Source organism: Urocitellus parryii, chromosome 3 (genome assembly GCF_045843805.1).
Source record: "Urocitellus parryii isolate mUroPar1 chromosome 3, mUroPar1.hap1, whole genome shotgun sequence".
Lineage (NCBI taxonomy): Eukaryota > Metazoa > Chordata > Mammalia > Rodentia > Sciuridae > Urocitellus > Urocitellus parryii.
In genome coordinates, this window is record NC_135533.1 from 219,000,795 (window position 1) to 219,061,742 (window position 60,948).

A 60,948-nucleotide genomic window follows, 5' to 3' on the forward strand; every position below is an offset into this window, starting at 1 on the left:
CTCAGGGTCACGTCGGGGGAGAGGCATGCTGTTGGCAAGGTCCCTCGGCCTCAGATCTCGTGGCGCCCAGCTGCAGAGAGAGAGAAGCACAGGTCAGGAAGCCAGGAGGACCAGGGCAGAGCACTGTGGGTCCCCCAGGGGGTGGAGGCAGTGAGCAGGGTGACTGAGGACAGCACCCAGAGGGGCCCCAAGTAGCCGGTGTTCTGGAAGGATCTCTGAAGGTCTGAGCGGGACAAGTGACATCCCTGCCCCAGACCCTGGGAAGCCCTTGTATGCACCCCCCCACACGAGAGACACTGATGATGGGGTCAGAGGCACAGCAAAGGTTGGTGGGATGGCCAAGAGGAAGCCTGGGAGTTGTCAGGGGACGCTGGAGTGGCTGGGCCCATGATGGAAAGCCTCGTGGCCAGGAGGCTGCTGGCAATCGGCAGGTGGCCGAGGCCCTGGAAGGCTGAGCCAGGAAGAGGTCTCCAAACCAGAGCAGAGGGCCAACCCTCCAGCTCATCTCTTGGCCAGGGAGAGGAAGAGGACACACGACAGAGGACAGCAGACAGCGTCCCGGGCAGAGGCGTGGACTCACTGCCTGACCTCAGCTGGCATCCCTGGATGGCTGGCAACACTGGGGAGGAGGGGCAGGCCTGGGAAGGGCAATGGCTTCCCGCGGCCCAGGTAGCCCTGGCAGCTGCACTACTCCAGTGAGGAGGCAGCGGGGGCTTGGCTGGCCAGGGTGGGGAGGGTGCGCCTCTCGGACACCTGGTCCTCCAGAACTGCCCTTTGACCTCCCCTTTCACTCAGGCCCAGCATACAGGCCTTCCTAGCCAGGTTCCAGGTCTTGCCCTCCTATCCAGCGTCCAGCTGCTCCCAACAGGGGGCCTCTGACCTCCAAAACATGTGCGCCCGCAGCACAGGGAGGCCTGAGTCGGATCCCCAGCACTCACACCACCACTCACCACTGCTAGAGGCCACACCCCTGAAGCAGGCTGGTGCCTGCCTGCTCTGGCCTGTGTGCCCGGGCTCGCTCCTGCCTGGTTGTCCTGTCTCTGGCCCACTTGGCAGTTAGGGAGCTGGGCATCTGAGAAACCAGCCCTTAAAACAACTGTACAGGGTCAGGCCCAGATGCAGGGCTGAGGGGGCTAGAGGAGGACCGGGGGGCACGAGAGCACCTGCAGGCCATACCTGCACGGGCGCACTCACTCGGCCCTGACACAGCCGGCCTGCACATGAGGGGGGCCCACCCAGGACCCAAGGACACTCCTGGGGGTCAGCAGGTGATAAAGGGGCCTCGAAGGTAGGGGTGACAAGGCTGATAACCCTGCTGCCCCATCTTGGGGCCTCACAGCCCCCGGAGCTGTCCACATTAAAGGGCCTGCCAGGGCTGGGGTGTGGCTCAAGCGGTAGCGCGCTCGCCTGGCATGCGTGCGGCCCGGGTTCGATCCTCAGCACCACATACCAACAAAGATGTTGTATCCGCCGAGAACTAAAAAATAAATATTAAAAAAAAAAAGGACCTGCCAGCTGCAGGTGGACCCAAGGTTCAGGAGCCACTTCTGGGTCACAGATGGGGACCCCAGAGATGATATGGTCACAGGGACATGACGACACAGGGCAGTCTCAGGGTAGGTGCAGCCGTGAGGCCTCCTCAGAGGTCCAGACCTGCCTAACCAAAATGGCGCCTCAAGGCGGCCCCACCCTAGTGTCAGAACAGTCCTGGGGACAAGTGCCAGTGCCAGTGTTGGAAGGAGGCTGGTGTCACTCCCAGTTCCTGCCCAGCAGGGCAAGAAAGGGCTGCAGTCAGGGCCCCTGAAAACCTGGTCTGGGTCCTAGGAAAAGCGCTCCAGGCACAGGAACCAGAGAGCTAGTGCGCCCAGGCTGCTCCTTGGCCCACACCTGAATGGAGCCCCAGGCAAGCAAGTGCTCTCCAGGCCACACACCCCACCAGTCCCCGTCCAGTCCTGCCTGTCTGTGTTGGCTACTGACTTCAGGCAGCGCAGCCCACCAGGACCTCTCGCTATGGTGGCCCATTCTTGGGGGACTGCTATTGACACTCCAGGTGGCAAACAGGGAACCAAAGTGGGGGACCATGCAAGCACCAGCTCTCTGGATGCAGCTGCCATCACCTGGCTGTCACCACTGGGCACAGCAGCAGCACCTGAAGAACCTGTTACTGGGCCCCTGAGAGCAGAAGCAGGCGGGTCAAGAGGGGAAGGGCCACCTCCCTAGGGCCAAGGGCCTCCAAAGGCAAATCCCACAGGTCAGGGCTGTACCCAAGAAGTGTCACCCAGCTTAGTTGGCAGTCCAGCCCAGGGGACGTCAGGGAGCAGGCCGCACCCCCAGGATACCTGGGCTTGAGGGCAGCAGCCCTTACTGCGGCCCTCAGGGTTTGAAGCACAACCCTGAACAGGAGTGCCACCTCCCAGATGGTCCTGACTGCACCACCACTGTGTGGGCCCACAGGGCCGTGCACACTCCTGCTCAGCCAGGCTGCCACCACTCAGGCCCGCACGTCTATGGCTTCCTTTCCCCACCAGGGAACTGGCCACTCCTTGTCCAGCTGAAGGGCAGATCCAAGCCCCTGCATTCAGTGCCACTGAAGCCACACGTCAGCCACACACACTGCCCTTGGGCAGCCAGAGGGGCTGGAGAGACGCCTGAGAACCACCCAGGACCCCAGGTGGGCTCCCCGCTGGGAAGGGGGCATGGAGCTTCAGCAGGCGGCCCCACCAGGCTCCAGGACTGCGGGCACTCGGCTGCCCTGCTCTGCTCTGCTCGCCCCTCCAGGACAGCTTCCTTCTGTGGCATCTGAGTGGAGAGACGCAGGAGAACACAGAGCAGTGTCCTGGGACTGTGCTTGGGATGACACTCACACCTCAGATCACACCACACCACCTCGGCTGACCAGTACCGAGGCCAGACGGAGAAGCAGGCCCTGGCCCTGGCCGATATCACACAGCAGGAAGTCCGGCCTCCAGCTGCGAGGGTGGCTTCAGCTCAGGCCCTGCTGGGTCAGGCAGTGGGTCAGCATGGCACACAGGTGTGGGCTGGAAACAGCCGTTGGCTGGCTGGGGACGTAGGACACAGCAAGAGCAGCACACGCTGAGAGTCAGTGGCTATGCAGAATGCCCAGGTTCGTCACTTTATTATAATCTGTAAACTGTGCCACGGAATTCACATGAACCATCATTTCTACATCCTGTCTCTGCAAACTCCCATCCTGGACCCTCCTGTCATTGGGTCACACACTGCAGCCTCGTGTATCTGGCTCTCACTGAGGTCCCTCCACACTGCAGCTGTCACCATACTTCTGCACGTGGACGGGCATGCTGTGTCCCTTTGTCCATCACGGATGCCTGGGCTGTCTGGGTTGTCACCCTGCGGAGCTCCAGGGCCGGGTGGAGACTCTCGGAGGTTTCTAGAAGCAGCACCCCGCCTTCCCACAGCTGCACTGTTGCCCACTCCACCAGCTCAGGCCCCTGCGCATGCTCCCAGGTGTGTGCTGCTCCACGGTGCCCACAGCCCTCTTGGTGGTAGGGGAGAGCTGAAGAAGGCTTGCTGACCCCGTGTGCACGGCTCTGCAACTTCTCCCCAGACCACACAAGGCAGCCAGCCCCTGCCACAGTGCTGGACACGAGGAGGCAGCCAGCAGCGGGTGCAGATGAACGGCCATACCTCAGCAAATGGTAAGGACGTGGGCCAACCCCACCCTGCTCAGCGCTCCTCAATGCCCCCGCCTGCAGGACTGAGAACACTGGTGCAGTCCAACCTTCCTAGCTGTCCAAACTGAGCCCTCCTGGACACCAGCATAGGGTCTCCCAGTAGGCCTGCGTCCTCTCCGAGTGGGGACCTGGTACCACAGGGAACACCCCGTACATGGAGATGGGAGGCCAGTTCTCAGCAGCAGCACCTCCAGACATCACTGGCTAATGCTGGAGCCTCCTGGCAGGACTGTGCTGGCATCCAGAGCAGACCCACAGCGGTGGGACCACCAGCAGGGCCTTCCTGGGGAAACACAGGGGTGGCAGGACGATGCCCAGAGGGCTCCTTACCAGAGCTACTTCAGAAGAAACCATGATCTGCACCCCAGGCCAACAGGACGCCCCAGAAGCTAGCTCACCCAGCACCTCAGGGGAAGGACAGCAGCTTCAGGCTGGGCTAGGCCCACATCCTGACCTGGGGAGCCACGCCCACCTGCAGCCTCCACTCACAGGGCTGGCCCCGCCCCACCCAGGAGGACCAGGAGTGAGCACCTCCCCTCGGTGGGGGTTTGCCAGGGGCCGGCTGGGCCTGTGCCAGTCTGCCCTTCTGCTGTGGGTGCCTTGCTGCCAAGCAGACAGGCGTGGAGGTGGCAAGGTAGATGCTGCTGCACTGGGGGGATTTCGTGGCAATGGCCAGGGCACAGCCACACCCAGTGCAGAGGGGAAGGGGATGGGCAGCAGGTGGCACCAAAGAGGCTCTGCTGGGAACTCCCATGCTTGTTGAAGGCCTCCCAACATGGAACACCACCGCCACCAGCCAGGCCCCTGGCTCTTGCCCTCCCAGCCGGCAGCTGCTCCGCCTGTTGTCCTGAGTCCACCAGACCCCTCCTGGCTGTCAGGGCTGTGACACTGGGGGTGGCTGCTGCATGCCTAAGGCTGCTCCTGGTGAGCTTAGACACCTCCATTCCGGACCAAGGCCTTCTCTGGAACACAACTCTGGACAAAGGAACGTGAATTGAATTCCAGGGGAGAGATGGGAACCCAGAAAACAGGCTCCTGAGGGAGGCAGGAACATCGCTGGCTGTCACAGGACTGGCAGGGCCAGTGCTCACAGGGCAGGACAAGGCACAGAAGGGAGCCTGGCTTGCTAGGCGAGCGGGAAGACGAGGTGCTGGGAGCAGAGAGCTCCTGAGGACCAGTCGGGCAGGCCCGACCTCAGGAACCTGGTGATGAGACAGTGTGGATGGCTCGGCCCAGAGGAACCTGGGCATCGGTGGGACCGTGACCCCAGCTAGCAAGGAGGCGCAGACGCTGGCTTGGTGACCACAACAGGGGTTCTTCACAGGGTGTGTGGCAGTGCTTTGCGCTTTAGTTTTTCCTTACATTTAAAACTGCTCTTAAAAATTAAGCCTATCAATCAAAAACAAGAAAAAGAAACTTGTAGAACCCAACAGACTTCCCAGGGCCCTCCCTTTCACATGGCTGTGGACCAGTCCCCCAAGCGTCCACACATCACCCACGTAGGCCCCATCCTGCAGCGGTGAGAACAGGGCTGCCAAGGCCCATGAGCGTGCAGTTGCAGGGCCCGCATATGTCCCGTCGACCCCACAGCCTGTCAGAGTTCCACCAGGTGCCATGCCATGCAGAGCCAAGACCAAAACACTCAAACCTCCCTGGCATCCCTCAAAGTCGCCCAAGTCCAGCACCTGAGGCCAGCAGGTGGGGACCCAGAGGTGGTGCAGCGGGGCCAGGTGATGGCAGCCCTGCGCGACAGGCTTGCAAGACTGGGGCTGTGCCCCGGGGACCACCTCCTGAAAAGGGCAAATGTTCACGCCACCGACAAGTGGCTCTTGGGCCTGCTCCCTGAGGCCACTTCTGGGGTAACAGCCCTCTTCCCCTTGATGGTGGCGGGCTGGGCAGTGCTCACAGGGAGAAGCTGACTCCAGGGAAAACAGAGCTCGGCACACTCCCTCAAAGCAAGACACTCAGGCCCTGAAATCTGCACAGAAGCACCCAGGCAGGACACCACCCCAGGAGCTGTGCTTAGGAGGTGCATTTGAGCTGTGAGCACTATGGTGTGGGGGCCAGCAGGGCAGCCCCAGCTCAGGTGGTGTGGTCACCCAGTGTCTGGGCTGCCACAGGGCAAGGGCACAGAAATCACTGAGGCCAAGCGGTTCCCACACCTCACCTGGGAAGGGGCTGTGGCCTCTGCTCATGCTCCTGCTCTGGTGCAGGGTGATGCTCACAGCCATTCCCCTCCCCCTGCTGGAGCTCCACCTCCCAGGCTCACTAGGCCCCCAGATCACACCTGCCTACCCCATGAGCATGAGAAAGGTGACAGCACCGGGGAGACCCCAAGGCCCTCCTGGGGAAGAAGCTGCCACCAGACTCAGGCCTCCTGGTAAATCCTGGCCCAGGCAGGGCTGGAGGGTGAGGGTCACCCACCAGCAGCACGAGGTGTCAGCCTCTCCTGGACACACGGACCCAGCAGGACTACCTATGAGGGGGCCGGGCCTGGGAGTGTGGGTTACCTAGGACAGAAGAACAGGGGGACCCTAAGCCACTAGGCCCATCTTTGCCTGGGAGTGGGTTCTGGGGTGAACGGAAATGCCACCATTAGACCCAGCTGGGCTAAAGTGAAGCTAAAAATACCAAGGGGGAGGGTGGGTCACTACGCCCTCTCCCTGCCCTAAAATTAAACTCTGCCTCAGCCTGAGCTGCGAGGCCCACAAAAGAGCCCTCCCCACGCACGGCTTCCCCCAAGGGTGGAGTTTCAGGGCACAGATTGGGGACAGCTCCTGCCCAATGGTCTGGCCTGGGCAGAGGACAGGGCCCAAGGCCAGCCTGTGATGCTCACTGCCCAGGCAGCTGACCAACAGCTGGGCAGAAATGGGGAGCCTACTTGACTGGACATGGCTCTGGGTGGGCGCATCCCCTCCCAGTCAAGGCCTGCCCAGGAGAGTTACCTGCCCTGTTCTTTTTGGGATTCTCCATCTTGCCAGGCCCAGGCCAGCTCCCCTGCTGGAGACACCAGGGGCCCCTTCTCTGCCTCCTCCACTCAGTGATGTCACAGTCCCTGGCTGACATCACCAGCACAGCCTCCAGTCCGGAGCCAGCACCTACCCAGGGGCACAGGCCAGGCAGGGTGTCACTGGGAGGGGAGACCTGGCTGCAGTCTGCATGCTGCTCCCCAAAGAAAGTGGAGCCTTGTGACATGGGAGGGGAAGACGAGAGTCCACAGGAGAGAAACTGAACACCACGGACCTTCCGCGGACCTGTCCCAGCCCAGAGCTCACGCACTGGCGTCTCTGCCAGTGGGGCACTTGAAAACTTCTATAATAAAAACCAAAAAGAAAGAGGCGGAGCCAGGTGAGGAGGAAGGCGAGGGAGGGACAGCTGCATTCATCTCATGGGCCACAGGAGAAAGCGGGTCCATCCCTGCTCCTGCTGGTCAGTCACAGAACTGCCAACAGGCCAGACTCAGGAGCTAGGGCCCGGCTTCTGGGCCTGGCCTCTCCTCAACTCGTGGACTTCACCGTGGGCAGCACCCTCAGGCTGCAGGTGGCAGTGCTCTGGGGACCCACGGAATCCCGGCCCAGAAAGTCTCAGATGATTCTGCCTCCCAGGAGGCCTTGGGCAAGGCCTGGGGACACCTGAGGTGTCAGAATGGGGAGCACCAGGCATGGAGTGGCAGAGGCCAAGGATGCTGCTCAGCACATGCGGTGTCCAGGACATCACCAGAGAACAATCAAGCCCAGGGTCCATAGTGCCCAGCAAGGACCACAGGCTCGGGAGAGGTCCACACTCACCCAGGTGGCTACAATGTCATACAAAGGTCTGTGGGAAGATACAGACATTGTCACCTAGGTACCACAGCACAAGCAGATGTAGTAATGGGCACACAAGGAGCCAGCTGCAAGAAGCCACCACTGTCAGGGCAGCCCAGCCTACTTCCTCTTGCGCTCTGCACTTCCCTCCACACAAGCCTGACTGACTTCCATGGAAGGAAACAATCCATAGAGCAAAGGTGACATCAAAAGCCGTGGACAGGCTCTTATGGCAGATGGTGGCAATTAGGGAATACCTGTCCAGCCAGCCACAGGGGGGGAGCGTCCTGTGTCTCAGGGTAATAGTAAGTCAACTGGGGTGGCCAGACAAGTCCTGGCAGGGAAGGACCACCCCAGTCACAGTCCCCATGGGAGGAAATCCTGTGGTTGGGAAGATGAGGGGGTCCAGTTGAATCCTGGAAGCATAACCACAAAGGGTTGCAAAAAGCTCTGCACTTAAAAAAAAAAAAAAAAAAAAAAAAACCATTAAACGTAGACTTTTAATGGGTGAATTATTATTTTTTAAATATTTTTTAGTTGTAGTCGGACCAAACACCTTTATTTATCTTGCGTGGTGCTGAGGATGGAACCCGGGTCCTCGCAGTGCTAGGCGAGTGCTCACCGCTGAGCCACCACCCACCCTGCACTGATGTTTTATATTTACTTTGTCTTCAGTGCAGTGACTGAACCCAGGGCCTCACACAACACCTCTGATACAACCGCAGGTTCACAGTGACTTAAATTTCTTTTAGATTTTTTTTTTTAGTTGTAGATGGACACAATACCTTCATTTTATTTATTTTTATGTGGTGCTGAGGATCAAACCCAGTGCCTTACATGTGTTAGGCAAGTGCTCTATTGAGCTAGACTCTAGCCTATGTTTTTTCTGTGCTGGGATTGAACCTGAAGGCATCTACCACTGAGGTGCACCCCAGCCCTTTTTGAGACAGGATCTGCTAAATTGCCTAGGCTGGCCTGGAACTTGCCATCCTCCTGCTTCAGCCTCCCAAGGAGCGGGGATGACAGGTGTGGCCACCATGCCCACCATGTGTTTTTTACAGACTGAAGTTTGAGGGAGCACCTGCCCTGGTAAAGACACCTCCAGGTCCAGAGTGCAGAAGGATCTGGGAACACCACTTCAAGGTCAGGGCTTATGGGGGCAGTGCAGAGGGCCGGGTCCACAAGCTCGGCCTCTGTTTGGGAAAGTGGCTATGTGATGTACGGACTAGGAATGAAACTGCTAAGAAACAGGGGGCATGGGGCTGGGACATGGCTCAGCGGTAGGTAGCGCTCGCCTGGCGTGTGTGCGGCCCGGGTTCCATCCTCAGCACCACATACCAACAAAGACGTTGTGTCCACCGAGAACTAAGAAAAAATAAATAAATATTAAAATTCTCTCTCTCTCTCTGTCTCACTCTTTAAAAAAAAAAAAAAGAAAAAGAAACAGTGGGCACAGCACTGGCCAGTGCCCAGGGGCCAGCTGCAAAGGCCAGGAAACTATGAGAACCTGTAGCCATGTAGGACCCGGGTCCTGCCTAAACCACTGGCTTTTACTGTGGGAGGGTGTATACATATTGCAGAGGAATGCAGAGGTGTGCGCCCACAGGAGGTACAAGACCTGGAGCTGGAGGTGCAGAGAGGAGTGGGCAGGGCTGTGGGAGCACTGGTAAGTCGCCCACTAGCCCTGGCCCCCAGGGTGCAGCCCAGGGCTCCTGCTCCTAGCACGGCACACCCCTGACCTGGTCAGTGAGGTGCTGGGCTCACCTCACCTGTGCACAAATACCAGAGGCCCTCCCACAGTCCCAAGACCTTTTCTAGACCATTCTAGGGGCAATAAGGAGGGGTGCCCCAGCATCATCTGCCTCCAGGAACACCCCCCCAGCCCTCCCGATCATAAGTAATCTGGGACCTGTTGGCTGGGGCTTCCTAATTCCCAGAGGCCTAGGTTAACTGCAAAAACTAAACTTCCAGAAGCCCAGCTGCTTGTTCCCCTCCAGGAAGGCCAGACAGCTCTGACCGCCCCTCCTGGGGGGATGTCTGAGGTCACTAGGAGGGATGTGCCTGGCCCTACCCCTACATGGGCAACCCCCTCAAGGCCCTAGCTATATTCTCCCTCACACCAACAAAGGAACTCAAATGGCCAACCCAGGAGAACAAAGGAGATGTGTGCGAGCCTCTGTCACTCCCAGGATATGGGGAAGCACAAGCCCAGCATGCACCTACCAAGCTCAAGTCACCCAGAGAGCCCTCCTGGTAGGGCAGGGTCATGTGTGCAAACTGCCCTTGCCCAGGTATTCCACAGACCAATATGGCCACCACGGACCTAGGAACAGTCTCTTATGCACACCACTTCCCTCTCACATGGGAACTGGGGGGATCAGACAAAAAAGGCAGAGGTCACTATGAGTCACACAAACATCCTGAAGCCACCTCAGAAATAAGGTGCCCGAGGAAGGCGAGCCTCCTTCTACACGGCCTGCAGACTATGTCCTCATCTGGTTTCAAAGACAGAGGGGTTCTTCCTATGGACCTAAACTGGGCCATGGCATGTCTGAGTTCTGGGGAGCAGAGACTTCCAGCTAACTAGGTTTCTTTGAAACCCATTACTTTTAAGCCGAATGGTATCAAGGTAAAATTATGGGCTACAATAAATCATCTACAGTATCAACTTCTGCTTTTCAGAGAATTGGACAGCCCTGAGGCCTTCCCCAAGCCTACCCTTGGACCCCACAGTAGCCCAGGGCAATGCAAGGTAGCCTCAGGTGGTGCCCACACTGCCCTGAGCCTCGAGGTCCACACACATACCTCCAGCACAGGGGCTGGGAAGCAGTGGCCCAGCCAGAGACGGGGAGTCCCAAGATCCCCCCTGGGGACTCCTCTGCTCTGCAGGGGGCTCTGGGGCTTCTGGGCTTTAGGCCAACAGTGTGAACCCTTCCAGATGGGGCACAACCAGACCTGCAACCTCTTTCTGTACCTCCATCAGGAGGCTCATGGGCCACCCATCAGGTTCAGAGCAAGGTGTCCTTACATGGCACTAGCCGGTCAGGAAGCCCTCCATTCCTGCCCCACAGCCAGGGGCAGCCCAGCATGGCTCTTCTCTGGAGAGGGATGTGTGCCTTTGCCCCAAGAGGCCCTCGGAACACGCAGGCTCTGCATCGTGGCCCACACGCTCCTCAGCTGGACTCTTCACACGCCAAGAAGCGGCAGGCAGAGCCTGGCAGTTACTTACCAGGATGGGACCTAAATTGGCCAGCCATTCTGAGGGGTGCAAGTAGACGAGGGAAGCCTCAGGGAGGGTGCTGGGTTACTCTCTGATGGGGCCCTTTGGGTGTTCTGGGGGAGGCTAAGCAGGGCTGCAACTTGAACCCTGGGTCCAAACTGTGGCTACTTCCTGTGTGTAAGGGAAACACTCAGGCTGTTCAAGCGAGGAACAAGGTGCACTACTTATGCCTCCCTGAGATGACCCGGAAGCCTCCTTGGGGAACCCTCACCCCACGGCACAGCCCTGGGATGCTCCATGGCAGTACCTGAGTAGGAAGTACAGGTGTCCTGCCGCTGGGCATTAATGAGCATGAGCAGCAATTTCCTTCTGGGCCTGAGGCACTGCTCTGGCCACACTGCCCCGCTCTCAGCCAGCCCCACTTGCAACAGGGACCTGGTACCTCAGAGACACACAAGAGCTCTCACAGGACCCCTGGGAAAGGGAGTGGCAAGCAGACCCTGAGCAAGAGGAAAAGGTGCTGGTGGAGCCTGGATCCCTAGCAATCCAACCAGGCCTTGTTAGGGACAGCAAAGGACTCAGAGCAGAGGAGACAGACTTGATGGTGGTGGACTCCCAGGCTCGGTTCTGACTGCCTGCTGCCCCACAGGCTTCCTATGTCCTCCCTCTGTGCAGGATGGAGCCAGCTGGAGACAAGGTGTGGCAAAGCAAAGGAGTGTGGAGGTGTTAAGATGGTCCTATGCCTTCAGAGGTTGGCAGGACACCAGCCTGTGGGACACACCGGGCCCCTCTCAGAGGTAATCGAGGACTCAGGGTCCCACCCACACCAAGTGTCAGCAGTCAGAGAAGTCTCATCTGGAGACTGGAAGCCAAAGGAGCTCGTACTAACTGGCTGGCAGTCCCCTATTCAAACGCTCCAGGTACACCGTTCTGTTTCAGGAGCTCGTGAGTCTTGCTGGTGTCCACCAGTGCCTCACTGTGAAGTCCTAGCCTCAGCCCACTGAGCAGCTGTGCCCTAACTGGGTAGACACATATATAGAATGGGGTATGCTCCAAAGCCACAAAGCCAGGCCAGTTCCAGGACAGGGCCACCTGCACAGTCACAGTACCTGAACACAGGTAAGGTGGAGCTGGCAGTACTGGCAGGAACAGGGAAGGTGCCAAGAGGACAGGAGACGTGTCCTCTCTGCTCCACAGACCAGCCCAGCCACCATCTGGACTCCCACGAAACACAGCCCTCCTTGCTTCCACTGGCACTGGTACAGCCCCGGTCCTCCTCCACCCAAGCAGGGGGCTAGGTCCCTCTGGAAGCAGGGTGCTGCGGTGCAGCTACCTCAGAACCAACACAGCACAAGTACCATGAGCCACTGTAACGAGAGCAGGCTGAGGGGACCCTCCCCACCACCAGACAACTCCCCTTTGAGCATGGAGATGTGTGTTTGCCGCCACAAGCCAGCACCAACAGTTACTCCACAAACATGACCTGGGACACTCACAGACCAGCTGGAAGAGGCTCGCCCAGCCCAGGAAAGCAGGCCACAACTGAGCATGAGTAGGATAACTCTGAGTGCCAAGCGGGACACTACGCAGGGCATGAGGCCCCAGCTAGTGCCCTGCCATCACCACAGCACTGCCCGGGTCTCCTGGGCCCAGGGCCTGCTTTGCATGGAGTCTCTCTGCTCTCCAGGTCAAGAGAAAGCCAACCAACCTGCTGATGCTGACCTGTCCAAGGTTACCAGGGGACTAAAGCCCACACCAGGCCTGGTCACACAGACACTAAGATCCATCAGAACCCGCAGCCTGGCCTCTCTGTCTGCCTTCTCCCCAACCACACCCACCACACAGCCTCAGTTAAGGCTGCCACGGACTGTGAGCCCCTTGCAGAGGGAGAGGCTGCTGGCTGCTCCTGTGGGGTCTGGAGCAACTCTATAGCACCCAAAAGGGACAACAAAGCCACACGTATGTTCCTCCATGGAAGCTCCCAGGGGAAATGCCAAATACCAGCATAGCTTCTGTCCCAACTAGCTGGGCCTGTTTCTCAGATGGGCACCAGCCCACCTGTAAGTTCCCACGCGTGCAAGTGGCTCTATGTCTGTCTGGCACACCACATACTTGCCTTGATCCCCAAATTAATGGCTGGCATGCTGGCTTCCCAGAGCTGGCATGAGCAGATATGGAGACTTTCAATTTAAAAAAGCCTCACCTACTTCCTTTTGCAACCCAGAGGTAATTACCGTATAATTAAAAAGAAGGAAGAGAAGTAAAGTAAGACGACACAGGAGTTGGTAACTCACACAAATATGTCTGCACAAAGCTCCGCACTGTCATCGACAGCACCGCAGCCGGCTGGCCTCCCAGACATGTCCAGAGCCTACCACAACAATTCATCCCTCATTTCCCAGAGGAACTAGGGTGATCAAACCAGTCAGAAGGCTGCCTGACATACTGGCAGGTCCTGCTGCAAACACAGCATGTTCAGACCAGACCTGTGGCAGGATGACCACTGCAGACTCACTGGCCACCGTGGCGAGCAGGGGAACAGAGCCAGCTCCTCCTAGAGCTCACCCCACCTGCCCACTGGAAACTCAGCTGGCCTCTGAGCCCTAGATCTGACCCTCCCCTGGGGCCCCCAGTTCCCCTGCAGGGGGCCCTCCCACACATGGCTCCTAAGAAGCACCAGAGCTCAGTGTACCTGCTGAACACAACATCTGAGCCCAGGAGACCCAAAGCAGGCCTGTGTGTGCCTGCACGCGCTCTGGGTGCTGCCTGGGAAATTCATCAGTCAGCGCCACCCAGCCTTGGTGGAGACATAAGCAGAAAACAAAAACAAACTACCAGCCACAACCGCAAACTTCCCCCTTTCAAACCTGTGGGTCCTGTGCACCATCTGCACTCTCCCCAAGGCTCCTGGGGCGGGGTAGGGCAGGGTGCCCAGCCCCTTATGAGAGGGCGAATTCTCCAAAGGTGGTTGGGTTCCTCCTAGACTGGAGGGCCCTCCTATCTTCTCACTGGTCTCACATCCACAAGCTCCCAGAGCCTCTGTGCCAGAGACACCCAATGAGGACAGGGCCTGTCCCAGTGATGGGGAGGGAGGACCTCAGAAGTGGAAGGTCCAGTGGATGGGGGCTCAGACAGTGATCCAGGCCTGTACTTTATGAGTAGAGAGAGAAAATGCTGGCCTCCACCTACACATACACACCCTCCAGGGCTGCTTCCTGCAAACAATGCCATCCGGAGGCCGAAGAATAAGAACCAGCTGCCCCAAAGCCGGTCTGGTCCTTAACACGTCTCTCCATCCCAACCTCCAAATCAAGAGTCTTCCCCCCAGAAAGTTGGGGCAGAAGATCTAGGCAAGGATCCCAAGGGCCAGCTCAGACATCTCACCCCTCCCTCCCTGATCTGTGTGTTTCCGGAAAACAAAGCCAGTGGCCAGGGCGGAAGGCAGAGGACGCTGCCAGCCGAACTGGGAGTTCCCCAGCAGCACCCGCAACAGGTTCCCCCAACAGACCCCTTTTCTCGCACCAAATCCACGGGCTTTGCACCTCAAAAGCTTCAGGACCACACAGTGGAGGTGGGGCACAGGAGAAGAGGGAAGGACTGGGAGTGGAGAGGCATAAGGAGCCAGGCCCAGACATCAGGAGGCCATCGGACCATGTGGGCAGGGGGCCTCAGGACGAGCAGGAGGCTGAGGAACACCTATGGGTGGGCGGTGGGCTAGAATCTGGGTTTCAAGAGAAGGGACTGGTGGGTTGGGGACAGCAAGGATCAGTGGAGGCCAGCAGGATCTGGAGTGTGGGGGTCACAACAGAGTAGGATCTGGAGTATGATGGACACGGACAGAGCCTGGAGGTCCAAAGCGAAAGGTCGGTGGGGTTGGGGTCCCGGGGTCCACAGCACGAGGCCCGCGGACTGCAACACTTCCCCCGCGTGGAGGCGGGGGTCCCAGGGCGAGGCGGGGGCCGGAGCTCAGGGTCCGCGGGACCTCCGGCGAGAAAGCCGGGTCACTGGGGGTCACCAGGGTCCGGAGCTCGGGGTCGGCGGGTGTGGCACGGCGGGGTCCCCGGCACGGGACAGGGCTCACGGGGGCCCCGAGCTGGGGCAGCTCGGGCGGGGTTGTGGGGTCGCGTGGGGCGGATACCCGGGCGGCGGGCGCGCGCGTAGTTACCTGCGCTCCGCCTGGGGCCCGCGGGCGGCGGCGGCCGGCCTCAGCAGCGCGGCGTCCCCCGCTCCGGGCCCCGCGCGCGCTCACGGTCCGGCTCGGGCTCCGGCGCCCGTTCGGGCCCCTGCTCCGGCTCCCGCGCCAACGGGGCCGGCCTCGGCATGTTCGGCGGGAGGGCCGGGCTCGCCGCTCCGCCGCGCCCGCTCCGGGGCCCGCGCGCCTTACGCCGCCAGCGTCGGCCAGCGGGGGGCGGCGACCTGAGCGCGCCACTGCGCAGACGCAGCTGGGGCGCGGGACGCGCGCGCCGCGCACGTCACAGCGTGGGGCGGGACCGAGGCCTGTGGGGCGGTGGCGCGTCTCTTTGCGACAGCGCGGGTTTCCTCGCGACAGCCGCTGCGCTTTGCGGCAGCCCCGAGGCTGCTGGGCCTTCGTCCTCTGGGACGCCGGAGGCGCGCGGCCGCGGCGTCTTGCGCCAGCGGGGAAGGGGCCGAGCGGATCCCAATCTCCGGGAGGCGTGGCTTCCGCTGCCCGCCCGCCCCGTCGTCGCCATGACGACGCGAGTCCCGGCGCCACCCCACCTCGGGGTCTGTGACGCCACGGTCTCGCCATCTGACGTCATGGCGGGTGGTGCCGCGGGGCGTGGTTTGCGTGGGCGCGGTGGTCGGTGTGGTTCCGAGGGTCTTGCTGCGCCGAGCGAGCCGTCGCACGAGGGGCCCGCTGCGGCGCGGAGTGCCGCGTGTGCGCACAGGACTGTGGTTACCACGGGGGGACTTCCCGCCGTGCTGAGCCGTGGTCGCGCTGACCAGGAGGAGTGACGGGTGTCAGCCCGGGCGTGACCCGCGGCCCGGCCTGCAGCAGTGACCCGGGGCCGCTGTCCAGTGCCAAGCGCAGGCCGCGTGCGCGCGCGGCGGGCGCGCCGTTGAGTAGTTGCCGAAGTGCTCTCTCCTGCATTGTCTGCCTGCCTTCCGCCCCCAGGAAGGAACTGGGGAGGGGCCCGGGCCCCCTCAGTGCGGCACCCCACGAGGAGCCCTGGAAGCAGGGATACCGGGCTTCCAGAAATGGTTCCTGGTATCCCCATGTCCCCCACTGCCTCCCGGGTGGGCGCCGTTTTGAGGTTGGAGGACACATACCCATTCAGATAGGTACTCGATGCCTGCCAATGCTTTGAGGATAGAGTGGCCAGCTAGTCTGTTGGCAGCATGGCCCAGGGAAGGGGGAGGCACAAGAAATAAATGGACACGGTGGTTTCAGATGTTTAAAACGGTGTGTGGAAGGGCACCCTGGGGGAGTTTGCATTCCTGCGCTTCATCCCCACAGTCACCCCCTTTTTGGGGGGTTTGCTTGAGCCAAATGACCAGAGCAAGCCAGACTCTAAAGGCTAAATGTAATCAGAAGGGTTCTCCTGCAGGTCTGTGGCCACTTAAAACTGCAGAGGAGAGAGAGTTCAGCCCGATGAAAAGGTAGAATGGCAGTGTTCTGGGGGCCAGCCCTGGGAGGTGTAGGTAGCAGGTGTGTTCTGCAGCATTCAAGCACTCAACCACAACATGGGTGCCTCCTCTGGGGGCATTTGCACCTTGAACCTCAGCTCTGGCCATGCTCCTGCAAGAGTGACCATGCAGCTGGAAGAATGCAGGACACAGGCCTGGCTGAGGCTGTACCAGGTTGGGACCATGTGACTCAGGATCAGTCACTTACCCTCTAAGTCCTCTGCATTTTTGTAAATCGAGGATAGCCCAGGGGTACATCATAAGAATCCACATGAAAAATGAAAAAGTGTTAGCATAGGACCAGAAAATGTATTTCTTTTTTTAAATTTTTTAATATTTATTTTTCAGTTTTTGGTGGACACAACATCTTTATTTTATTTTTATATGGTGCTGAGGATCGAACCCAGCGCCCCACACATGCCAGGTGAGTGCACTACCGCTTGAGTCACATCCCCAGCCCAGAAAATGTATTTCTAATCGTGGGATATTTGAAAAAGCAAATGGTGCCCGTGGTTGGGACACCTCCTTCATCCCAGTGGGGCAGGAGGAACCCAGGTCCAGGCTAGGGTGGGTGACTTAGCGAGGCCCTGTCTCCAAAGGGCCACAGAGGTGGCTCAGGTGCCCTGAATTCAGTCCCCAGGGACACACAAGAAGAAGTGCCTTCTGTGCTGACCCTGTTTTGCTGCTGCTGGAGAAGGAACCCAGAGCATCACACGTGCAAGGCAAGTGCCCCACCACTGAGATACCCCGCCCTTTTTGAGACATGGTCTTGCTGAACTGTCCAGTTGTGATGCTCCTGCCTCAGTGTCCTCGATTGCTGGGGTTACAGGTGTGCATCACCACACCTGGCCCTCATTCGGTCCACTTCAAATGGGCTCCATACGTACCTGATTACTTTTGGTTAGTCGTGGGGAAGCCATTTAGGGAAAGCTGGCTGGGGTAGAAAACAGCCCTTTTGGGGATCTTTGGGGCCCACCTTCTCTGCCTCACTATGGCTATATCCAGGTGTCCAGCACCAGCCCCAGGATAAGCAGGTGCCTTGGTTAATATTTATCAAACCAAATTCAATTAATGTTCCGGTATCCAGGCCTCCTTCCCCAACTGGTGTGAGACCTACTTGCCATGGGAGGCCCAGGTGACCTGCTGTAGACAGGGGACTCTGGGTCACCCCTCAAGACCCTTTCCTCTGCTGATTTGCATATTCCCATTTTCAAGATGTGGAAAGTAAATGAAGTGCCCGCTCTGTCTGGGATTGGAAACTCCCATGCTGCTGCTCTTAACTGGCAAGAGCACTGCCTCCCAGTGTCACATTAGGTGGGGACCAACACTGTGCCACCCCAATCACAGTAGCTGCAGGATGTAGAGCTGTGCCCTGGAACACACAGGACTGACTGGGGGCCCATCTCCTGTGATTAGATGTTGTGCACCTCAGGGCCAGAAGGCGTGAGGGCTGTGGGGCCCCTGATGGAGGCAGGTGTGAGGAAGCACAGGGTTGAGCTGGCCACCACTCTGACTGGCACAGCAAGAGCCAACCTGATCTGTGAATGTCACGGGCAGCGGGGGTGTTGGCCCTGTCTGGTATTAATGGCGGAACAGATGGTGGACTTGACCTGGTTGGCCTTCTAGAACGTCTTGCCTCCTGTTGCCTAGATAACGGCACAGGGTGACTGACCATCCCCGGTTACCTGAGTTTCCTGAAGCTTTGGACTTTTAACAGAAAGTCCAGCAAACCCAAGACAGACACCCTGAGCCTGGGCCATGCAGGGCCTTATCAGGGACCCCCAGCAGCTGCCAGGAGGGCGGCCTATTCACCCACTCCCTAAAGCTAAGTTCAAGGGGTGAATGATGTTATGGTGCAGATACTGTGTCCCCCAAAAAGCTCATGCGACAGTGCAGGAATGTTCAGAGGTGAAATGGTTAGAACTGTAACCTAATCAGGGGACTGATGGTTGGTTCTTTTTTTTTTTTTTTTTTTAATATTTATTTTTCAGTTCTCGGCGGACACAACATCTTTGTTGGCATGTGGTGCTGAGGATCGAACCCGGGCCGCACGCATGCCAGGCGAGCGCGCAACCGCTTGAGCCACATCCCCAGCCTGATGGTTGGTTCTGATGGATTGTCTGAATGGATCGTTGGGTGGTGACTGTAGGCAGGTGGGTGTGGCTGGAGGGTGTGGGTCACTGGGTGCCCTTGGGGGTTGGGTTTGGTCCCTGGCTCCTCACCTGCTCTGCTTCCAGGTGGCCTCTCCACACTCCGTCACGTTCTGCCTCAGCTCAGCCCCAGAGCAACAGCCACGGATCATAAACTAAACCTCTAAAACTGAGCCCCAGATAAAATTTTTCTCCTCTAAGTATCCTCTCCAAAATTTATGTCCGCCTAGAACCTCAGAATATGAACTTTTGGGGGGAAAAATAAGTGTTATCCTGGGTGTAATTAGTTACATTAAATTGAGGTCATAGCCAGATGCGGAGGCACACACCTGTAATCCCAGCAGCTCAGGAGGCTGAGGCAGGAGGATCACAAGTTCAAAGCCAGACTAGCAACTTAGCGAGAACTGTTTCTAAATAAAATACACAAAGGGCTGGGGATGTGGCTCTGTGGGGTCAATACCTGGAATTAAAAAACATGAAGTCATAAGCTGGGCGCGGTGTTTGTGCCTGTCTTTCCCAGCTACTCCAGAGACTGAGGCAGGAGGATCACAAGTCTGAGGCCAGCCTGGGCAACTTAGTGAGACCCTGTCCAAAAATAAAAAGGACCGACAGTGTCGCACAGTGGTTAAGTGTCCCTGGGTTCAATCCCCAGTACCAAAAATAAATATAAATAAAATAAAATTCCAGTGTCCTGAATCCAACAATGGGTGTTCTTGAAAGAAGACACATAGAGGGGTCACTTGGATACAGTCAGGGGTGGGTGGGTGCAGCCACAATCCCAAGGCTGCCTGGACCCCAGGAGCTGGAGGTCAGGAGGGAGCTCCCTGGGAGGGGGGAGGGTGCCCTGTGGAAGCTTGTGCTGGTGGCCTGCCATTGCCAGCCAAGAGGGAAGGCTGAGCAGGTCACTGCTGCTGGCACCTGGGCATACAGAGGGCTTTCCCAGCTCAAGTGGCCAGGGGCCCGTCTCGCCACCCCCCACGCAGACATCCTCTGAGAGGATGAGCAGACCTAGTCAGCACCTCACGGTCTGGATCAGGTTGGGAGCAGTGGACGGCAGGAGTAAGTGACTCACGCCCAAGGTTGACACTCAGGACATGGTGTTTTCCTGAAGCCGCTCCAGGGACAAAGGGCCGAGTGCACTCCCAGAAGGGCAAAAAGAGGCAGGGAGCCTCTGCCCTTGTCACCCTTCGCCAGGTGCGCAGGCCTCAGCCATGTCCACTCAAAGACAGAGTAGGCCTGGCCTGGCCTGCCAGATGGACCTGCTCACAGGAAGCCATCCAAAGGGGCTGGCCATGCCCAGGAGGAGGAAGCAGAGTCCCTGGCTGACCTGAACTGGTGTCCCCGACCCTCCAGCCCACTGGACACCAGTTCTGAGCTCCCCTCGGTGTGCCCACTCCAGCTGTTCCCTGCTCCTTGGCCATGCAAGCTGCAGTCCTGGTGGGCCGAGCACCGGGCTGGAGGCAGCAGGCACCCCCGGAGACGAGGCTGCCGGCCCAGCTCCAGTGTCTGGAGGGCACCCGAGAGGAGCAGGCCTGCTCTTCCACCCCGCACACCACCCCATGTGAGGCAAGCCCTCCAGAGCTGGGCCCAGGAGCCGGGCGGGGGCCACTTGGCCTGCCTTTCCTGTAGGCAGGGCATCCAGAGGACAGGTGCCTCTCCGCTGTGCCCTCTGGGTAAATGCATGTGTGTCTGGTGTGGCCTGGGGCCGAAGGTCCATGTGCTACCAGGTGGTCCTGGGACTACTCTCTCCAGCACGGGTTCCCACCATGGTGCCTGACCTCACTCCCACACACAGGGCCGCCTGATCTTGGCCTTGAACTGCCAGAACCGTGAGTGAAGTAACCCTTCCCTCGTGGTCACCCTGGGCTGGGGTTTTGTCACGGCAGCACAGAGCTGGCTGCCGGTGTGCCCTCAGCCTGTGTGGGCGAGCTGGTGGTCTGGTGAACCCGTGTGAGATGGACTGTGCTGGGTGAAGCCCGCGACTGCGGCTCTGCCAGCCTCGCCCGGCTCAGGCACGGGCTGCTCGGGGGCTGGCTGCTTCCCGGAGCAGCGGTGTCCTGGCTGATGCTGGAGCCCGCTGGGAGGTGGCTTTTTCTGTGATGTGTCCTTGGCTGTTGCCCCGGTGACCTGGCACATTGGTGCTGAGGAATCCGAAAAGTGACGAGGTCTCCCTGTGTCTCCTGTCACTGAGACCAGCTGTGGAGGGAAGCCCACAGTGGACAAGGTGCTCAGAACACAGGGAAGATGACGGGCCTGTTCCCCAGGTGTCTCCTGCCCCGACACCCACCCCGAGGCCAGCTCTGTGTGAGCCTGGTGGTGCTAACCTGGCACCTAGGCCCAGGCAAGGGATGGCCACAGGTCACCAGCAAGGGGACATGAAGGAAAAGTCAGTCCTTCAAATCCGTGGTGGCCACAGACTCTGCCTCTCCTCCCATCAAAGACACCGTTTCTGTGCTGGAGACAGCGTTCCATCCCCAGCACTGGACAAAAGACAGGGGCCAAGCGCTGGGTGGTGGCTCAGCGGTAGCGCGCTCGCCCAGCACGTGCGAGGCCCTGGGTTCCATCCTCAGCACCACATAAAGTTAATAAAATAAAGGTGTTGTGTCCACCTACAACTGAAAATAAGTAAATAAATAAAAAGACCAACAATGCACGCATGTGCTGCTGCCTCTGGACACACAATGGCCCGTGCCACCCTGGGACCCTGCCAGCAATTGGCCGGCACCCAATGGTGGGCACCCAATGTGGGCCCTTCACTGGGGGCCTCCAGAACCATGAGCCGAAATAAGCCTCCTTCCTTTGAAGCTTGTGCAGTCTGTGCTGCTCAGCAACCAGCAGCAGAGGCAGGCTGACCAGGCTGCGGGCAGCTTGCGGCAGAGTGCCCGCCTGCCCTGTTCCAGGCCCTGGGTGCCAGGAAGGAAGGAAGGGAGGGAGAAGGCCCTCGGCATGGAAGGACCAAGCTCCCGGGGCCAAGGGCAGCACAGGGTGGGCACAGACTGCAGACGGGGGCCCGCAGAGACAGGGCCTCTAGAGGGGCCCACCATAGTTCCCAGGGCCAGGCCCTTCCACGCACACAACTGGAAGCCAGAAGGCAGGGCATTGTCCACACAGGCACTTGTGCACGGGGATGTACAGAGAGGGACCAGGACCAGTACAACAAGACTGTCACCTGGCCTGCGGACTCCTACCGGGGCAGTGGCCACCAGGGATCCCCAGGGCAGCCAGGCTCTTGTCTTTCCATCATGGTTTCCTCATTCTCTTGACCATCCTGGGACCCAAAGGGACAGGGCCCTCAGAGGGAAGCCTGTGTCCTGCCTGGGTTCTCGGTCCACAGTGGGACCCCCAGTGACCCCACTTCCATTGTTCCATTGTCTGCCAAGGCTATTTGGCAGGGGCTGGCAGACAGCCATCTGGAGTCTCCCAGGAAGATGGATGGAGGGGAAGATGGGCAGAGGACACTCGGGAATGACTGGAGAAGGACAATCTCGGGGAGTGTGATGGGGGTTTCATGGGGCTCTGGTCTGTGGTCGGGATGCGCTCCCGAGGGGTCGGGGAGGCATGGCCAGGGCAGTTTGGGCCACGTGCTGGGGCAAGCTCTGGGAGCCCAAGGTGCCCCTAGTACCAAGTGGCGGGGCAACGGTGCAGGGGAAACGGGTGGGAGGACAGGCAGGAGGTCTGGGTGTCAGGCAGAGGCTGGGAGGGGCCCGCCTGTGTGCTCAGCGGCACCCGTAACTCCTGACACAGGCACACACACGCGAAGATGCCTCCCAAACAAAACACGCTGAGCACAAAGAGGAGGCAGCGCGAGGCTGTGGAGGGACGGCGAGGCCCTGCACCCTGGAGGCTCGGCTCTGCTGCCAGGCAGAATGCCCGTCAGGGAAGTGGGCATGGTAGAGCCACCTTGAGGACTGGACACGGGCCACGCTGGCCACATGCTCTGGGACCCATTGGTGGACAGGAGACCTAGGGACACACACACATGTGTCACACACCACAAACAGTCCCTTGCTCAGTCTGATGCAAAAAAAAGGATTTATTTCCAGAATATTTTCACCTAACAAAAAACACCAGTCTTGAGGGTGCAGGGCTGGCGGGTGGGGCAGGTGCTACTGGCAGTTCGAGGCTCTTCCCCATGGTGGCTGCACTGCTTTGCCACCCAGGGGGACAGTCACAGGCAGGGCAGGCTTCTGCGGGCAAGAGGCTGGCCGGGGCCGTGGGGCTCTGGGGGCCCTGGGCCTGCATGGCACCAGGCTGCCTTCCCCTCTGCTCTGGGGTGGAGAACGTGGGTGCCTGGCCTGAGTGGTCCTGGCCAGAGCCGGTGACCCCCAGTGTGCTGGGAAGGGCCTGCCCTGCAAGGGGTGGCAGCTGGGCACCATGAAGTCTTGGCCAGCAGCACAGAAAGGCCACCAAAGGGAAGATTTTATGCCCAGATGTCACCAAAGGGGACACAGACATGTCCGTGAGACACTTTGGCCCTTTTTGTTTAATAATTCTGTAGTGTGGGTAGACACGATACCTTTATTATATCAATTCTTTTAACGTGAACTGAGGATGGAACTAGGGCCTCCTGTGCTCGGCGCGCTCCACCACTGAGCCCAGCCCAGGGTGCACCCGGCTCCTCCAAGGACACAGCGCCCCGGAGGGCAGGAGTGGAGGGACAAGTCCTCTGTAAGGCACAGCTTGGCCCTGGGGGGGCCATCCTGGGGCTCCGCCTCTGCCTGCCCAATGTCCCCCAGGGTCCTCTGGGCTCCTGAGCAGGAGGCAGGGCCCCCTGGCTGCCCTGCTCTGGGGGGCCACACCCTGGGACGCAGGTGCAGGCTGGGCTAGCCCAGGAGGGGAGGGACTGCCACAGCCACAGTGCAGCTCCAGAGGCCCTGTCCGGCAAGACGCATGGGGAGGACTGCTGCATGGGTAGACGGGCAGTGCAGGTCACTGGGGAGGTGGGTTCTGCCTCTGGCCATCCCTGTGGGCTGCTCCCATGAGTCACTGGCTGCAGGAGAGCAGGGACGTAGGAGGATGACAAAGACACAGAGGGCCGAACATGCACCAAACCTCTGCCACCCGCGGGGACCTGGTCCCTGCAAGGCCTCTTCCTGGTTGGCACCAAAGAAGCCATAAGGAGCCAAGAGCGAGGACACTGTGTCAGCAACTCTGGATGGACGGTGGGCACCAGCCTGCTGCCACTGTCCCCCTGGGGCCCCTCAGCTGGGCCCTCTGTGGCCTGGAGACAGAGGCTGTGTCTGCCACAGTGGGTGCTGAGTGGCCACGTGTTCTCAGGAACAAGAGACGCCCTGCTGGACAGCAGAGGCCAGAGAGCCGCCAGGCAGGGCTGGCCAGGAGCCCTGCTGTTGGGGCAAGAGGAACATGGGGTCCACAGGCCCTGGCTGGGGAGGGCCATGGGGACCCGAGGGCAACAGGAGTGGGAGTGGCAGAGAAGGCCGGCAGCAGCTTGGCCAGCGGCTCCCTCTAAGGCCACTGGCTGCCACTGGCCGGGTAGTTGGGCACAGTGGGGTACTCGGGCAGGCTGTTCCCCGAGAAGTTGTTGTACTGGGCCTCCCGGGAAGGGGGGTTCCGCCAGGCACCGGTGCTCCACTCCGTCTGTGCCTTCTGGAAGTTTCCACCAGTCCCACGGTAGATTCTGTGCACCTACAGGGTCAGAGGAACCAGGCAGGAGCCAGTGGGTCTGTGCCCGCGCAGGGACTGCCCGTGCCAGGCAGGCGCCTTCTTCCTGTGGGTGTCTGCCAACAGCCTGGGAACACAGCCACCCTGGCTCCTTCACCACGTCCCTGGCCACTGGGACCCCAGAGCGATGGTCAGCATAGGCCTGCAGGGGGCTGCCCTCCGCCCACAGGTGCACTCGGCCTCGGCAGCACCCCAGCGGCCACGCAGGAGGAATGCATGCTTTACCCCAGGGAGGGGGATGAGGCCCGAGTGGACGCCAGTGGACGGGGCAGCTGTGCCGACTGCCCACCTGCACAACGCAAGAAAGAGGGCTGCGGCAGCCGGCACAGGAAGGGGTCCTCAGGCGGTCATGGGCGGGGCCAGGCTGGGGCGGTAGCCCCCACTGCTGGTGTCAAGTAGGCCGTGCTTACGTTTTATTTTGGTGCTGGGGACAGAACTGGGGCCTGATGCATGCTCAACATCCACCTCTCTACCTGGCCCTGCCCTCATGGGGCTGGCCAGCGGCCTGATTACAGTCAGTGGAGACTGGAGGGGCAGGGCAGCAGGGCGGGGCCTCGCGGCTTCACAGGGCTGCTCTGCAGGGCAGGGCTGGGGCCTCCTTCGAGCCCTGGGCACACAGCCCCCGCCTGGTGCAAGCCCCTCACCTTCAGCCTTGCCCCACGGGCAGGTCTTGGCAGGGGCAGGTGTGTGCTGGTGAAGCCTGGCACTCGTGAACCCCCCGTCCACATCCGGCCACAGACCTCCACCGGGCTCTGGGCACGGCTGCGCCCCCTCCAGGACCCAGGTCTCCCCACTGCACAGGGCTGCCCGCCTCCCGAGATGGTGGTGGTCTCAGTAAGTGAAAAACAGCTTCTCCATCTTGACGTCCTGCAGCTGGGCCTGGGGGGCGGTCTGCCCGTCTGTGCGCCTGTCTCAGGACCCAGAGCCTGCCCTGCAGCCTGAGGCCGAGCTCAGGAGGGGCTATGAGGCTGGCCAGGCGTCTGGAGACCTGGCCCTGGGGCCTCCACACCCAGTGACAGGAGGGGCTCCTGGGCCTGAGCCGTGGGGCCAACAATGTGGCTTCCGCTCAGCCCCTGGGCGCCTCTGGATCTGGGATCTCAGCACGCGCCAGGCAGAGGGCTGCGTGTCCCCCACGGACCCCAGGCGCTGGGTCTCTGTGAGCTCCCAGTGACTTTCCACAGGTGTGTTGTGGGGACCAAGTGCACCCTTGGGACTCCCTGGGAGGAGACTGGAGGCCCTGCCTGGTTTCCCCCAACTTTCCCAACTTTAGTGACGGGAAGGGAGGGGCAAGGGCTGCACATCCCAGGCCCCAAGGACTCACCTTCATGATGGCAACTGCCATCATGGCGGCAGACAGGGAGAACATGATGGCTGAAAGCAGCATGACCACGGCAGCCCCAATGCTGGTCTGAAAGAAGTTGATCGCTGCCAGCCAGCCACTGCAGAGGAGAGTGAGCTGCAGCATGAGTACTGGGCCAGGGCCTGCTGTCCTTCACATACAAAGAGCTCTGACTAACCAATAAGAAATGGTGACTGGAAGACTGGGCATTCGAGGACTACTAGGTGACTGACCACCTGAGGGGCACAGGCCAGGGGTCCTTGTCCTGCACCACAATGGCGAGCTCCAAGTGCAGGGGAGAAGTGAGAGTGCTGCCTGTCAGCTGCCCTAGTGGAGGGCCAAGGAGTACTATCGAGAAAGACTTCAGTGCTCCTTCCTTCCTGCTCTACTCCTTTTTATTCCCTTTTTTTTTTTTTAAACTTTTTTATATTAATCAAATGATACAAAATCACCACCACCTGTAAAAGCCCAGCACGAGCTGGGCCTCTGACCCTGAGGGAAGCCTCCTCGTCCCTCCTCCCCCTGCGCTCCCTCCCTCCCCTCCCACCCTGGCCCTGGACAGTCTTGGAGGATGGTGGGCACAGCTGGAGGGAGGAGGGACGACCCGGCCAGTCTGGGGTGAAGAGAGGAGGGCTCGGCCCTCGGAGGCCCTTTCTAGTGCGGTACTCGTCTGTGTCCACTCCACAGCCTGCTCTGCTGGCCCTGCACCCCTCTCCCTCCAGTGTCCCTGCACGTCCTTCCTGTCCCACCTGGGCCAGGGCTTCCCCAGTGGGCCTCTGTGGGCACTGGGAAGGGAGCCTGCAGAGACCTGGGAGCCAGGAGCCCACCTTGCAGAGGAGGAAGGGCACGTCGGGGACGGGGGTGGCCACAGGTGGAGCCAGGGCCCCGCGGCCAGGCCCCTGCTCCCTGTGCGCTGTGCCGCTCAGGCCTGCCCGGCGGTGCCCACCCACTCAGGCACCAGCAGCTTACCACGCGCCCCATCCTGAGAAGCCAACGGCCTGGAGGACAGTCAGGACAAACTGGGCTCCGAAGAGGAAGAAGAAGGCCATGAAGTTAAAGGAGCTGTCGGCTCTGGAGGGGACAGAAGAGGTGACCGTGACTGGGCCCGGCGCTCCCACCGGGAAGGTGAGGCCAGCAGGGCGGGCGCAGGGGCTTCGGAGTCCTGGGATACTGGGCAGCTCACGGACTTTCACGCATCACTACATGGGCTCCACCTGGGCACTGACCACCAAGGCCTAAACGCTCCGTGGAAGGGCGCCGCACCGGCCACACCACCCTGACCGCCGATCTCTGAGGGGCACCGCAGCCCTGGGTCTTTGCTAGGAAGAGACAGGTAAGCCCTCCGCGCCCTGCACAAGCTGCTGCACTCCGCGCAGTGCGGGGGACCCTGCGCAGCCCGGGCTGTGTCCAGTGAGGCAGAAGGGAGGGCATCTGGGGAGGGCAGGGAGGCTCCGCGCCCCTTCCTGCTCCCAGCTGTGCTCCTGCGGTCCCCGCGGCCCTGGGGGTCAGCCCGGCGATGAGCGCTGTCCTGTCTTGTTCAAGCCCTGAGTCTAGGGCTGAGGGAACCCAGGAGCAAGCATGACACGTGCCCAAGTCACTGGGGGCCTGCTGAGGGCAGCGTCTACAGCAGTGACACACCTAGGCATCGGAGGAGGCCGCCCCGGGTCCACCCACAGAAGGATGAACCCCGACATGCTCCATGCACACCTGCAGCACGCTCAGACCCGAGGACCTAGTGCTCAGGGACAGCCAGACACACCAGACCACACGTGTGACCCCGTGACAGGAGAGGCCAGGACAGGGGAGGCCAGAGATGAGACGTGGACCTGCAGGAGCAGGGCTGCGAGGGCTGGGGCTTGCTCTGGAGGTACCCGGTGGGCATCTGCAGTGTCCAGTAACACACTGGAGACCACGCAGGTGGTGCAAGGAGCACCGGGGTCGTCAATTGTGAGTCGGCAACAGCTGGACGTGGCCTGCGGGCTGCAGCCTGTCAGCCCCGACACTGCGGCCTGTCCACCTGGAGAAGCCGGGCACGGCGGCCAGGCCGTCATCCCAGTAACTGGGGAGGCCGAGGCAGGAGGATCGCAAGTTCAAAGCCAGCCTCAGCAACTTAGTGAGGCCCTCTCTCCAGATTAAAAAAAAAAAGACAAAAGGGGCTACAGTTGTGGCTCAGTGATGGAGCGGCTGCCTGGCCCGTGCGGGCACCGGGCTCAGCCCTCGGCACCCACAAAAATAAATAAAATGAAGGCATCCTGTCCGTCTCAACTAAGAAAAAACTAAAAAAAAAAGGCAGGGAGTGACTCAGTGGTAAGCTGTCCCTGGGGTCCAACCTCAGGACCAAGCTAGACGGGAGACGAGCCCAGGCTCCCTCTGCATGAAGGGACAGCAAGGGTGACCAGGACACCCCCATGGGCATCTGAGCCACCCACCCTTCAGCGCAGCCAGACAGCAGCACCAGAGGTGTCCAGAGACCCTGAGAGGAGACAGCCCGGCAAGCCTGGGCACCTACCGGAAGGCCTTGTAGGCCGGACGGAACCAGCACACGTAGCTGCAGGGGCTGAAGAGCAGCAGCCAGACCAGCGCCAGGCCGAAGTTGGCGCCTGCGCCTCCGCCGATCCACCAGGCCAGGCAGGCGACGAGGTTCACCACCAGGGTGGCACAGTAGACTGTGGGGAGGGAGGCCGGCTGGGGTGCAGAAGGCCCGCCACAGAGGACCCCGCCAGCCTGGGCTGTCCAGTCCCCCGCTGCACCACCCTACCTGGGCAACCCAGGACACTGGGCCAGGCCCGGCCCAGGGAGTAGGCCCTGTTAACCACAGGGGCCACCAGGGCCCTGAGACTGGCCGGGTGGACAAAGGGCTTCTGCCAGGCTGCCGTCCTGCAAGCCACTCACTCCCCGGGCCAAGCCGGGCTCTGCCCACCAGTCACCGGGGAAGGCATGCAGCAGGCCCCCGCCTCCTGGGCCCCCCCGGAGCCCCCACGTCCTGCCGCCCGCTGCCCGTGGGGCCCAGGGCTCACACATCCACAGCCGGAAGATCCTCTTCACCAGCACCTGGTGCTCCGCGGGGATCTCGCTGGCGACGTCCTGGTAGAAGCAGGGCTTGAGCGGCAGGAACCTGGGCAGGGGCGGGAAGTTGTTCTCCTTCCCTGCAAGGAGAAGCCCCAGGGTGACCGTCCGCCTGGCTGGCTGCGCTGTGCCCTCGGGGCCAGCACCTGCTGCCTACTGCGGAAGGGCCCTGAGCTGGGGTCACCCAGGTCACCACAGGGTCCTTCTGAGGAGGCAGGAGGGCCAGAGTCAGAGGGCCTGGAGACGCTGCGCTGCTGGCCCTGGGCTGGTGGAGGGGGCCGAGCCAAGGGCTGTGGGCCTCAGGAGCCAGAGAAGGGGGACGGTGACTCCCTGGGCCTCACGAGACCAGCGTGCGGCACCTGGGTAAAGCCAGGGGCCCGCGTCCTATCCCGACCAGAGCTCTAGTGGGATCTCTCTCCCCAGCGTCTCTGCTGGAGGCGGACACCACCCCTCCATGGTTCGCTGATCTTACTGTGGTGCCGAGGACGGAGCCTCCCACGTGCCGGGGGGCACTCAGCAGGGGTGTCCCCCACCATGCCAACACAGACCATGCCTGGGAGGTCGCCTCCTCAGGCTTCTGTGACTTCAGGCCGCTGGCATTCACCTCTCCGTCCCGGAGGCTGGAATCCCAGGTCCGGGGCTGGGCAGGGCCACCTCCCCGCACAGGCTCCAGAGAGGGCCCTTCCTGTCCCTGGGCTTTTGGGCATGTCACCTGTCCTACCTCACACAGCCGTCTTCCTGCGTCTGTCCCAATTTCCCTTTTTTCAGGGACCCAGTCACTGGACGAGGCCCACCTACACCAGTGTGACCTCACCTTCAGGGTCACCTGCACAGATCTATTCCAACCGAGGCCCACAGCAGCCCCAGGGCCAGGCGGGCAGAACCTCTGGGCATGACTCGCACATGGCAGGTGGGCGGGCAGCTGCACCCACAGGCTCCAGGCTTCCTCTCAGGAGGCACCCTGAGGGCCGAGAGGCGAGAAGCAGACCAGAGGAGGAGGCCCAGTCTCAGGGGCTCCCATGCGGGAGGCTGCTGTGGAGCTGTGAGCCCGCAGAGGCAAGAGGGCAAGTGCCACAGGGGCCGGACCTCAGCGCTGCGGCCTGAGGAGAGCCGTGGACTCAGGGAGAGGGGCAGGCAGCAGGCACAGCCAGGGCAGAACCCTGGGGAGGTGCAGAGCGCAGGAGGCGCGAGGCAGCCGCAGAGAGCCTGGCACCCTCCTCTTTCCAAGCCAGAGGACACAGGAGTGGCCCAAGGTGTCCCCGGGCAGAGGGTTCAGAGAGTGGACCCCAGGATAACAGGGTGGGGCTGGGGCGCATGTGAGAGCTGCTGGGGTCCCTTCTGCCGAGGGACACTTCCTGGGTACTCACCTGACATTTCTGCTCTGGCTGGCCCGGCGAGGGCTGAATCCTGCAGCCACCTGAAAGGACACAGGACGTCAGAGCCATCCCATGCCCAGCTGCAGGCCCAGGGCCACCCAGGAAGGGGTGCCCACTGTCCTACGCTCCTGCCCGCAAGGCCAGTTCAGCTGGGATTCTGGCTCAGCAGGCGCCACTGGCCAGATGTGGGGTTGCCAGTCACCACTTCCCTGGGCGCAGCTGAGCACCTGGAGGGGAAGGGCAGGGCTGCCCCCTCCACCCTCAGCCCCAGGGCACCCCCGTCTCTCCCCACCAGCCCGCCACCCTTCCTGCCTCCCCCTTAGATGGCTCTAACCACCTCGGCCGCCCCCAGGACTGTCCAGGCTCACTGCTGTGTGACCAGAGGCCACAGTTCTCCCTGTGAGCCTCACAAGGAGGACCCCATCCAACCCCAGGGGCACCCAGGCTCGAGTCACAGAACAGCCCTGACCCAGGCAGCCACCAGCTGGCACGACTGAGAGGGTCTGGCCAGCTCTCGGGCCTCGGAGGAACAGGCCAGGCCCACGCGCCATGCTGTATGTGGCCCACCAAGGAGCGGGCGGGCAGCGCCACGGCAGGAGCAATCCAGGAATGGGCCTCCTGTGCTGCCCAGCCAAGTCCTCCATCCTGACCCCCCGCCTGGCACAGCAGCAGGGCCACCTCCAGCAGGGCCTGCACTGGCTCCTCCTCGGGACTCACCTCTGCTCTGGCCCAGCCCAGCTTGGCGCCCCCCTCCTGGAGGTCAGGGGGCTCACGGCCAGGGCTCCCTGCCTGCTCCCAAGGGCTGGGTCCTCCAGGACAGGCATGTCTTGGGTCAGGCAAGGCACGTTGCTGGAGAGACCCTAACTTCAGCAGAGCCCACCCGCCCCAGGCGGGACACACGCCCTGGCCCTTGTGGGGTCCTCCTCACCACCCATGACATTCAGTGAGTGGGACAGCCCAGGAGAAGCCTTCAGGCAAGCTGACCCTGACCTGGTCAGTGCTCAGACACTGCTAAAGACTTCCAGAGGCCAGAGAGGTGCCACCTGGGGCCTCCCCTGCCGTGGGAAACACGTCCGAGCCCCTGGATCACTAGGTAGAGGCCCTCCCTTCGAGGTCCCAAGCCTGACATGCAGACCGTGTCCAGTCCCACCTGGCCCCAGGCTCCCTCCCCGGCGGCCACACGGGTGCTCTAAGCAGGTAGCAGCTTGGTTCTGGATAGTTTATTTGCAGACATGAACGCTGTTTCTGACACAACCACAGAGACGGTAACAGCCATGCAGGCCCAGAGAGGACCCTCCCCGGCTCGCTCTAAGCAGAGCGAGCCCGGACTGCCCGTCAGCCACCCAGCAACAAGCCCTGGCCCTGGGGCATGGGCCAAGGCAGGCGGTAAGCATCCTTAGCACAGATTGAAGGGCGGCCGTGGAGGGGAGGACCCTCAGTCTCCAATGTGGCCAAGACTGGGCAGGAGCAGAGAACCTTCCAGAAACAGGAAGACACCGGGCCTAGGTGTCGGGGTCTAGGCAGCGACACTGGTCCTCGAGCACCCCGCGGAAGACCTGGAAGCGGTGGTTGAGGCCTGGCTGGGTGTGGATGCGGAAGCGTGTGCCCAGGGCACCGTCAGGCGAGGGTGCCCCGTAGAAGACCCGCTGGATGCGGGAGTGCACCAGGGCCATGGCGCACATCACACAGGGCTCACGGGTGACATAGAGGTCATAGCCGGTGCACACATAGGGCAGGCCGTCCTCGGCCTCAGCCTCCTCCAGCTTACGCACGGCGCCTACCCGCACACACTGGGCTGCAGCTGGGACGAAGGAGCAGGCTGGGTGGCGCCTGAAGCTGCGGGTGCCCCGGCCCTGGCCTTGGGCCACCAGGTCCACACACACCATGACGGCATGCAGCAGGGGGCTGCCGGCACAGCTGCAGTCATGGCCCGTGGCCAGCACGTGGCCCGAGACCGGGTCCACCACGACGGCTCCCACGGCCCTCAAGCCTCGGGCTGCTGCCTGCTGGGCCACTTGCACGGCCCGCTCCATGTGGCTCTGCATCACTGCCCGCTCCTGGGCTGAAAAGAGCTGCCCGGCCAGGGCGCTGGTCACCTGCTTGTCCTCGTGGAAGGATATGGGCCAGTGGGCTTGAGCCTCTTCAAACTGGCCCCGGGTCAGGGGAGGCCAGGCAGGCACAGGCACCAGGAAGGGCTGTCCCAGTCCCTGGGGGTCCACAGCTGGCCTGGGGAGGAGCTCGGCCAGAGAGCACGAGCCAGTGGCGGGTCCCACCAGGCAGAGCAGCATTTCCAGGGCATGGGGGCCGTGGGCATCTGGGCTGCGCCGCACCCGCTTGAGGTGAGGGTGGGCGGGCAGTGGGTGGATGGCCGACACCTCCCTGAGGAGGCGTGAGGTCTGGCGCTGGTCGAGGATGGGCGCAGCATAGGCCAGCACCAGCTCCACGTCCTTGGACTGCTGCTCCGACAGGACCGGGAGCGCTTGCCACGGCGCTGGCTCCCTCGCGGGGCTCCTTGCCTTCTGACCACGCTGCTCTGTGAGGCCAGGCGCGGACTCCATCCCGCAGGCCGACTGTGGGAGAGACCGGAGCAGAGCATCATCCTCAAGGGTGGCGCCGGGCGAGCCGAGGAGGCCTCCTGAGAGGCTGTGGGCTCGAGGGCTGAGCGGGCCCTCTGGAGGCTGTGGAGATCCAGCCCAGGTCAGGGCGTCACGTGGCGCATGCTCACGTCCCACCACCTCCCGGGCTACAGAGGCCAACCTGCCTCTGGCTCTCCAGCGACAGGACGTGAAGTGGACAGTCAAGGGTACCCCGTCAGGGGCACCGTTCAGCGCTTGAGACCCTGGAGCAGTGCTCGATCCATGGCAAGTCACTGCCCTGCCACACACACACACCCTAGGCAGCCACGAATCTGCCATCAGGGTCTGAAGAGTCAGAGGTCAGAAGCCTGAGCAGCCGACAGGTGGGGCCTTCAGGATGGAGGGTTCGCGTGCCAGGAACAGGTGCCCGGGACAGCCAGCAGGCTTCAGAGACCTCAGTCCCAGGCCAAGAACGGGATTCTGCCAGAGTGTCAGGGCCGCCCTTCCCCAGCCAGCCTCCAGGTGAGCACGCAGCCCTGGCGGACCCCTGGACTCCGGCCTGGTCCAGGCTCCTGACCACAAGAGGAGGCTGGTAGGTGAGCGTCACTGAACCTGCTGACTGTGGGACAGTCTCCCACGTGGTGGCAGAACCCTCCAGGGAGAGGGCAGAGCCCAGGGTCAGCAGGGAGCTTCTGCCTCTAGCCTGCCTGGGACAGGGCTGCCAGCCTGGCCCAGCGGGCTGCAGGAAGAAAGGCCCCGAGACCTGTGTCCAGACGAGCCCTCCTGCAACGGGTACAGGCTTCCCACGCTCTGACCACAGCCCTGCAGCCAGGTGGACACTGGCTTCAAAAGGGACCTGGTCCCAGGCTCCCCACCCCTTGCCAGGTCCAGCAGAAGCCCTGCAGGACATGGGGCTGCGTGAGTCAGGCCAGGGAGGAGGTGGGCTCACGCCCAGGTGGGCCGACGGGAGCTGGCCCACTGCTCCACCCTGACCCTCCCCTGGGCCACAGGATGCGGTGCCAAGGGCGTTCTTCTTTTTTCTTTTGGGTCCTGAGGATTGAACTCGGGGCGCTTGACCACCGAGCCACATGCCCATCCTATTCTGTAATGTTTTTTTAAATATCTTTGCTTTATTTTTTTCATACGATGCTGAGGACTGAACCCAGTCCTTACGCATGCCAGGCAAGCGCTCTGCCACTGAGCCACAGCTCCAGCCCCTCTACAGACAGGGTCTCACTGAGTTGCTGAGCGCCTCGACATTGCTGAGGCTGGCTTTGAACTCGTGACCCCCCTTCTTCAGGCTCCCGAGTCACTGGGACCACAGGGACAGCATATGCCACCGCGCCCGGCTTTCTGCCTTTTTTAATATTTATTTTTAGTTGTAGTTGGACACAACACCTTTATTTACTTATTTATTTATCTTTTGCGGTGCTGAGGATGGAACGCAGGGCCTCCCACGTGCTAGGCGAGTGCCCACCCCTGAGCCGCGGCCAGCCTGGCTTTCCTCCTTGACCACACACACCACACTTGTTTTCGGGCTGCAGATTGAACCCAGGGGCATCTTACCACTAGGCCACAATCCAACATCCCCCCATTTTTTTTTTTTTTAATTTAGAGACAAGGTCTTAGGGCCTCACGAAGTTGCTGAGACTGGCTTTGAACATGAGATCCTTTTGCCTCAGCCTCCTAGTTGCTGGGATGACAGGCATGGCCACTGTGCCTGGCTTGTGCTTTCTTACAAAGCTTGACCTGCTGTCACCAGCATCTCCATTGCTGTCACCCCACAGTGCACAGCCTTAAAGTGTGTCTGGGAGCAGCAGGGCTGGCTGGGGCCCTAGTTCCTGGCCCACAGTCTCTGGGGCCAGACAGCCAGGGCAGGGGAGGCAGTGCAGGGACAGAGAGCCTGCGACAGCCCCCTGGGACTCTGCACAGGGAACATGGCTAAGGCACTCTGGCTCCCAGACTTTGGCATGGGCCCAGCATGACACCTTGAAGCCACCAGCTTGCCGGGCCAGGTGCTCCTCCCCATGTCCCCAGGGCCAGGTCTTCCCCCAAACAAAGGTGACCCAGCCTGGCACCGAGGCTCCCTCAAAACACACCCAAGGGTCTTGGCCTGACTCCAGGGAGGCAGGACCTGGAACAGAGGTGCCCATGACGCAGGCCAGCTCACGGCCACACAGACGCCCTGTGCTCAGCAGGGCACAGCCCATAAGGCAGGCCTGCGGCCACATCCTTAGAAGGTTGGCAGCAGGGTCGGGGACTTGGGCTGCCGGGGCTGCCCACCCTCCCTGACCAGAGGGGACCTTGGTTCTTGACTGCCTATGCAATAGGGGTCCTCCCAGCAAATCATGTCTAGGGTGGTCTTGGGACCCTGAAACACAGGCTGTCCGTGTGACAGCAGCAGTGCCCAAGCCAGGTATGGTGCCCGTGTCTGCAGTCCCACCTAGTAGGGGGCTGAGCGGGAGGAGGGCTTGAGCTAAGGAGGTTAAGGCCATCCTGGGTAACACAGCCAGACGCCATCTCAAAACATAAATGAAAACACTGCCCCAGATCATGCCCAGAAGCCCGAGAGGCACAGCGACTGAGATACTTCCCTGCCTGTGCTTGGGACTGGTACAGTGGTCAGACACCGAGATGGAGGTGCGGCGTCACCGTGGCCCAGAGAGGAAGGGCTGGCCAAGAGCGCCCAGGAAGTGAACCCGCAGAAGGGAACCCCGAGCTGTCCTCCAGGACCCAGTGGCCGTACCCCTGAGCCCACAGTGGATTTCAGACACTTGATCTGAAAGGAAGAAAATGAACGTTCTTGTTAACTGTTTCTATGTATCAGTCACACGTTTAAATAACAATGCTTTGCAAGTCTTCTGTTAAATAGTGCATACCATTAGCTGGCCAGGCCTTCAAGGGCCATGCCTGCCATCCCAGTGACTCCAGAGGCTGAGGCAGGAGGATCACAGTTTGAGGGCACCCTGAGCAACTTAGTGAGACCCTGCCTCAAAATAAAAAGTAAAAAAAGGACTGGGAATGTGGCTCAGTGGTAAAGCACCCCGACCTAGGTTCAGTGCCAGTAATACAAGGGGAAAAAAGCATACTGTGAAGATGAGTTTAAACCCTTTCTGTTTTACATTTTTTTTAAATATGTATTTTTTAGTTGTTGATGGGCTTCTATTTTATTCATTTATTTGTCTGCAGTGCTTAGGATGCAACCCAGTGCCTCCCCCGTGCCAGGCAAGTGCTCTACAGCTGAGCTCCAGCCCAGCCCTTGTTTTACTTTTTTAAAACGTGGCTTCTAAAAAACTTGGCGTGTGTGCTGGGGTGTGGCTCGGTGGTAGGTGCTCTCCCGGGCATGCACAGGCCTGGCCTGGCCGTCGCACAAGGGAAAACGCCACCAACTTCACGTCACCTGTGTGCTCGTCTTGTTCCTGGAAGAGGGGCCTCAGCAGACATGAGGGATGTGCACAGACAGTGGTAAAATGACTCTGGATTGTCTCAAACACACTTGCCCAGACTCCACGGCCCTGCTAGTGTCTTGGCGGGCCCCACCACACCACCGCTGAGAGGCGGTCAGTCATCAGTCCAGACAGGCTGCCTGGCTCCCACCTCAGTGGCCAGGAGTCCCGGGTGGCAGACTCCAGCATCAGGAGTCACTTTGCAGGGCACACTGGGCCTGCCTTTGTTTTTTTAACTACTGGGGTTAAACCCAGGGGTGTTCCACCACTGAGCCACATCCTGGCCCTTTTCATTTTATTTATTGCTTTTAGTTGTACATGTACACAACACCTTTTATTTATCTTTATGTGGTGCTGAGGATGGAATCCAGGGCCTCACATGTGCTAGGAAAGGGCTCCACCACGGAGCCACACACACTCCCAGCTCCCCTTTGCATTTTTATTTTGAGATGGGGTCTTGCTAAGTTGCTGAGGCTGGCCTTGAAATTGTATCCTCCTGCCTCAGCCTCCCAAGTCGCTGTGATGACAGGCCTGCACCTTGGCCCCAGCCCATGCTGAGGCCTTCTGATGTGAACAGCTGTTCCTGCGCTCTGCAGAGGTGCTAGTGGGAACAGGAGACAGGAAAGTGGTAGTGGTTCCTGGCAGGTGTGGTGCCACCGTAACTGCTGCCACCTGAGGCCCCAAGCCAGGCAGCACCCACAGAAGGTTCACAGCAGCCATCTGGATCCTAATTCTGTGGCCCAAACAGACTGCCTAGGCCACAAAAGGTCCACTGTCTCCAGGGCAGAAGACAAACACAGCCTCATCTGTCCCCAAGACTACAACCTCTGTCTGACAATACAAAGCAGGCAACACAAGGCCACAGCCACAGCGCCACACAGGCCCAGCTCCAGGGAGGGCAGCCACAGACCACGGGCAGGGCCCCTCTACGCTTCCTGCTTCATTGCCCCTCGTGGCTGGCTGACAGCAGTACAGGGCTGGGGCATGCTGGCTCCAAAGCAAGACAGCTCCTTCCTCACCGGCCCCAGGCTGCAGGGAACCAGGAACTGGGACCCCTCAGCAGATGAGGACACTAGCCATTTCTTGGGGCCTCTGTCTCTCCTCTCACAACACCAAGCCTAGGCGGGCAACAGGTCCAGCAGGAGAGGACAATCAGGCCCCATCTGGTCTGGCTCTATGGAGAGATGGCAACGCTTCTTGGGGTGAGTAAGTGTGCATGGTGAACCCCAGGAAGTCCTAGGCTGGGAGGCCTTGTCCTACCTCCAGATGAGGAAGGAGTCAGAGCCTGGGCCCAGCCTGTCAGGCCAGGAGACCTCCACCACCAGCACTAACCCCTCAAGCTCAGCTCCCATCCCTGTGAAATCGGCATCCAGTCACTGTTGGGCAGGGGATCAGCAGCAGACAGTAGACCCAGCACTGTCCTGGGACACAAAGACACACCAGAAAGGAACCCCACAGAGGGGCAGGTGGCATGACCACCTCAAGAGGGATCCAGGAGGGCGCAGCAGGGGCCCACGCCTGGAGGACAGGCACAGCAGCGGAGGGGATCCCTGAAAATCCACATTTCCAGTAACAGCGGTGATGTCAATTCCCAGGATGTATAAAAAGACTGAGGTGGGCCGGACGTGGTGGCTGGGATCCAGCAAATCGGGAGGCTGAGGCAGGGGAATTGCTTGTTCGAGGCCAGCCTCAGCAACTTAGAGAGACCCTGTCTCAAAATAAAAAAGTGAGGCTGGGCTGGGGCTCAGAGGTAGAGCACTCGCCTAGCATGTGTGAGCCACTGGGTTCGAGTCTCAGCACCCCGCATATAATTAAATGTCCGTCCACATCTAAAACAATAAAACAAGACAAATAAAACGGTCTGGAGGTACGCTTGTCTGCAGGCAACGTCGAGATAGGGAGGGGCACTAGAGGGCGGGAAGTAGGTAAACAAACGGCCCAGGAGCAGGGGACTGGCTGTGATGACCCACGGTTGGCAGCACCGGAAACAGCTGGGACGCACCGGGTCTCCAGAACCGGTAGAGGGGCGCGCGCAAGCGCACAAAGGCAACGGGTCTTGGGTGGGGGCTTCCGACCCTGCGCGCACGCGTACTTGAGTGGCCTGTTCGCACCCCACGCACGCGCACGCCCACCCGCCCGTCCGAGACGTGCGCAAGCTGGACGGGCCCACGCCCTCATCCGCCATACGGCTGCCCACCGCCCAGATCCCCGCCGCCGCGCCTGTTCCCCCTCCGTGGGAACCTGGGCCGGGAAAACTCGAGTCCTCGGACCGCTGCTCACCTAAAGGAGACCTCGCGAGCGCTGGGCTTCGCCAAGTCCTAGCAACCGGCTGGCTCCGCCCTGAGCGCGGAGCCTGACGGGACCGTAGTTCCGGGGGCGGGGCCTGCGCGAGGCCGAGGTGGGGCTGGGACCACAGCCCCCAGAAGGCCACGCGCGCGGCGCTGGCTCCGCCCTGACCGGCGTGGCGCCCCCGCGACGAGCGGAGGCGGCGGTGCGGGCGGTCGCGGAGGTGCGCCCCCGGCCGCCGGGTGGCCCGCGGAAACGCGCTCCCTGCCGGAGCCTCTTTGGGGAAACCATCGGAGGGGGGCGACTGAGGCGGGGAGACGCGACAGCTGTCTGCAGGCGTCCCGGGGCCTGGGCACCTGCGGGGCGCCAGCTGGCACTTGTGCCCTTCGCTGCGTCGGGGTGACCGAGGCCGGCACTCTGAGGCCTCAGTTTGCCCCTGTGTACAGTGGGCGACGGCGACCTCCGGGCTAGAAGGCACGTTCCGTGAGCACTTCCGGGACTCGGTCCTGGGGCCGGTCTAGCGCGGGGAGGGTGAGTTGTCACCCCGCACACACCTGGCGGCGGGCGCGTCCCCGCGGATCCGGGAGGGTGGACCCGGCTCTAGGACCCGCTCAGGGCGGGGCGTGGCGGTCAGCGCGGCCCGGCCACCTCTGCAGGCCGCGATGGGACCGAGCCCGACGAGCTCTGCTGGCTGTTTTCACCGAACTGCACTTCATCCCGCAGGTCTCACCGCTGCTAGCTGAAAGCCCCTAAGTACGGCCTTTAATTGATAAGCCACTGAAAGCCAGCCTAGATTTTCTGTCTATAAAATGAATGTTGAAGCTGGGAGTGTGACTCAGGTGGAGCGCTCGCCTGGCATGTTCCAGGCCCTGGGTTCCAACCCTGGGTTCCTCAGAGGACGAGAGGATGTAAACAGGTAGCACTGTAAGAGGTAACGTGCGGTTGCTATGGAATGATTGGTAGTTACTCCAGTGTTGGTCACAAGCTGGGCTCTGTGGCCACACCTGGCATTCCAGCAACTCTGAGGCTGAGGCAAGAGGACCACAAGCTTGAGGCCAGGCTCAGCCACTTAGCAAGACCCTGTCTCAAAATAAGAAAAGGGCTGGGATACAGCTCAGTGGTAAAGTGTCCTTAGGTTCAATCCCCACTACTAAAAGAAACAACAACAAAATCCCACAAACAAGCCGGGCTAGGTAGCGCATTCCTGTTATCCCAGCAGCTCTGGAGGCTGAGGTAGGAGGATCACAAGTTCAAAGCCAGCCTCAGCAACAGCGAGGTGCTGAGCAACTCAGTGAGACCCTGTCTCAATACAAAATAGGGCTGGGGATGTGGCTCAGTGTCCAGAGTTCAATCCCTAGTGTCTAGGACTTAGGGGATGCTGGGTAGGGGACCAGTCTGTGGTAAATGCATGCTGCCTTGCTGTGCAGCAGAGGCCTCTCTAGAGCTGGGAGTTGCTCTGAGTAGCTCTCTTCTGCCTGCCTGCCTTCCTTCCTTCCTTCCTTCCTTCCTTCCTTCCTTCCTATGCTGAGGATTGAACGTAGGGATGTCTTACCACTGAGCTACATGTTATACCCACAGTCATGTTTTGGTGTTTTGCTTTTGTACCAGGGACTGTACCCATGGGGGGCTTAACCACTGAGCCACATCCCTAGCTCTTTTTTTTTTTTTTTTTTTTTTGTTTAGAGACAGGGTCTCGCTAAGTTGCTGAGGCTGGCTCTGAACTCGCCATCTCCTGCTTCATCCTCCCAGCCGAGGGGATTACAGGTGTGCACCACCATGCCAGGCTCATTTTTATTTTTTTGAGACAGGGTCTGACTGAGCTGCAGAGCCTGGCCTCAAACCTGCAATCCTCCTGCCTCAGCCTCCAGAGTTGCTGGGATGACAGACCAGCACCAGTGCTCCTGGCTCTCTATCCTTTAGTAATTACAATTTCTTTTTAAGTGTAAATATCCTTCATTAAAGGGGAGATTTGTGTTTTATTTTAAGCAGATGAAAGGGATTGGAAACATTTTTTTCAGTGTTGGCTGCTTCTCAGTTTCTTTTTGCTCAAAATAATCAACATACCTAGAGGCAGGAGGAGAGGTGGCCTGTTCTGACTTCCTTCACCTTCTTTGTCATCAGTTTTTTTTTTTCTCTCCTAAGCAAATTTGAGTCGTGATTTCAAAGCCCAACTGGGATAGAATCCCTTCTTTATTAACATTGTTCATCTTACAGAATCTTTAAAAAGTAACATAATTTTTAAGACACACACTAGGTGTGTGCTAAGTTTCTGTTACTGTAACCAGTACCCAAGATGATCAGGTCAGGATGGGCACAGTCTGCACACCTGCAAGCCCAGCAACCTGGGAGGCTGACACAGGAGGACCACAAGCTCAAGGCCAGCCTCAGCAACATAGCAAGGTCCTGTCTCAAAATGAAAAGAAACAAAGGTCGGGGTGCAGCTCAGTGGTATGTGGGGACAGGTGCATGGAGTACTGCAGACATGGCCTACATTAAGGGTGTCTGAGTGGCAGGCCACTCCCCTCGTGCTTGGTGTGTGAGGGGCAAACCGCTTACTCCTTAGGCACAGCCCTGGGCGTGAGGCGCATGTTGCAGTCCCTGCGCCCGTTCCGTGGCCCACTGGATTGGTCAGTTGCAGGACAGTTGCAGACGTTGCATTGGTGGCTGCTGTAATCTGCCTCGCTGCTGAGTGTACATATGTTGTAACTGCGCAATAAAATCAGACCTGCGTCCTGCTTGGTCTCCGGAGGCCTTGATTAGCGACTCCGCAGCCACACTCTCCTCTACCCTGTTCTGAGGACTCCTCGTTGGATGAGAGAGAGCCCACACAGCGTAGAGCACCTCTGGGTTCACTCCCCAGCACCAAAATAATAAGAAAGGTGAATGTGTTGGTCAGCTTTCTATGACTGTGACAATGACAGTCTCAAAGGTCCCTGTGTGGGGCAGCTGGTGGTGTGTGGTCAGCTGGCGCTGTGCTGTGCCTGTGGGAGGCAGACTCATGGCAGGAGGGGGGGCAGCACTCACCTGTGGCTGGGAGGCAAGGAGTCCAGCTGAGCTCCCACTGTCCCTGCAAGGGCACGCCCAGAGGGAGAGGACCCACCTTCCACCAGGCCCTACCTCCTGAGTGTCCACCACCTCACAAGGGTGCCCAGGCTGGGGACCAGGCCTTCGACACAAGGGGACTTCCAGGTCCACATTATAGCAACAGGTTAGAGTTCAGTGCCAAAAGGCTACAGCGTCCAGACTCTCCTCAGCTTCAGGCTTGGTGACAGCAGCAGTCACCAGCCCAGGTCAGCAGCTGCTGGGCTGGGAGGAGCCTTGAAGTCCCTGGTCCCACAGGCCAGGCGACAAGGGTGTGTCCGAGGGAGGGAGGGAGGCAGGGAGGGGGGCAGACTGCACCTTTGCCTGTCTTGGGGTGAGGGCTGCATTTGTCTGGATGCTCATCCCGCTGACTTCCTGAATCTGCGACTCGCATCTTTAGGGCCCAGGTGTTTCTCACTTGTGCTGAGCCTCAGATCGGGGTCTTCCTGGTGTGGGGTTTGGGGGCTCCCTTAAGCTGATGTCTACTGGAACCAGGGAGAGGAAGGTTGCCCTCTTCTCTGTCCCTGAGGGCAGAGGACATGGCTGCCCTGGGAAGGAGTGTCAGCAGACTGCCCACCTAGGTCTCCCATGGCAGCCACCTGTCACCTCCTGCAGAATGGAAAGCACACAAGTGTCACAAAGCTCCAAAACTGCACCTTTCTGTCCACAGACCCCCAACCCCTCAATGGCACACAGTAGTAACCCACCGTTGTCTATCTGTCCAGGTCCCAGAGCCGAGGCAAACAGCACAACTAACAGAGGCTGGGGATTGAGCTCGGCGGCACTGGGCCACTGAGCCACACCCCAGCCCTATTTTGTATTTTACTTAGAGACAAGGTCCCACTGAGTTGCTTAGCGCCCCACTTTTACTGAGGCTGGCTTTGAACTCGTGATCCTCCTGTCTCAGCCTCCAGAGCTGCTGGGATGACAGGCGTGCGCCACTGTGCCTGGCTTATTTTTTAATTTTTAGAGGGTCCAACCAACGAGGCTGGCCGTGAACTTGTGATTCTCCTGCCTCAGCCTGCAGAGTAGCTGGGGTGACAGGGCCGCACCACTGCGCCTGGCCATGATCCCCATTTTAAAATGGGGATGCAGCTCAGTGGTAGTGTGCAATGCTCAGCAAGGGTCAGGCCCTTCGTTCAATCAAAAAGAGAGTCAGGATCAGTGGTCAAACCTGTGATCCCAGATACTCTGGAGGCTGATGCTAGAGGACTGCCGTTTAAGAACACCCTTGGTAACTTAGATTCTGTCTTAAAATAAATAAATAAAATAAAAGGAGGTGGGGATGTATCTCAGAGGTGGAATGAATAAGGTTCAATTCTCAGTACCACAAATTAAATAAGTGTAATACAAACTAAGAGGAGCCAGGTGTGGTGGCCCCGCCTGTAATCCCAGGGGCTCCGGAGGCTGAGGCAGGAGGATCACGAGTTCAAAGCCAGCCTCAGCAACACTGAGGCCCTAAGCAACTCAATGAGACCCTGTCTCTAAGTAAAATACAAAATAGGGCTGGGGGTGAGGAAAGAGATGAAACAGACGCTCTGTCACTACCCTGCCCCCTGGGCTGTGCCCACTGCCTTTTGGCTTCTTCCAGGGCTTGGTTTACTGCATGGGTCTGCCCTCCACACACCAGGACTGATGCCCCAGGGCAGGACTGGCACCCTGCAGCTGTCCACTGTGTTGGGACCAGCCACAGTCAGGACCTGCCCAGCCAGCACTCGTCCTGTGGCTACAGCCTGGGAAAACTGTCCTCCTGCCTTGGGGCAGAAGCCTCCGTTGGCCTCTCTGCAGCTGGACCAGTGGGCTGCTGGTGCTGGTAGCCAGTGCGGTCTCCGTCTCCTGGCCCGTCCCTAGTTCGACTGTACTTATGCAGAACGTCAGTGTCCACTGTGTCACTTACTCTTACCTGGACAAGGTTACTATTTTAATTTGGCAAGACACATGGGGTAATGCATGTGTCCCCAGGGCCTGCACCAGATGGAGCCCCCCACCCTCTGGGGATCAGGTGGGCACTGTTGCCACCTGCAGGCCAAAAGGCTACCTCACCCTGTTCAGAGCCCCAGGCTGGACAGAGAAGCAGATGTGACTGCATAGTTGTCCTTCCTAGACCAGGCACAGCCACCGCACCAAGGAAGGGTCCTGTTCTGCTGTCAGCATGCCAAGGTCAAAGGTCCTGCACTCATCAGGCGATCTCAAGTTACTTCTGTGCTCACACTGGACACCAGAGTCCACTCCCCCTGGGGCCCAGGGATAAACCAGGGGCTCCAGCCTCTGGGCCTGACTTCCTCTCCCCTCCTCACTCAGCTTGTGAGCTTTGGTACGAGCTGTGCCTTGGGCTTCAGGAGGATAGATGATCATGGGACGCAGGGCGTCCCTGCAATCCCTTAACCTAGGAGCTCACCCTAGGAAATTCTGCCCCGGGGACCCTGGGTCATATCTGACAACATGTGGTTGTCCCTACTGAGGATGCTCCTGGCCTGGAGGTCAGGGACATTGCTCAGCTCCTACAGGGCCCAGGACACCACCAGAGAAGGACCCACATGTCCATGGTGTGAACGCAAGCCCCCCATAGGCCAGCAGGGAGCAGCATGGACCTGGATGTGTGTCTACTGCCTCCTCCTGCAGTGCTGGCCAAAGGCTCCTGTGTGCTGGGTACACATTTCACCACGGCGCTGCAGCTGGCCCTTTTTATTTTTTCTTTTGAGACAGTTGCCCAGGCTGGCCTCAGATTTGAAATCCTCCTGCCTCAGCCTCCTGAGCCTCTGGGATGACTGGCGTGGCCACCATAGCTTCTGTGCTTGCAGGTGTTGATTCCAGCTGTCCCAGGGTGATATAGTATCTCAAAGAGTTTAGATCTGCATCTCCTAGATGTTGGGAATGCACTCAGAACAGTGTCCTCAACACAGAAGGGCCTCTCCCAGTACCACACAAGGCTGGCGGGAGTGCAAAATGGTACAGCCACTTCAGAAAGCCATTTGGCCCTTTAGCTGACTGGGACTGAGTTGTGCTACCCTTGTCACAAAGTTCATAAATTGAAACCCTGACCAGGCATGGTGGCACACACCTGTAATTCCAGTGACTCAGGTGCCTGAGGCTGGAGGATTGCAAGTTCAAGGCCAGCCTCAGTAATGCAGAGACCCAAAGCAAATTGGTGAGATCCTGTCTCAAAATAGTAAATAAAAAGGGCTGGGGCTGCATCTCAGTGGTTAAGCACCCCTGGTTCAGTCCCACAGGACCTCACACACCTCCTGGACCTGTCACTCTCAGCCTCACAGCTCCTGGGCTGGTCTCCGGAGGCAGGGACGAGAGTTTTGTTTCGTTTTTTCCTTTTAGTACCGGGGATTGAACCCAGGGCGCTTTACCCCTGAGCTGCATCCCCAGCCCCTTTTACTTTTTATTTTGAGGTAGGGTCTCACTAAGTTGCCTAGGTTGACCTTGAACTTGCGCTCCTCCTGCCTCAGCCTTCTGAGGTGCAGGGCTCCACAGGCACACCCAGCCACTTTGATGCTTTAAACATCACTCATGGCTGCCCACATGAGGGAAGGTCCAGAGGAGAGCCGCACCTGAGTGGCCAGATTCAGCAAGCCTGAACAGGTGGCATGGTCCAAGCCCATGAGGCCTCAGCAGCACCAACAGGAAGAAGGAGGAGTCACTGCTTCTGCCCCTGCCTGTTGGCTTCAACAGAGACCTGCCTCACCCTCCATCTTCGGGCCCTGCGGCTGGGATTCCCCCCACAGGTTCCCCTGGGTCTGCCTCTGGCCTACGGCACAGGGTGGGACTCCTCGGCTTCCGTAACTGCACGAGCCAGTCCCTTATGATAAATCTCTGCAGATCTCACACCTGTGGATTCAAGCAAACATCTGTCAAGAATGTTCTAGACCAGGGTGGGCATGGCGGAGCACACCCGTGGTCCCAGCTACTCAGAAGGCTGAGGCAGGAGAATAGCAAGTTCAAGACCAGCCTGGGCAACTTAGTGAGACCCTGTCTCAAAATTAAAAAAAAAAAAAAAAAAAAAAAAAAAAGAAATCTAGCCAGGCATGGGGGCACATGTCTGTAATCCCAGTGATTCAGGAGGCTGAAACAGGAGGATCAAAAGGTCAAGGCCAGCCTCAGCAACTTTTTGAGACCCTATATCTCAAAAAATAAGGGGACTGAGGATATGGCTCAGTGGTTGAGCACCCCGGGGTTAGAGTACTGGAAGCAAGATCTAACAGCCAGCTGCATCTCTCTGAACGTGTTTGGGCTTTCCCTCCAACGGCACTTAGAGAAGCTGTGCAGGTGTTTGCCTGGTGCCAGGATCACGTGATCCAGAGGTGACTTGCCTACGTAGCAGGGCTGCGGGGTGCCACGCTGATGCCACCCTACTTGCAGTGGTCCTGCCACCGTACGATGTCAAAGCAGAGGAGCGCAGCCCATGCCTCGTGGCTGGAAGAACCGACTGCACTGTAGGTAACGTAGAGTGTGGCGCCTAGGCCCCACAGGCACGATGCTGGCTCACGGTCCTGGGGACGCATGGCTGCAAGGCTGCCTCTGAGTTGGCTACATCATACTTCTAATTAGAATGTACTTTTTTTTTTTTTTTTTGGTTAGGTGGCCTGTGCTGTCCACCCTGCTGCTGCTTCTCTGGAGGCTCTGCCCAGGGCAGGTTCCCAGGATGCCCCTTTCTGCAACCCCTTCTTTGCTTTGGAACCTAATTCCCAGGTTGGAACAAGTGGGGGGCCAGGGGGCCTGATCGGGCTGTATAGAGGGATGAGGGGCCGTATCCAGGAGGGGATCTGGGAGTCCTCCGCCTCTCACCCTGGCACTGGCTCCTGGTGGTCTCCAGCCCAGCCCCATCTCTATGCAGCTCGGTTGGCTCACTTCCTTCCTTCAGGGCCTGCAGCGGCTTCCTGTCTGCGTCTTATTCTGTCCTCATGAAATGGGCTAGGCCTCGCCGCGCTGTGACCTAAGCTCCTTACGCTAGATTGTCTTCCAGGAAAAGACCTTTCAGAACTTGGAACGGCTTTTCAGGAATGTGCCTGTCCTGGGAGAGACCTAAGCAGAAGCCAGGCCACCCAGTCCAGGATGTTGGAGCTCACAGTCCTCTGCTTAGAACATGTCTATCCAGAAAAGCAGCAGACCTAGGTGTCACCTTCCCTTCCTAAGAACCCCCTGCCGGAGCTGAGGGCCTTGGCCTCCCGCCCCCGCCCCCGAAAGCCTTTCACCCTGCAGAGACCGGAGTCCTAGGTGCTGGCTTCCGTGGGCACTGGCAGTGAGCTCCTCCTCACGGGTGTCCCTCCACCCATGCCCACGTCCTTCCCTACCAGGACTGGCTCCGTCATAATTTATAGGCCCCAATTCAAAATGAAAACATGGGGTCTGTGGTTCAAAAATCATGAAGAATTCCAAGAAGGGGACCACAGAGCATCCAGCCCTGCTGAGCAGGGGCCCTTCTGAGAGGGGCCCCGGGCGACCCTCAGATCCCAGGCCAGGGAAAAAAAAAGTTGGTCTTTCCCTAAGCCCTCCCCCACCTCAGTGATTTGGGAAACATTTATTTATCAATTCTACTGTGTTAAAATATCCGTGATATAAAATGCACTGACTCACCCGTGCTCGGGGCAGGAAGCACTCACAGCTGTGCGCCATTCCCACTGTGGTCTCCAGAACGCCCTCCTCTCCCTACACTGAGCTCCTGTCCCCTCCCAGCCAGGGCTCCACCGTGCTGCTTCCCATCTCTGTGGATCTGAGCATTCCAGGGACCTAACGTGGGTGGACCCCTTGTCCTTCTGGGTCTGCTGCACGTCACTGTACACCGTGTCCCCAGACCTGTCTGTACTGGGGTGGGGTTCCTCTTCTAGGCTGAGTGATACTCCAGTAAGTGGATGGGCCTCCTGTGCTGTGCATTCATGCCTGTGGGGACACACGGGTGAGGCATCCTGCTGTGTGCTCACAGTGCTCACCTGTGCGCCTGAGCGTCTGTCACAGTCCCTCCGTCCTTTAGGGTGCACCCTGATAAGCATGCTCATTAACTGAGGGTTGTTCCACCACTGAGCTATAGCCCTAGTCCCTTTATTTTTTAAATTTTGAGACAGTCTCCCTAAGTTGCTGAGGCTGGTCCTGAACTTGCCATCCTCCTACCTCAGCCTCCCAAGTCACTGATTTACAGGTGTAAACCATCAGGCCCCGGCATAAACATTATTATTTTTTAACTTCTTTTTCGTTTGGGTCTTGTGGTGCTGGCATTCAAACCCAGGACCTTGTGCGTGCTAGGCAAGCACTCTGCCACTGAGCCACACCCCCAGTTCCAAATATTGATATTTTTTAAATGTTTATTTTTTTAGTTGTAGGTGGACACAACATCTACATTTCATTTTTATGTGCTGCTCAGGCGTGCTAGGCGAGTGAGCCACAACCCCAGCGCCCCCAAATATTAGTTTTTAAGAGAAAACCTTCTCTTAGTCATCTAGTTGGTTTTCAGCTCCCGGCTTTTCATCACCACTGAAACGCAGAGCAAAACCAAAATATCTCAGCAACCACATCAGATCATGAGGAATGACCAAAGTCCACCTGTACCCTTGTCCCCCGGCATCCCCAGGCTGGGTCTCACTGTGGTGGGGTTCAGACAGGAGGTAGTTATTTCCTGGCAGTTGCTTGGACGTTCCCATGAGGACCTCCCATCCAGCACCGGTCCCCACAGGTACTGCCCATTCAGGGGAAACATCTCCTGTGCCCTGTTTAGTTCCAGCCAAAGCCAGAACCGGGTTACAGGCAGCTCAGTGGTGGACACTTCTGAGTGTGTGCTGCTCTAATTCCATCTTCAGCACAGGGAAAAAAAAAAAGAAAAAAAAGCTAGAAACAACCCACGTGTCCATTAAGAGGGCAGCAGGTCTTCAAGCTGCAGGCTCCTGTGGCACCACGGGAGGATCCTGAGGCCGCTGAGGCAGAGAAGATGGTGAGCTGTAGAAAGTTTGTCAAACGCTCCTCTTTATGTAACAAATTAAAGCGCAGGGTGTGGGGCTCTTCTCATGGGCTCTCCGGTGCAGAAGGAATATGGATTTTTCAGCTTGGAGATGGGCCAGCTGGGAAACCTGTTGCTTTGCAGAGGGGTCATATGCCTCAGTGGTGAGAGGACTGAAAGAGACTTCTAACGGACAGAGTTTGGAAATTCTTGTTTTTTCTTACTAGGCATTGGACCGAGAGCCTCCTACGTGCCTGGTGGGTGCCCTAGCACTGAGGCACACCCTTTGTCTGCAGACTTTTTGATTTTGAACCATGTGTATTAGCCACGGCTTTCCAGAGAAGCGAAAGTGCAGATATTTAGAGATATTTGGAAGACATTCATCATGGGAATTGGCTGCCCTCTGCCCACTGCAGGCTGGAAACCAGGAGAGCTGGTGCTACAACCCAGTCAAAGACCAAGACCTGGTTTGACCAGGAGACCCGAGGCCCAGGAGCAGCCATGTCCCAGAGCAGGAGATGGAAGTCCCAGCTCCAACAGAGAAAGAGAGGCCTTAGTTCACCATTCCCTTACATCTCTGTTCTTCCCCATCCCTCAGGGATCGCATGCTTTCCATACCCACGTATCAGTGGGTGGATCTTCTCAGTGCACTGATCTGGCTGCTCATCTCTTTCAGAAACACCTTCAGAGACTTTGTTAGTGTCCCATCTTTGTGACAAAACACCTAGATACATCAACCTAAGTGGAGGAAAGGCTTATTGTAGCTCATAGTGTCAGGTTTTTTTGTTCGTTGTTATAGGTTTACAGTTGGTGCTTTGACTATATCCCTCATCACCTTGAAATTTACATGTTTTTTCCTTTTTCCCAACCTCCTTCTCCCTGATCTTCTCTCTGATCTTCTTCTCCCTAACCCTCTCCTCCCTCATCTCATTTTCTCTGGGTCACCTCTGTAACACCCCACTCCTTTCCTGCTGAGGGGCAGAATCACAGCCTCTGGGACAGGAGTCCCCTGGGTTTCTCCTTTGCTAGCAAAGCAATAGACCTTTTTTCCTTTTTCTCAAAACTGTGTCTCGGTATTGGATTGTCATCAGGGACAAGGATGGAGCTTTCGGCCACAGCTGCTGCTTGGAGCCATTGCTCTGTGCCTGTGGCAGGTCAGGAAGTCGTGTTGCGGCAGGAGTGCATGGCACAGACCTGTTCGCCTCATGGTGGGGAGGTAGTCGAGAGAGGGAACAGGGCTGGGTCCCTGTATCCCCTCAAGGGCACACCCCCAATGATCCAACTCCCTCCCATCTGGCCCCACCCCCTACAGATGTCACCACTTCCGGACAGTGCCACAGGCTGGACACCAGGCCTTCTACATGTGGCCCTCAGGGCTTTCCCGACCCAAGCTTCAGCCCAGAGCATTTTTTAAGACCCTTGATTCCTATGGCCAAGTTATCTCCCAAATAGGTTAAATGTCTCGGAACAGAGGGAAATCAAGGGTCTCCACAACCTGAGGTCTGCGTGCCCCCATCCCACACAAAGCCTCCTGGATCATTCTTTCACCCTGTTAGGCCCTTTCTGGAGTTGGAAGTTATTCTCATCCCCCATGATAATTCATCCATTGACTTATCAGGCAGCACAGGGATAACTGGGAACCCAGGGGTGACGGATGCCAGGGTTCCTGCCCTGGGAGCTCATGGTCTGAGGAAGAGTCAGAAAAACTGGATAATAAACAAGAAAACAACTGAATAAAAGGATCAGAGTGGCAAGGACCACGATGTCAGTGACAGGCATCAGCACAATCAGGGAGGCTCTCTGGGGAGGTGACCTTTCATGGAACTCTGGGGATAAGTAGGTCTGTGTGGCTCTATGGGGAAAGGGCACCTCAGGAAGGAGGCTCCTCAGCCCCTGCGAATGTCCCTGAGGTAGGAGCAAACCTGGCAACAAGGTCAGGATGCCTGGGACAGTGTGAGCAAGGCCCTGGATGGGCTGGGCCAGGCTTGGTCTGGGGTGGGGGTGGTGGAAAGAAAGGGTACTGACCCTCTGAAAGGTTTCAGGTTTACAGCAGTGGCTTTACCTTTTACAAAGTGCCTGGGGTGGGTGGGTGGGAGGAGTCTGTGATGGGAGGGGCAAGCCATGCTAGGTAGGGAATTGAGCCTCAGGGCCACCTAGTAGGCACGTCCCCTTCACAGGAGTCTCCGTGTGTGTCTTGTGGCCAAAAGAATGGATCTGTGCTTTTTGGTGCTCCGTCCTCCCCCCTGCCAGCTCTAAAACACTTCATCTGAGGGCCTAGCTCAGCAGCGGAGCACGTGCAAGTCCCTGGGTTCAATTGTGCATATCTACACATACATATAAGTACATATACCCATAGATAAATATATGTACATATAGAGACATATTTGTTTTTCAGTACTGAGGATTTAACCCAGGGCCTCCCACGTGATAGGGAAGGAGGAGGAGGAGGAGGAGGAGGGAGGAAAACAAATGAATGAATGAAATGGGAGCTCAGGCCCCGCCCCAGGGCCACAGGCACCGCCCATGGCTCCACCCCAAATTTCGGCCCCGCCCCCGGGACGCGCTGCTCTCCGGGCTCATCCGCGCGTCATTTCCGGGGCGGTGGCGGGAGCGAGGCTCATTTCCGCCCTCGGGGAAGCAGCGGCGGCGGTGGCGGCGCAGGAGGCCGGGCCGGGCGCCGAGGGACCGAGGACGTACGGGCGGGCGGCCGGGGAGCCATGGAGCGCGGCCCCTGGGCCGGGGGGCGCGGGCCGGGGCGGTGAGTGCCGGGCCGGGCGGGCGGAGCGGCCCGGTGTCGGCCGCGGCCGTTTGGGGAGCCGGGCCGGGCCGGGCCGCGCGGCCGGGACGGCCAGGTGGGAAGCCCCCGAGACCCCGCACCGCTGATGCGGCCGCGGGTCCGAGGACCGGGGTCGGCCCGCGGGCCGGCGTCGCGAACTGCTGCCCCGCCGTCCGTTTCCCAGCGCCCACTCTCCTGGGGCTCGGCCTCCGGCTTCGGGGAGTGCCCAGCCCAGCCGGGGACTCGTTCCTGCCCGGAGCCTGCCCGCGTCGGCCGCCCGGGTCCACTCTCGCCCTGTCAGGCATCTTCCTGCGGGCTGGGAACCCAGAGCAGGCTTCTCGGTCTCCGCTCCGTCTCCAGGAGCAGCCGGGGCTCGTTGCACAACCCCTCACCTATGAGGGCCATTCCGACTTAGGACTGCGGGTCCCGCATTTGCCCCAGGATGAAGTCCAAACAACACAGCAGGGCCCAGGGGCGCGACCTGACCCAGCCCTGGCTCTCTGGGACCCCTGTTGCTGACCCCTCTTCCTGCCACGTTCTGCCATAGTTCGAAGCCTGCGGTTCCTGGAACTCTTTCACCTCCTGTACTTAGTCCCTGCTCCTCCACCTGTCCAGTCCTCTGACACCTGGTCACTTGAACCACACCTTCCTTCTGGCACTTTCCCATTCTGGCTGGCTGGGTGAGGTGCCATCACAGGCAGTCATATGTAGGTGTCTTAAAGTGTTGCAGTTATCTGGTTGTTTGTTGGTCCTCATAAGACCTAGCTGGGGGCTGAGCAGGGTGGCATTCACCTGTAATTCCAGCAACTTGGGAGGCTGAGACAGCAGGACAGCAAGTTCAAAGCCAGCCTCAGCAATTAGATCCTGTTTCAAAAAATACAGAAGTCTGGGGGTGTAGCTCAGTGGTAAATATGCCCTGGGTTTGAAAAGACAAAAATAAAAAAGCCCTACTGAGGTGCATGTCGTGGCAATAGTTGGGGTTCTGGGTGCCAGGCATGTGTTCCCAGTAAGTGAGGCATCTGGGTGTGCGCTGCCCAGTTCAACCCATCAGTGACACACAGGAGGTCCCAGCATCTTGACTTGAAGATGCTGGGCCTCTTCCTTAACAAACTGGTGGACCCTAGAGGTGCTTGTTATCTTCCTGTGGCTTCCTCTTCTCCTCCTGCCCCTTAACACTGAACATCCAGTCAGCAAATTGTTGTTGAGCCAAAGTACATAGTTACTGGTCCTGCCTACGTGGTGTTTCTACTTAAGTGGCCGGGATCTGGTTAAACTTGTGAATAAAAGCAGTGGTGAGTACCATAGAGACTAGCCTGGAACTGTGAAAGTGTAGGAGCAGTCCAGGCAGGTGTGGAGGATCCAGAGAGCACTGGGAGTGAGAAGCAGGGAGGAGAATGACCAGCAGGTTGGGGGGTGCTCAGGGTGACAGAGATCCTAAGACAGGATGTAGGTGTATGTCTTCTGGAGAACTGAGAGCAAGGTAGTGAGACCTGAGAGGTGGTCCAAGCCTAACTGTAGGTCTAGCAGGCAGGTGGTACAGAGGGATGGGATCTGGGAACAGTGGGAGGCCACAGGACACCCTAGAAGGAAAGTGGCTTGGCAGTCAGATTTGTGGTGGGAAGCCTGGCGCAATGGTGCACGCCTGTAATCCAGTGGCTCGGAGGCTGAGTCAGGAGTATTGCTAGTTCAAAGCCAGCCTCAGCAGTTTATCAAGGCTCTAAGAAACTTAGTGAGACCCTGCCTCTAAATATAAAAAGGGCTGGGGATGTGGCTCAGTGGTTAAGTGCCCCTGGGTACAATCCCTAATACAAAAAAAAAAAAAATTGTGTGAAAAGATGGATGTCCTGGAGGGACGATGCTTGCTGAAGAGAGACTGCTGCCAGTGGAGGCCATTGCCCCAGTCTAGGGCAGGGTGCTGGAGGAGGGGACAAGGTGGTTGCTGGTGAGGGTAGAGGCAGGTAGAGCCATCAGACCTGAGGACAAATTGGATTGGATCTGGAGGGTGGAGACCAGCCTTGTCAATCTGCAGGATTGCTAGGGGCCTCCAACCTGCTCACTGAGTACTCAGACTAGCCTTTCTCCAGGATTGAGACCCCCTCCAAGCCACCTGTCACCAGCGGAACACCCCTGGTGGAGAGTATGTTGATGCTGACATTTCTCAGTCTTGACATTGTGGCTATTTGGGCCTGGGTCATTCTCTAATGGGGCATCCTGGCCAGCAGGGTGCTGAGCAGCCTCACTCTATTCCAGGAGCACCTCCAGTTGTGACAATCATAGATATCTTCAAATAGCATCAAGTGTCCACTGGTGGGGGATACCTCTGTTTGAGTGCCAGCATCATAGACTCTCCCTCTGAAAAGGACTCTTACATGAGGCTTGCATTCTGCCCTGTGTTGTCCTTGTGTCTGCCTGGCTCTCACAGCTTTCCTCCTTGTGCCACTGGATCCTGTGACTGGGATATGGCTCTCTCCAGACCTGCCCATGTCTCAGTTCCAGAGGAACAGATGTATTTCTGCCCCACCCCAGCTGAGTCTGCGGGCCTACAGTTTCATATGCACTAGTGTGTGTTCCCATTTGCCTCTGAACCATGTCCTGATGGCCCAGTGTTCTTCAAATGCTGTGACTCAAAACTAGGCATAACCAGGTATTCTCTGTGGAAATTGAGCTGTGTGTTTGTTGCCCTTGTTCTGTTTGCAAAGGAAACACAGTGGGTGCGTAGGTTTTCCTCAGACCTGTGTTTTCTTGATCTGTGGTCTGGGACTCCCTATGTGGAGGAAATTGCTTTGGCACTTTAGCTGTTGTTGGTTTAACACATTTCATGGCATCCTGCAAGAGGAGTAATGTCTGAATCCCCAGTCCAAGCCAGGAATTATCTTCCAGTTAACTCTTCCTTTCATTTATGTCCCCTGTGAGGCAAATGACATCCACATTTGTACAGGAGAACACTGAGGCCCAGGGATGTTCAGTGAGTCACCCGAACTTAGTGAGACCCTGTCTCTAAATATAAAAAGGGCTGGGGATGTGGCCCAGTGGTTAAGTGTCCCTGGGTACAATCCCTAGTACAAAAAAAAAAAAAAAAAAAAAAAAAATTATGGTGTGAAAAGATGGATGTCCTGGAGGGAGGATGCTTGCTGAAGAGAGAGGTTGTGGAGCCCTAAGGTCGCAGTGCTGGAGAAGGAGTTCCAGGCTCCCTAGGCCCCACCCTTCCACCCGCCTGCCCCAAGCTCGGGGAAGAGCCATTGTTCCCAGCTCAGTGGCCACTGCCCAAACTGAGCCTTTGTTTGCTGATTTCCTTTCTGGACACCAAGGTCCTGTGAACTCACAGGGACGCTGTAGTAGGGGAGGAACTTGTGTACTCCTGGGTCCCCTCAATTCGAGACCTGTGCATTCCTGGGCTTCCCTTGTCATCTGGGGGTGGCCAGATGAAAGATTGCACAGAGATGAGCTGGGGAAAGGTCTGGACAACAGGATGGACAGAATCCTGGGCGTGAGGAGGTCTCCCTGGACTCAGAGCTAGGGGTGTGTGCTGGCGGGACGGGTCTGATGGCCTGGCATGTCCTACAGGCCATAGCTGGGTGGAAATGGCAAGAGTTGAGGATTACAAGCTGAGGAGGGGTGGCAGGAGGCTCCTTTTGGTGTGGGCTGGGGCTGGGGCTGGGGCTGGGCCTGGGCCTGGGGCTGGGCCTGGGCCTGGGCCTGGGCCTGGTCCTGAGGCTGCCTGTGTAGCAGTCTGAGCAGGAGAGGATCAGACTGGGCCATGAGGATCTGCGATGAATGGGTTTGGGACTACACTTTCCCACCTGGCACAGGTTGGGCCCCCAGCTTCCCTGAAGGAGCCCACATTTCTGTGTCCCCTGCAGGGTTTTCCACTGCACGACGACATGGAGACCTGTGGCCACAAGGCTCCTGGGGGCTCAGCTTGGACGGCAGTGGGGCTGGGCTGCAGCCTCCTAACGGGGCTTTTGTCTGGGGTGGTGGCCTGGGAGACGCCCTCCCCACTGCCTGCATCTTGGAGCACCCCTGCATCTCCCCTGCCAAGTGAGGCTGGGCTGCCTTGTTGGTGGGTGCTCCTGAAGAGGCCCAGTGAAGGGCCCGGCGCCCACCATGAACGGCCTGTCAGTGAGCGAACTCTGCTGCCTCTTCTGCTGCCCACCGTGCCCTGGCCGTATTGCTGCCAAGCTCGCCTTCCTGCCTCCAGAGCCTACCTACTCACTGCTGCCTGAGCCTGAGCCAGGGCCTGGAGGGGCTGGAGCTGCCCCCTCAGGGTCCCTGAGAGTCTCTGCCGGCACCCCAGGGCGCTGGAAGGTCCACCTGACTGAACGTGCTGACTTCCAGTACAGCCAGCGTGAACTGGACACCATTGAGGTCTTCCTGACTAAGAGCACCCGTGGCAACCGCATCTCCTGCATGTATGTGCGTTGCGTGCCTGGTGCCAGGTGAGAGCTGGAGGGTTTTTTGGGATGGGGTTGGGAGCAGGCAGGCATGCACCTGGCCCAGGGTGCTCTGTTCTTGGATTCCTGCTTCTACCCAGGGTGCTAAGAATGGTACTTGGCATGGTGGTAGTAGCCTCCCCAAGTGCCAGAGCCAGGATGAAAGGCCATCTAGTTGGCATGGGCGTGGGTTCCCTTATCCTCCCTGTCTTGATTCCTGTTACCAGTGGAGCTACTGCCCAGATTTGGGCAAGAGCAGGCCCCCCACCTGTGCTGCTACAGAACTACCTCAGGCCCTTCGTGCAGGGCCTTTCAGCGTGCAGTCCTCAGGAGAGCCCCCCTCCCCCCGTGTGCTGCCTCTTGGGGATGAGGACACAGGCTCAGGGTGGGCAAGCCAGGTGATTCAAGTGGAACTCTAGTGATTGCCCTGCCACCTGCTCTCAAGGGTCATATCTCCCAAGCTCCAGCCAGAGGGGTGAGGCACAGGTGGGGCAGTAGGCCTTCCTACAGGCAGGGACCTGAGTCCAAAGGGCAAGCTATTACCTTTGTGCTGGGCTGGTACTGCCAGAGGAAGCTGCCCATGGGCCAGGGCCAGGACCTGCCTGGTATTTGCTCTTGTTTGACTTACAGCAAGGCCTCATCCCACCTCAGGTCTTATAGGATGGGCACAGGCCTCTGTGAGCAGCATTGTCTTTATTCATGTGTGGGGTTTTGGGTGGGGCCCAGCTCACAGCAGTGCAGCTCCTGGTCTAGGGAGGTTCCTAGCAGTGGCAGGAGTGTGAGCACCCCAGGGACTATCAGGCCATTCCAGGAGAGTTTCTGCAGCAGAGATGGCCGCTGTCCAGTGGGGCTGGAAGTGGTAACTGCTGTAGCTTGCCAAGCTCACATTGTGGGTCCCCCTTCAAATGTGCAGGGAAATAGTAGTGTCAGGGGTGGGTTCAAAGTGAATTCTCAAAAGAGGGCATTGGGAAATCTGGGCGCAGTGGTGCACACTCATAATCCCAGTGGCCCAGGAGGCTAAGGCAGGATTGTGAGTTCAAAGCCAGCCTCAGCAAAAGTAAGGCCCTAAGCAACTCAGTGAGACCCTGTCTCCAAGTAAAATACAAAAAAGGCCTGGGGATATGGCTCAGTGGTCGAGTGCCCCTGAGTTCAATCCCAGTCTCCTTTGCCCCCCCACCAAAAAGAAAAAGAGGGCATTGGGAACTGTCTCCAGTTGAGGTGCCAGGTTCACCTTCTTCATTGAGGCCCTTCAGGCCCAGCGCTCATTTCCGTGGAGCAGGTGGGATCTGAAAAGGACTGTAGGAGCAGCAGCAAAATGGCAGAGGTAGGAAGGTTCCACAGGATGTTGCAAACTTGATTCACAAAGTGGGTGTAGCTGAGGTGGCATGCTCACAGTCTTTGTTTTGGCCTATTGGGACCAGTGCTCATTATTGCTGAGTATGTGTAATTTAAAAACAGCTTATGTGAGCACTAGTGAAAAACAGGTGGCAGAGGTGTTCCCGAGGCAGGCCTCACTGAATCCACAGTTCACATGGGGCATTGTCCCATTCAGCCTTTTGGCCAGTGTGTGTTATGGCTGAATATGTGCAATTAAAACTAGCTTGATGGGGCTGGGCTGGGGCTCAGTGGTAGGCCCTGGGTTCTATCCTCAGCACCACATGAAAAACAAATAAAATAAAGGTATGAAAAATGCAGTTATAAAAAAAAATAAAAACAGCTTGAAGGTGCAGCAAGGAAACGGTGGTGTAGGGAGATTGCAGAGGAAGTGTCAAACTGAGTTTTCAAGGTGGGCATTGAGAATTACCCCTCATGCAAAACCAGTGTCACTGTGCTCATTTTGGCTGAATATGTGCAGTTTGAAAAGAGCTTATGGTTTGTCTGAAGCATTCCTTTCAGAGGAAGCCTGACATCATGGCCAGCCAACCCAGTGAGAGGAGCTGGCCATTCTGCAGCCCAGGTGGTTTATACTCTGGCCAATGCTCTTGTCCTGTCCATGTTGGAACCTTGGAGGTGGAGCTGGGCCATCTTTGCCTTGCCCTTGCTGGTTGTGTGGCCATCTGGGAGGGAAGTAGATGAGGTGACAGGTGCCTCTGGCTGCCAGGATGAACTGTCACAAGTCCTCTGCCCTGGGACAGTCTCCCCAGGCCAGGCCTGTGCTCCCGTCCCCCTGACCTGTGCCCCCAGGTACACAGTTCTCTTCTCGCATGGCAACGCAGTGGACCTGGGTCAGATGAGCAGCTTCTACATCGGCCTGGGCACCCGCATCAGCTGCAACATATTCTCCTATGACTACTCTGGCTATGGCGTGAGCTCAGGCAGGCCCTCCGAGAAGAATCTCTATGCAGATATCGATGCTGCCTGGCAGGCCCTGCGTACGAGGTGAGGGCCACAGGTCAGCTGTTATGCTCCCCAGGGAGTGACCAAGCTTTCTTTGGGGGGAGAGGAAGCGGGTACCAGGTCCTGCTGGGTGGACCTTCAAGAGAGAGATCTGCAGAGGCCTTGGGGTGTAGTTGCCCATCTCCTTTTGACTGAGGCGGGGCTGGGCTGGCCTGGGATTGGGGAGCAGCTGCTCCTGGGTCCTCATTAGACAACAGCTGTCTAAGGTCAATGAAGCTCTGCCAGGTATGAGGGGCTGGACAGAGGACACTGGGATCAGAAGGTGGTAGTTGAGACCTGTGTGAGACGATAACTGGAAGCCTGAGACACAAGGGCCCCTTAGGGTACAGGGTAGGCATGGCCTGCTCTGTCTGGATTGGGGTTGTGTGACTGTGGAGCACAGCTCATCCTGGGGCAGTGGGCAGGTAGGTCTTGCAACTGAGTCTGGAGGACTCTGTCCAGCATTTTGGAGCCCAAATTGGTTGGGGGATTAGTGGGTATGGGCTTCAGCTCACACCTGAGGTCTGGGCCAGCCTGTCTCCAGACTCTTAGTCATGTGGTCCCTCTGTCCATACCCTGCTCTCCTGGTCATCCAGGTCCCAGGCAGTCCTCCCTGCCCCACCTCAGAGTGGTACACACTCTGCCCCTAAACCAGTGTTTGCAGAGTGCAGCTTCATCTTAGCACTGTTGTAGAGGGTGGGCAGCCCAACCCAGTCCTCCTGCTCAGGGCTGCCCACCATGGCCCTTCCTGGCTGACTGGTTTGACCCCCTCTGGTAGGGCACAGGTGCAACACTGGGAAGTTAGCAGCCCAAGGGAGGTGGGAGCCCTCGTCACCATGGAGATGTGCCAGGCAGTTCCAGAGCCCAGTCCCCTAGCACCTGGCACTGGGGACCCATCTGAGCATACCTTCCCCTGTGGCTCCTGTACAGTGTTCTCAGCTTGCTCACTTCTGTCCCCACTGCCTCAGGCGCTGGCAGAGTCACAGCCCAGTGGGGGGTATGAGGCTGTTCATCTGTCCTGTCACCTGCACTGTCCTGTTCTCTTACTCCACAGGGACCTGTTGTCTTACCTCCACAGCTGTGAGTCAGTGGGAGGTAGGGAGACCTGGGGACAAAGACCGGCTCCATTCAGGACAGGCTTTTTTTGTCCAAGCACTCAGCACAGTAGTGGCCATTGAGGCTGGGAGCAGGCCAGTGAGCCTGAGGCAGAACTGGGGGTCTGGGTACAAGCTGGGGACCTGTATTGGTGGCCTTTGGGTGGGCCAAGAGGTAGAGTCAGATTTCCCTGTGGATTGTCCAGGTAGAACACAGGATGGCCTCTGTACACCAGGAAGGGTGGCCCCTTGGAACCAGGCTCAGGAGCTTCTGGGAGGAGAGCTGTGGCATCCTGTATGGGGAGGTAGCCAATGAGTCCCCACGTGGGAGCCAGTGCAGTGCTAGATCAGCCAAGGCAGAGCAGATGGGCTGCACATGGACCTGCTGGATGTGCAGAGTGCGGAGGGGCCAGGCCCAGAGGTGGGAGCTGGTGGTGGAAGGTCATCTGGGTCCTGGCACCATTGTGTGGATGAGGTGGCATCCACCTGCTGCAGCCACCGCCACAACTGCTTGTCTGCGTTGTACCAAGCCCTTAGTTGGGTACTGGGGGCCCCAAACTTGCCTGAGACATCCAGGGACACAGCCACCTAAGTTCCTAACAACCAGAGCTGATGGGAAGGGTGCAGAGGAGGAGAGCCCCACTACCTTACACGGGCAAAGGCTTTTTGTTCAGGAACCAGAGGTCCTGAAGCTGGTTACAGTGTAGCGGCAGCAGGTTGTACCTAGGTCTACTCTGATCAAATGTGGGGGGAGGGGGAGAGTGGGAGTGGTTAGGTCCTGCCCGGCACCCCCAGCTCCCTCACCAGGTATGCCTCCCCACAGCGAGTCCCAGTACATGCTGTGGTAGGAACACCGGGAGGAGGGTGGGTGCTGAGGCTGCTTCCAGAGCTATGTACCCATTTCTGGGAGGAGCGCAGAGACCTGCCCTGGTCACTGTGGGGGCTGCCTTAGGCCTAGGCTGACCTTGTCCCGGCCGCCGCCAGGTACGGCATCAGCCCGGACAGCATCATCCTGTACGGGCAGAGCATTGGCACAGTGCCCACAGTGGACCTGGCCTCGCGTTACGAGTGCGCTGCGGTGGTGCTGCACTCGCCTCTCACCTCGGGCATGCGCGTTGCCTTTCCCGACACCAAGAAGACCTACTGCTTCGATGCGTTCCCCAAGTGAGCCAGGGCACGTGGGGGTGGAGTGGGTAGTGCTGAGGGGCAGGGAGGGGGCTGGGCTGGAGCAAACAGCTGACCTGCCCTGCCTGGCCCCATTCCGCAGCATTGAGAAGGTGTCCAAGATCACATCGCCCGTGCTCATCATCCACGGCACGGAGGACGAGGTGATCGACTTCTCCCATGGGCTGGCGCTGTACGAACGTTGCCCCAAGGCCGTCGAGCCACTGTGGGTGGAGGGCGCTGGACACAACGACATTGAGCTCTACAGTCAGTACCTGGAGCGCCTACGCCGCTTCATCTCCCAGGAGCTGCCCAGCCAGCGCGCCTAGCGGCTACCTGTGCACCACTGCGCCGGGACCTCAGCAATAAGGCAGCCGCCTGGACTTGTCCTGCTGCAGCCCTGGGGGCTGCATGTGGACCCCCAGGACTCCCAGGCAGCAGGCAGGCAGCCGTGACCCCGGCCCGGCCCAGGGGCCATGGACATTGTACAGGAGATAGAGCTATGCTCTCTTCCTTTTGAAAGCAAAAAGAAGAAAAGACGTGAAAACAAATTAAAGATTTAAGATTTTAGGGTTCCTTTCCTTTTTGTGGTTCATACGCTTTCCGGGTCTTGGTGAGCTCCAAGAGGAGCAGGGATTCCAGGGTTCTTGGCTTTAGCATACACCAGAGAGGCTGGTTAAAGCCCTGTGCCAAGGGCAGCCCTTGCAGCAAACTGCTTGTGGTTAGTTGCAGCTTGCTCTGGGGGAGCCCATTCTGGACCCAGAAGTGTCAGGCTCCTCAGGCCCAG

At 58.9% G+C, this 60,948-nt stretch overlaps 4 protein-coding genes and 1 long non-coding RNA gene across 15 annotated transcripts in view; 2 read left to right on the forward strand and 3 right to left on the reverse strand.

Annotated features, from left to right (window-relative positions):
- Window positions 1-15,111, reverse strand: part of Csnk1g2 (casein kinase 1 gamma 2) — a 22,659-nt gene extending 7,548 nt beyond the window's left edge. For both annotated transcript variants that reach the window (XM_026414679.2, XM_026414677.2), the window contains exons 1-2: window positions 14,905-15,111; window positions 1-70 (exon numbers count right to left, since the gene is read on the reverse strand). The exon at window positions 1-70 is cut by the window's left edge and continues 380 nt beyond it. The gene's annotated coding sequence lies outside the window, so the exon portion shown is untranslated. The remainder of the gene's footprint in view (window positions 71-14,904) is intronic.
- Window positions 15,112-15,300: 189 nt separating this feature from the next.
- On the forward strand, window positions 15,301-19,193 carry LOC144253594 (uncharacterized). 9 transcript variants are annotated; one of them, XR_013343316.1, is made up of 5 exons: window positions 15,301-16,040; window positions 16,307-16,358; window positions 16,734-16,809; window positions 17,019-17,107; window positions 18,377-19,193. It is a non-coding gene; the product is annotated as an uncharacterized LOC144253594 (long non-coding RNA). The 9 variants fall into 9 exon arrangements; XR_013343313.1 differs by having other exon boundaries at window positions 15,301-16,809; window positions 18,377-18,538; window positions 18,623-19,193; XR_013343317.1 differs by having other exon boundaries at window positions 15,301-16,809; window positions 18,377-18,538; window positions 19,056-19,193.
- A 3,371-nt stretch (window positions 19,194-22,564) lies between these two features.
- Window positions 22,565-38,370, reverse strand: Scamp4 (secretory carrier membrane protein 4). The gene is made up of 7 exons (XM_026414730.2): window positions 38,301-38,370; window positions 29,990-30,039; window positions 28,574-28,702; window positions 28,066-28,222; window positions 26,526-26,627; window positions 25,539-25,656; window positions 22,565-24,181 (listed from the first exon to the last, which is right to left on the reverse strand). The coding sequence occupies exons 2-7, from the start codon at window positions 29,994-29,996 to the stop codon at window positions 24,002-24,004; spliced, it is 693 nt and encodes a 230-aa protein (XP_026270515.1). The 5' UTR covers window positions 29,997-30,039; window positions 38,301-38,370; the 3' UTR covers window positions 22,565-24,001.
- Adat3 (adenosine deaminase tRNA specific 3) lies at window positions 31,217-38,361 on the reverse strand. The gene is made up of 2 exons (XM_026414729.2): window positions 38,301-38,361; window positions 31,217-32,568 (listed from the first exon to the last, which is right to left on the reverse strand). The coding sequence occupies exon 2, from the start codon at window positions 32,554-32,556 to the stop codon at window positions 31,501-31,503; it is 1,056 nt and encodes a 351-aa protein (XP_026270514.1). The 5' UTR covers window positions 32,557-32,568; window positions 38,301-38,361; the 3' UTR covers window positions 31,217-31,500.
- Window positions 38,371-50,968: 12,598 nt separating the features above from the next.
- Abhd17a (abhydrolase domain containing 17A, depalmitoylase) lies at window positions 50,969-60,731 on the forward strand. Of its 2 annotated transcripts, none has more exons than XM_026414670.1 (5): window positions 50,969-51,079; window positions 54,958-55,533; window positions 57,712-57,906; window positions 59,982-60,161; window positions 60,265-60,731. In XM_026414670.1, exons 2-5 carry the CDS (start codon window positions 55,202-55,204, stop codon window positions 60,488-60,490), a joined length of 933 nt encoding a protein of 310 aa, XP_026270455.1. In that variant the 5' UTR covers window positions 50,969-51,079; window positions 54,958-55,201; the 3' UTR covers window positions 60,491-60,731. The 2 variants fall into 2 exon arrangements, with proteins under 2 accessions (XP_026270455.1, XP_026270457.1); XM_026414672.2 differs by lacking the exon at window positions 50,969-51,079 and adding an exon at window positions 51,195-51,804.
- Window positions 60,732-60,948: the final 217 nt, after the last annotated feature.

What these genes read in the sequence shown, in the direction of transcription:
- Scamp4 (XM_026414730.2), bottom strand. An exon ending in GATCTTCCGGCTGTGGATGT is followed by an intron (nt 28,223 to 28,573) that starts GTGAGCCCTGGG and finishes CCCTCCCCACAG; the next exon opens with TCTACTGTGCCACCCTGGTG. An exon ending in CCGGCCTACAAGGCCTTCCG is followed by an intron (nt 26,628 to 28,065) that starts GTAGGTGCCCAG and finishes TGTCCCCTCCAG; the next exon opens with AGCCGACAGCTCCTTTAACT.
- Adat3 (XM_026414729.2), bottom strand. Translation starts at nt 32,556, where the DNA reads ATGGAGTCCGCGCCTGGCCTCACAGAGCAGCGTGGTCAGAAGGCAAGG.
- Abhd17a (XM_026414670.1), top strand. Translation starts at nt 55,202, where the DNA reads ATGAACGGCCTGTCAGTGAGCGAACTCTGCTGCCTCTTCTGCTGCCCA. An exon ending in CGTTGCGTGCCTGGTGCCAG is followed by an intron (nt 55,534 to 57,711) that starts GTGAGAGCTGGA and finishes CTGTGCCCCCAG; the next exon opens with GTACACAGTTCTCTTCTCGC. An exon ending in TGGCAGGCCCTGCGTACGAG is followed by an intron (nt 57,907 to 59,981) that starts GTGAGGGCCACA and finishes GGCCGCCGCCAG; the next exon opens with GTACGGCATCAGCCCGGACA.